Raw genomic sequence first — 71,906 nt, 5'->3', positions numbered from 1 at the left:
TAAGAAAAAAAAGAAAATAAAAGTCTTACCTCGACGTTCTCATCGTCTTCCTCCTCCTCCTCCTCTTCACTGCCCTCGCTCTCTTCCTCTGCCTCCTTCAGCCATTTGACAAAAGGAGCAGCCTTGGCATGGATCTCCTTAGCCAGCTCCTTGGAGACGTACTTCTTAGAAACCTTAAGAGTGTCGAAAGCAGAGGAGAAATATTCAATACAAGAAAACCATGTGAAAATACTAAGGCAGACGTTACACATCTACAACAATGAGGCCGTGCAGTCGGTTGGCACGCTCACCCTTTCAGCCCAAGCAAAGATGACGTCCTCCTCCAGCAGGTCAGCATCGTACAGGTCTTTGAGGATGATGGCGACGCGTGGCAGCAGCTGAACCTGGTGGAGCTTCACGACACACTCGAAGCCTCCCAACAGATACTTCTGGGCCTTCTTGTTGTTGTGACAGAACTGAGGGAACATTAAATGACATCAAAGTGTATAGCCCCTCGTGTATGGGGAAAAAAAAAAACATTAAAAATGATTTTATCCTACATAAAGAGAAAAGTATTCAAGAGTTTTCCCCGAAGTTTAATATCAAAGTCAAAATTAACTAACTAGGAACAAACAGTGATGACTTGATGAGTATCTGTTCAGTCTGGTGGCCACATGATAACCAGCTGCCAACGCTTTAACCTGCTGTACCGCCTCGCCTCGGTAAAAGACTCTCAACTGCAATTCCACCGATGACCACAAGGTGTTGGTTCTACGTTCTTCAACTTTGATATCTCACTGACATTAAATTTGTTCAGAAATACAGGACGCCACACAAATACATTGACAGTCAATCTGATATCGGTGCTAACTCATTAGCATTACCACACGGTGCGCTAAAGTAGCTCAATCTACCGTCCTTACATCTGTGTTACTCCTTTAATAAAACACTGGCCATAGTTTCTAAAGCTCAGGTCCCCTGCCAGAGGTCTGGGAGCTTGAGAGGTCTTCTAGTATCTTAGCTGTTCCTTAGATTGTGCTTTTCTGGACTAAGATCTCTGATGTTACTACAGGTATTTGTTGGAGCCACTTCGTATATAAATTAAATAAGAATAATACAAACAGCCTCACACTGGACTCCCAAAAATCAACCATGAGAACCACAAGTAGCCTAAATTTTACCCAACAATTTTGAAAAGAAAGCCCAAGGTTACTGGTGTCAGCAAAACTCTTTAGTACCAACAGAAAAAGATGTAGAACCAGTCCAAAATAAAAGATGCGGTGAGGTAGTCATTTGCCTCACTCTCTACATCCTCTAGGGTCTTCACCTTTACCTCGGTATCAGAGAGCCAGTGTTTCATTTGTTGGTATGAGCAAAAACATACAAAAGGTTTTCGTTGCAATGAAATAACATCCTAGAGGGCGTTGTGTGTGCAGTCTGCACATAATGAGGTTTGTGGGGCTATGATTAACAAGCCTTCCTGTTTTTACTGCTAGTTAAAGCTTTTCTGAAATTAGCTCACACACGATTCCCATCCTCTGCAGGGAGTGTGCTGAGTCAACAGCGATGATCTGCCTAAAGATACGCCTGTTTAAAATTCGGCAAAATTTCACGATCAGTAGCCATCGGAAATACTTAAAAATATCAGGCTGATCTCCCAGCTGCCCTCTGAAAGGCAAACATCCTTTAGTTTTTCATTATTTGCCTAGACCAACTATAAACAAATAAAAGCAAACCTTTCCGCTAGATGCAAAGCAGAACATTTTGAAGTAAATTGAAAACCAGAAACAAGTCATCTGACAGTGTTACAGGACTGGCGTGTCTGTGGGAGCTTTAACAGCAACGTACTCTCAGGAAATGGCGTTTGTACTTCTTGATCTGGTCACGGATGTTCTCGTTGAAGAGGAGCTCACTGAGGATCAGAGGGCCCATGGCCTTCACGTCCAGTCGCTCTGCCTCTGCCAGGATCTCTTTATCAGCTCCATCAATGGTTCTGCTCTCCTTCTTTTGCTGGTTAAAAAACAAAAACACAGAGGGGTGAACAACTGCTGTAAAAGGAGACTTTCTGGTAACCCTACCAACATCCAACTGGAGCCAACAGTCAAAGTCTCACTTTCACAAAGCTGTAGAAGAGGTTGACCCTCTCCTCCAGAGGTTTCTCCAGGTCCTCGCTGAGCGTGAGATTCTTGGCGTGGTCACTAATCTCCTCCATGCGACGCCTCTGTGCCTCCTCGGTCGTCTCCTCTGCCCAGTCCTCATCGTCATCGTCTCTGTCCTGGACACAATAAGGACAAACCAACCATAAACCCATTGCAATAAATAGCTCAAAATGATTTGTCCTCGATGCACATATGAGAACGGGTCGATATGGACCTTCGATATACAGAGAAGAATAGCCAATGAGAGAGGTGCTATAAGATGCACTAATCATGTGGCTGGGATAGACCACAGCAGAAACAAATTAAGGTGGGCACAATTTACAAAAAATATTTTATATGCTTCAGGTTGAACAGAGGCTCTGTAACCACCTTTACAGTGCTGAGAAAATTATTCTCTCAATAAAGTCCCAAAATCTAAAAAAATAAACAAAAACAAAACAAGTGTTGTCAGAGTTGAAGATTGACCAGGTTTCCACCAAATTGGGCATGAACAATTTTAGCAGACAAAAAAAAAAAAAAAAAAAAAAAAAAAAAAAAAAAAAAAAAAGCATATGGCTGGGTTATAAAAATTTAGGAAGCTTTAAACGACTAAATATACGTCATTGTGTGGCAGAAAAACTAGAAACTTTGAACTGTTAATAAACACCATCTCCTTTAATTTTACTAGTCAATTTATTTCAAAATGAGTAGATTCTGTCAATCCTGACATCAATAAATAGTCTCTTGTTAATCAGGTGTCACCATTAAGTTGTATTGGTCAAAGTTTTTAATACCACAAATGGGGGGCAGTTCTACTGATCAGCTTAAACATGTTTCATGGACGTGTTTTAAAGAGACATTTTAAGATTGATCACTTTGCATTGTCTCTGTACTGAATTGTGCTATACAAATAAATTTGCCTGGCCTATAATCTAATCTATTAAAGATAGATTTACAATTCATGTTGGGAGGATATTTAACTTTAACCCCCCCCCCCCCAAACCCAAAAACAGCAACAACCAACCATGGAGTCAGCTCTCTTTGGCGTCATGACTTAATGCCTTTAAAAAAAAAAAAATGTAAAAAATAAATAAATAAAAGGGTGACAGAGATATACTAATAAACTAAACGAGCTGCACAAAGGAGAGATTGAGAAATTATAATTTAACGCCGATTTATTTGACATCAACGGAAGAATGTCCATTTTCATTGTGTTCTCTTGTAATGCTTTAAAATGTTAGTTTAAATGTATGCCTTTATTTATCTAAACAGTATATTTGATGATATGTTTAACTTTTGAATCAATCAAAAATAACCTTCTGCTTTCTTCAAATGTCACCCAATAGGACCAGAGAACATCACAGACGAACAAAGTGATCTGCTTTATGTTGTGATCTGACTCGATACTGACTGATCTAAAAATATTGTGATAGGATTTTATCGTTTCACCCAGCTGTAGATGATAGAAAACACTATTTGCTTTGTGCGTAGTGAACCAACAGAGCTGTACTAGATATTCCTGCTATCAATAGTGTGCCGTTACACTGCTAATATTTCATCAAACTTCAAAGTTTGTTGTTGGATGCACGTTTTATTCAATTAGATAAAGACTTTAATTTAAGACATTGACAGCCGAGTCCCTGGGTTCCTCATCATGTAAATTCCAGCATTACGCTGATTTCTCAGCTATTTAAAAGTGAATGACAGCAAACCCACCACAGCCTCAGGGGCATCGATGTTGTCCTGGTTTCCAGCCTCGCCGCTGCCAGAGCCGTTCTCCTTGTCCTTCTTGCGGTTCTTCTTTTCTTTCTCTTTCTTAACAGATGCAGAACCGCTATCACTGGCCTCTGTCACGAGAAGAACAAACATCGTCAATCCAGCGGTTCTCCTCACGCTCCTTCTAGCTAAGGCTGAAGAGCTTACCAGGTGGGTTTTTGAGAATGAACGTGCAGAGTTTGTGTCTGGTGTCTAGCATGCCGCGGTATCCACAGGCCTTACAGGAATTGCCGATTGTTTGTTTCTTAGGATTGACATGCTGTAAAGGAGGACAAAGAAATTCTAAACAGGATGAAAAACGTTCTCGTTACCCGGCATGGCAACTATTCTGGCCCCATTCAGCCATTTACTTTACTTTCAACAACAAAGAGTAGTTCTCTTGAAAACATTGAGGTAAAACGTGTTGGCAGCAAACATTTACCAGGTCAGTTTCAGGGTTGTCACACTCGGGACACAGCACAAATTTTCTGATGAACCCATCGAGCATATCCTGCAACTTGTTCGCCTCGTGGGATCCATTGACGATGTAACGATCGTTTTTGGTATCAAACTGGGTCTGCGCACCGAGTTCACAACCAAAAAACTTGGTCGGGTCTGCAAAGAAGAGACAGTCTCATTTGTAAAAAAAGTTATTTAAATTATTCTAATACTGTGAGATAACAAAAAGATCTTTGTCTTATTTTAACATGTTTATTGCAATAAGTTATAGCAACCAAGACAATATTTATTAGGCTTTTCCTCATCATCACAAAGTCCCCAAAACTCTCCAAAAGCTTTCTGATTTGAATCTCTGCGCTCTGCATCATTTGTGGAGAAACATGATGGTGAGAGCTCATCCAAGTGGACAAAAACATAACTGCAAATCACTTTTAAGGATCCCACATAAAAACCCAGCCTACCAAATATTGCCACTAGGACCGTCCTTTATTTATTAATCGTGACTGAATGTATTGTCTCTTAACGTGATTTCACCATAACTGCAATGTTTTATGTCTCTGTGTCGAGTGCTCAGGTCCATTTGTTTAAGAATTTTATTGTTAACATGGTTAATATCAGTCTTTCAGCAGAAATCTGCATTTCACTAGCTCTACATTCTTACATTTTAAGTAATAATAATAATAATAATAATAATAATAATAATAATAATAATAATAATAATTATTATTATTATTATTATTATTATTATTCAGGATGTCCACTTCAAACTTCCTCTTTTCCCAGGCTAACATTGGGCATCACTGAGAAAAGGCTAATTATTTTAATCTCTTAAGTGACTACTATCTTAAATCGTAACATAACTGTAACACTAAGAGTGTAAAGTTAACTTTTCTAGTCTAGATCTTTAGGTCCAGATCTTCAGGGCTGCAGCATAAAGTCTTCCTCAGAAATAGTCAAACCTGCTCTATGTTCCTATTAAAGGTTTATTCTCAGCCACCATATTTCACCCAGCTAAAGGAAACCAAACTTGTTTGTCTCTCATCTCTGAATGCAGAATAAATAAAAATAAAAAAAACACTGTTTAACAAACTTGTAGTTTGGAGAAACAGGCCCTATGAAGCAGATCCCTTACCAACCTCTAGTTTGCACCCCAGATAACCCAGGGGGAAATGGGCAGCCATACTCACATGTTGGAGGCCTGTTCAAAGCCTTTGCAACATCAACCATGTTGACAATGACCGTCTTGATTCCATTCCCTTTGCCTTCAACCTAAATAGAAAAGGAAAACAGAAACGACCATGAATACCACTGTTGCCAGAAATATTAAGACAACTGTTTACACATTAAACCTGGCATCCGATCTAACAGCAAAGGGTTACCTTGGCAATCAGACGGGGCATTTTGTAGCGATAGAACTGGTCTGACACGCTGCGGTTGACGTTGACAGACATTTTGGCTGGATGTTAGCACTATCAGTAAGATAAAAGGATCTTGGTTGGGGATTTTTCGGGATCTTCTGTCTGGAAAAGAGGGGATGACATAAACGACTGCAAGCGTGCTCGTTCTCTGACATGAAAAACGTCGTGCCGCTGTGGCCGCGAGCTCCTTGCTTGAAGGCTAGATTTCCACCACACAGGTTCCAACGGCTGCGCAACAGCTCTGAAAGAGGAGAGGGACAGGCATCAATATTTTATAAACAGAGACAATCCCTCCTCTGCTTCAGCTAACCTGACTGAATGACGGCCATAGCAAAAGAAGTGGTGCAAAAGGCAAAGTGCTGTGTTCTAGTAACGCAGTCTGTGTTGTGCAACACCCAGCTCATGCCAGGACTCACGAAGGCCGCTCAAGTGTTCGTTCCATTGATCCACAAAGCTTCAAACTAAAATCTCAGAAAAGTACAAATCACACTTAAAAAAAAAAAAAAAAAAAAAAAACTGTAGTTTTTGGAATATAATTAACAGTACATGTCATTATGGGATCTACATTATTATGTTCCGTTAGTCGGCGAACAAATAGGTTTATCCAGAGCAACGCTATATAACATTTATTTGAAATAATAAACCCATTGCCATTTCCACCCACACGTTTCAGGGATACCGGTCAAATCTCTATTCTGCATCACAACTTGGGTGCCGGCCATTTAGAGGAGGCAGAGTTTAAGTCAAGTTTAATTGTGATGCTTGTTTCAGCAGCAAGGTGGTTCAAAGTGCTTTACATCATGAAAACATAAAAACTTCAAACAGTCACTGGTTTTGAGACCAGTAACAAAAATTAAACTATCAGGCGAAAACATCCATAGACAAATATGTTGGTCAAGGTTTCTGTCATTATGGGCTGAAAGCCACTTTAACAGGGGGGTTAAATGGGTCGAGGAGATTTGTTCGCGGTGAGGTTTCATCACCAGTAGTAGCTCCTTAGCCGCAGGAGGAGGTCATAGCACAGAGTTAGTAATGACGTGATGAAACTCTTAGAGCAGTGGAAGACTCAAAGCTGGTCTGAGGAGCAGCGGCAGCTTCAGCAAAGTCAAAATCCAGGAGATAAATCGCTGTTTGCAGATATTGGCTATCTAACCTAACGGTCGGCAACCTTTACAATCCAAAGGGCGATTTATACTCCCCCTTGCTCAGAGATAAAAATGTGCCTAGATCTGGAAAACCTACACAGCCTTCAAGAAAAACTAAAAGTGTTTAATATGGAAATGTTCCACAGCGCTACATATAAAAAACAAAGATTTACTAATTTTAGGTCTCATAAGAAAAACTTACAATGAGAAAATTATAAAATTTTCTCAATTTGTATATTTATGAAACAAAAAAAATAAAATAATTTCCATCTTAATGGTAGGAGAAAAAAAGTAAAAAATAATTAATTGCACCAGTTGTGCCATTTTGTTTTGGAAATTCTGTGCAGAGACTGAACTGAGAATAAAAGAGCTCAAACTGGCCTTTTTTTCCCCTTTACAAGTATTGTATCATTCGGTTCTGCATTATATTTGAAAGTTATTAAAAACCATGGTGAAGCATTGTGCAGTTTTGGAATTTCAGGTTTCATTTAATTTAAGATTATGTCAAGAACGTGGAATATCTTTAAATTGAGCTGCAGTTCCGTCTTCAAAAGAGAAGTCGTTAGTTGGTTTAAACTGAACTAATTTAAAACTTCGCCCACCTCACTACACTACAGTTACTTTAACAGAAGCTGAAGGCGGTAGAATTCAGCCGCAGCCATTTGGGCATCTTGCAGGATAACTAAAGATTTACTTCATTTTTGGAGGAGAATGACAAGAGCTGACAGATCCCCAAACATTATTTGTCGTAGTAAAATATACTAAAGAAACAGTAATAAACTTAACATTCCCTCATGACAGCAGCAAATATCTATATTTGGTAATATAGCATTCAATCCAATGGATATGCGTTTTAAATAGAGTTGTTTTAAATTATTAAAGTTAGTTAAAAACTGGAAAATCCTGATTAGCTTCCAGTTTCCCATTGCTGAGGATGTATGTCATTTCTACACACTGCAATGGGATACCTGTCTAATGCAGGTTAACTTCAGAAACAACTGCTTAAACAGGTAACAAACACTAATGTAGTTTACATTTTTTGCTTTTTACAAATGACTAAAAGATGTTTCATATTAAACCAAACTATGCAAGAGCCCTTTTAAAAAAAACAACAAGCATATAGCATTTATTTAAAAATTCTGGATAAATGACCAGATGTTTGTTTATGCTTTAATATCAAATGGGTAAAACAAATAAGAATAAATACACCAGAAGAGGAAAATCTTGCACCTAAAAGCGTGAGCAAGCATTTCAAATAAAAAAAGGAAGCCAAGCCTCTTAACCTCTGCACATTTAGCTTAAACCCCTCTTTGTGGCCACAATAATGGATTTGTGTAAGCCTTTTGTTTTATGCCGGGGCCTCTGGCTTTTGACATACAAGGCCTGAGCTTTTTAATAGGTCACCAACATGAGGCCGGACTGCTGGCAAACAACCGATAGGCTCCGGTGCGAATCCGCTCCTACTGGCTTCAACCAGATAAAACGGAACCATTAAGTCACAAAATGACGCGATCGATCGGGTTTTTGTCTTCCAAGTCGAGCTGTTGTGGAAAGACCAGCGGTCAGAACCATTCCACTGGAGGCTAACAAAACTAGCTCAGCTGACGGCTTGGTGCAGAGTGCGTCATACGGTCCCCGCACACGAGTGGCGAGTCTGGAAGAAGCCATTTTGAACAGGAGGAGAAGACGGGGAGCGTTGCTCGAAAACGCCAACTAACGGCAGATTATCCATGGTGACAGAACAACAACGTGGGTGTAACGCACAGGAGAGGAGGGAAAAAATACACTGCATTCATTAAAAATGTGGGCCCAGAACTTACCGTTTCTGCAAAACAAAGACATAAACACAACGCTGATCGTCCAAATGCCGCAGTGAACGGTGGTCGATAGCTGGTGGTGTATCGATTGCGGCAGCAGGGCGTCTAAAATGTTTTCTCAAAGCTCAACACCCTCGGGCGTCCAAACGGTGCCACGTTCAGAGACAGAGGAGAGCTTTCTGGAACGTCCTCGATGTCCGGGAACCTTTCAGGGGAGCGAGAGAGAGAAAGAGAGAGAAAATGCCATTCACGGCGGGTCAAAACGCCAGCATCAGCAGCAGCAGCAGTTAGTGTTCAGTTTCTCCCTGTCACGTCATCGCCGTTATTCACTGAATAACGGCGAACGCTCCTCTATCTAAATCTAACATTACAAGATTAATAAATGGAGACACGTCTCCCCCTCCCCCGCGCTAACGACACAGGCGTTCTGTCAAACAAAACATTTAAAAGCGAACATCTCACTTTCATGTTCTAATAAGGTAACACAGCTGCAGTTTTACCGTTAATCATGTCTACCGAGCCCGCTGTCGCTCACGGGGAGGGAAAAAAAAACCCAACAACGTCGGAGTCCAAGCGCGAGGCCAACTAACGCCACGCAGCTAAAGCTAACACGGTTAGCCAAACGCAGTCGACGCCATTCAGTGCAGATATTATGACAGAGCAACGTTCGCACAAGCGCGTGGCCAGCTACGTGTTTTCTGTGGCGCGGGGTCTAACGAAATAAAATCCAAAAGTGGACGAAAAGAGAGGACTGAGATGCGCTTATTTATCACCTACCTCTCGAATGTTCTGCGACATGCAGCTTCTCGTGTCGATTTTTTTTTTCCACTGACAAGTGTTAAGAGTTGCAATGTATTTAGCAATATCCGGTATATTTTTCTGACATTAAAAGTCGGCTCCAAAAAAAAGTACTCGGTGTATTTGCTACATTAGCGATACCACAAAAATGCAATGATTATAAGATTGGTAAACAGAGAGAAACGTTTTCTTACCTATAAATGTAATTAAAAAAAACGATTTGAGGTTTTCACTGACATGAACTGGACAAATAAGATTTGCGGGAGCTTTATTTTGAAATGATAAAACGAAGTAGCTTGATGGCGTCTGTTTTCGATTGGCTCCTTACATAGATAGAAATCAACTAGATGTCGTCTGAAACCCCGAAGGGGACGTCATTACAGTCGCCATCTTGTGTTGGGGAACTGCTCCTCCCTGCGGTCCGGACCATCGTAAAAAAAGACGCCCCAAGGGGGAGATGCGGAACGTTTGCGATGCTTCCAGGAGTTCAAACAAAATCAAATAAAAAACAAACACCATGAACACAAATTACGTGGATTGAACGAGTCATTCCTGAAAACTTTTTTTCATACCATTTAATGTTAATAGACATCGAAGCACCTGGCAATAAAAATAATGCTGCAGTACTCTCTCTCTCTCTTTATATATATATATATATATATATATATATATATATATATATATATATATATATATATATATATATATATATATATATATATATGAATCTCTGTGGCTCATGATTTTTAAATAAATCAGTCACAGAATAACAGTGTGACTATAAGATGTTTCTCAATAATATTAACTGGTATAAAGGGGAAAGACCTTTCCATTAATTCTTGGATACAACACCAAACACCCAGTTTTTTTCTTCTTCAACTACCTTTAATGGCTTCTCTTCCTCATGGAGGATGTCTGGAACTTCTCCTTGACCACTGTCAGCTGTGAAGGTTTTGCCAAAATTGTAAATACACATCATTCTAATGCAAAATATTCAAACTTGACTGGATTTTTTGCGATCCAATTAAATATGGTTTCTTTAATTAAATTAAATTTAATCCAATGAATATCTTTTCCACTGGGTGCAGCAGTGGAACGGTATGATTCTCTTTTAACAAGAAGAAATATGGTGTATGGTGCTATATAGCTTAGAATGTAATGCACTGCATAATTTAGAATGGCTTAGCATTTGTAAAAAAAAAAAAAAATTCTAACCAGTTCACTTCAAAAATATTTTGATAATCTCGAGGGGAAATTAAGCGTTGTGACTCATTGTAGAGGTTTCTTTAGATGTTGATGGCTGTGGTAAGGCTCTTCTGTAGCAGCCAGTAGTGCAGTACATCTGAGGAAGCCTGTCAGAGACTCACAAAAACACAACAGTGTTAAATCTGAAGAAGAGAATGCTCCTGGTTGTCTGTAACGTTCTTTCTTTGCACAAATATCTCCAGAGGTTCTAGAGGAGTCCCCAGAACAGAACCAGCCTTCTTTATCCACTTGTTGAGCTCTTTTAACAAAACTATACAATCATTTTCATGCAAAACGTGTTATATTCTTAGTATAACACATTGGTGCATTCAGAATTGACCTATGCTACATAGTAGGCTAACCTCTTGACTCGAACCAAAACATGTGTGAAAGCAGACTATGAGCAATCATCGAGTGCGTCCATTCTTAACTGAACCGGAAGCCTGGAAATGATGTACGAATGCAATACTGCTGCTTGTTCTTGCACACTTGCATCTTTCGATGGGTCTGGAATTTTGAAGAACAACTTTCCTTTGCATACACGTGGTTTGTTTTTCTAACCGTATGCCTGGCATTCCAGCATGTTTAGATCAGTTGCCACATTTGTACTCCAGGGACTGGTGGAGTTGGTACGTACCGATTACGAATATTTTCGTGTGATTTCAGTGACAGCGCTTTATTTGAGTCGCCGAGGATACCAAGATGACAGCACCCAAAAAGCACAGAAAGGATCAAAATTACATAATTTTACTCTATTAGGTGGGTGTTGGTACAAAATTACTAGTACTTCAAGTTCACCACTATATAATGAATGAAAACTGCAGGTCTGCTGGTGGTTCCTAGAGTCTCTAAAAGTAGAATGGGAGGCAGATCCTTTAGCTATCAGGCTCCTCTCCTGTGGAACCAACTCCCAGTTTTGGACCGTGGGGCAGACACCCCGTCTACTTTTAAGAATAATCTTAAAACCTTCCTTTTTGACAAAGCTTATAGTTAGAGTGGCTCATGTTACCCTGAACTATCTCTATAGTTATGCTGCTATAGGCTTAGGCTACTGGAGGACATCAGGGCCTATTTTTCTCACTCTACTGAGTTCTCCTGTTCTCCAGTTTTGCATTGTATTACATTGAAATGACTGTCATCATTTCAGCTTTTAACTTTTTGCTCTCTCTCTTTTTCTTCATAGTAGGTACACCTGGTCTGGCGTTCTGTTAATTGTGACATCATCCAGGGAAGACATATCACCTGCTACTACCATCTAATGTAGAACAGATTACTAGATCAATGTGTGCTTCTGTGCTTGTTTGTCTCTCTTGTTGTGTCTCTGCTCTGTCTTCTGTAACCCCCAGTCGGTCGAGGCAGACCGTTCATACTGAGCCCGGTTCTGCTGGAGGTTTTTCCTTCCTGTTAATGGGGAGTTTTTCTTCCCACTGTTGCTTCATGCTTGCTCAGTATGAGGGATTGCAGCAAAGCCATGTACAATGCAGACGACTCTCCCTGTGGCTCTACGGTTCCCCAGGAGTGAATGCTGCTTGTCGGGACTTTGAGCAATCAACTGGTTTCCTTATATAGGAAATATTTGACCAATCTGTATAATCTGACTGATTCTGACTTTGTAAAGTGCCTCGAGATGACATGTTTCATGAATTGGCGCTATATAAATAAAATTGAATTGAATTGAAAAAGGAACATTCAATTTTGTTTTGACTTTAAGTCACTGCTTCTAGCCCAGCAGATGATGGCAGAAGAGAGTGCACTCTCCACCACAGACTTATAGAAGCTATGCAGCATCCTGCTGCTAACACTGCAGGACCTGAGCTTATTCAAGAACTGCAGTTCCTTCTTGTAGACAGATTTACCGTTGCGTCTCCAGTCCAGTCTGTCATTTGACTGAACTCTTAGGTATTTATACTCCACCGCCTCCACTTTTTCACTACTTAATTTCTTGATGGAAATAGTATTTGAACTATTTCTGTTCCTCTAGAAAGCTAAAATTATTTAATTTTGCTTAATTTACCTTCAAGATGAGGTGAGGTGAGTCATTTTAGTACTTCTTCCGATGGCAGGACTCTGTCTGTAAGAAAACACACCTTACAGTGAGAAAAAAAGTTCATCTACGGAGTTTATTTCCAATTGGCAAAACATTTCTTGCTACATATTTTTTTTAGATTATCTTTTTCTTCCTTTTTATATTCTGTGTGAAACGCACGCCCAACCTTGTAGCAATTTTAGCTGCTTAATATCAGTAGCAAAATTTCTGCGATTGTGTTTGTAGAGATCTTTTTAGTTCTTCAAGGAGGAGGGTCCCCTGTACAAAGATGGCGGCTGCGTTGACGCATTGTTCTAATGAACAGCAACAGCCAAGGAGACATCTATGTAGCTTTATCTATGAGTTTCGTTTCTCAGTAAAAACAATTACGTCAGTTCAGCGGCCATATTGTGAGTGGCAGGCTCTGTTGGGGAAGGAATACAATTGATATTTCCATCCAGTAACAGGGATCATTTAGACATTTAAAAAAAAAAAATTTGCAAATCAAATGAAAAAGAGCAACCAAAACTGCGTCACAAAAGTATTCACCGGCCATCTTGGGAAATCCGTGCAGGATTGTCAGTGAAATCAAGACACTATTGATTGGGAGAGAACATAAATGTCCTTTATTGGCCCACAGTGGGGAAATTCAGATGTACCAGCTGGAATGTGAATAGTAAATGTAAGCATGAAGGTAAACACAAGGGAAAACAAAATATAAAAACAAAACAGAAAAAAAAAATCAATAAGAGACTCTACCATGAGGGCAAATTTACAACACAAAAAACAATAGAGTACATAAAAAAATAGTGTATTTAAATGAAAGAAACATGTAACTGAGTAAGGTGGTTTTATAAGGGGGTTGAGGGAAGATATGATAGTTTTTCAAGGAAATTTGACATTTAGCAGATGACATTTAGCAATTCTGGCTAGAGTAAATCTGGTCAGAATTACAGTTTTTATTGATTGCTTTGACGCAGCAGTCAACTCAAAACCCACATTTTTCAAAACAGTTAACACAGAGGCCTAAACAGTGGCAACAATGGTCAAAATTACCCATTTTGTTTGCAAAAGGCCCCAACTCTGCCAAAACATTTAAAATATGAACCAAAAGCAAACTTTGCCCTCAAACAATACAACTTGTACACAAATGTTTGAGCCCTTCCAATCATTCATTACACAAAGGGCAACAAAATACAAAATAACGCACTCAATGTGAATCAGTGCAGCATTGCTGGGTCATTGTAGCTAAAGACTGTACACAGCTTACATGCCAGTGTCATTTGTAATCAAATTTGCCTTCTTGCAAAAAATGGATCCAGAATCAAATATGCTGTGATCTAAATTTGATTGATTATTCATTCATTTTTTGTTTGTGGCTACAAATGAAATATTCCAACAGAAGATACTAGAGCTGTCTGTCTCTTCTAGTGTCGTCTCTCTTGACAAATAGGCCACATTGCTTCTTCTACATCACACTCAATATTTTCCCTTGTGATGCACCTAGGGAAAAATCTTCATACCTGTCTAATCCATCCTTGACATGCCTCTGTATCTACATCTTGGGCGGCAGCAGTCGTTGCATTGAGCCAGGGCATCTGCTCCTAGGGGCAGTGATCATATACCTTCCATCTCCATGCACTGAAGAATTCCTCTATAGGAATAGATAGAGATGTATATACTGTATAGCAGCAACACCTGCTCTCCCATCGAAAAACTCTTACCATGGATGCAACCTTGTTTCTATTGAGAAAAGTTTGGACTCTTTGTCCTGCCCCTCTAAGTGAAAGGTCATGATTTACCACATGATCAATCATAGTTGCCTACATTTCATCTGTAACTTCAGCCCTTCCAGCTACACCTCCACCTCACACATGGATTCCTCTTCCTCATAATCTTCTTCCCCTGACCCATCTACCTCTTACTCTGACTCTCATCTGCCTTACGTTGACCATCCATGCTTGCAAAGAACAACACACAACATGGCACCTTTTACGTAAAGCCTGCAAACTGACTGCAAATTGAAAAGTTGTGTAAAGAAGTGTCAATCAGGTGCTTCAGTGATTTCATACCGATCAAGAAGTTTCAAAGAGCTTGGAACATATAGTTTCTGTTCGACTACCACAGCTAAAGCAATGGAGTTTGGACTGCATGAATGACATCTGTGTTAACTGTTTTGCAAAAGGGTGAGGAAAATGAGTCAAACCAATGAAAATGGGTTAACTCATTAGCAAGAAGTGTCTTTTGCTCTGCTGAGATGGTGATGATGAAAACTGAGAGGTTGCCAGTTTCTTCAAACCGGTCAAAGCAATCAATAAAAACTGTAAAAGTACTCAGCCTACTGAACATTTCATACACTGATATGGAGAACTACTTGACGTTGTTAGTGTTATAATAACGCTAACAACGTCAAGGAGTGCTGTTATAATCTTTGGCTCTTTGGTCTTGTGTTTTGCTTTATTTTAGGATAATTCAGCCTTTGTTTTTTATTTTTAAGTTCATTCCTTATTTTTAAGATTCCTTATGGTTTTGTTATGTACTCATATTTCATATGTTCATATGTTATTTTGCTGTGAGTTGCAGTTTTTGTTCACATTCGATAGATCTAAATTCCTAATTTTCTGTGTCTTTGTTAGCTCTTGGTTCACAGATCTATAGTATTTTAGTGTCTGTGTGTTTTGTATCTCAGCTCCCTGCACTCCCAAGTTATCTCCCATCTGTTCATTAACTTTCCATTCTAGCACTCCAGTAGTCAAGCTACACAGTAGTACTACTTTTGTTTTTTTGTTCTTCATCAAAGTGAGCTCATCCCGTTATTCACACTAATCTCTTTCCCTGTGGTTCTCTTCTGGTTGAATTTGTAAGTTTCTGAATATTAATTTTCAAGTATAACTGTTTATTTTCACTTACTGCCTTCTGCCTCCTCCCAGCATTTGGGTCCAGATTGTCAAAATTTCATGAAGATTTGTGAAGCACAGTTGTGGAAGGAAGTTATCGCCTGGTTTAATATAGGCCATGTTCTCGTTTTGGGTCTCCTAAAAACAGGACAGCTTCAACATAAGTTGAAGCTGTCCCTCAAAAATACCACAATTTAGTACATTTTATTTTCATTTTAGGCAAATATCACATACATTGTAAAAAATGTAAAAACTGCTTGCCCTCTGGAGCTGGGTTCAAAAATGAACTGAGGAATTATTTTCATTGTCTGGAACTATTGTCCCAAACAAACTCATCAATATCCAACCTGCTCATTCTTGCTGAGGACTGCCTTGTACTCTAAAATGTCATTGGTTCAAAAGCATTGCATTATGATGTCACTGTAATGGCCCTTTGTTGTTAGTGCTGTCTTTACTTTGATTTGTTTGTTGCTGGATTTATCTTTGTTTATTGTTGCTGATGTCACTCTTAATTTGACATTGTATGCAACTGAATTCTCTACGAGATTCTGTATCAATGCAGTTGTAAGTAAAGCTTTATTTAAGAAAAGACTTAGATGATAAAAAAAACTCTGCTCATCTGTTTCAGCTGTGCTGGAGACATTACTGCCATCTAGTGGACATGTCAGGCTTAAACCCCTCATTCCTGCTGCAGCATATGGCTCCCACAAACACCAACCCCAGTAACTTATACCAAACTTCAAAATGGGTTATTTCTTCTTAAATGATGCACAGAAAAATTTGTTTTTGAGGAGATGTTTTTACTTCAAAAATTCTGTTTTACTTTTTGGCTAAAGCAGTTAAAACCACAGAAGAGTTCCTGAGTTTAAAGGTCTTAAAGAAAACACCAAGAATAAAGTAATACCATTACATAAGAAATGCAATAACAGATTTCCTTCACTGCTTTTTAATTGTTTTGAATGCATAGAGTAAGGAAGCTGTCAAAAAGATGTAAGGAATATGCACAGTTCAAAGTTTTCAAACTTTTTATCCAACACATCCAGTCTTTCTTCAAATCTTTGTGACAGAGCATAAGCAGCACTGTAAAGACTTCCATGTTAACCATTCCTCCTAAAGATGGCTTAGCTGTGGTCCAGCACTGGGGTAATCTGTATTATTTAGGTTGTGTCCTTATTGTATTGCTATTATTTTGGCCTACTATGGAATAAATATTGTTAATCTTAACCTCTTTCGCCTTTTGCGTTATTCGGAGAACTGATCCCTCTCGAATAAAGAAACCGTGGCAAAATCTCTGATGCTAACCCATAAAAGCGGAAAGCTCTGTCCATACATAGACTTTCACCCTGGATTGTGGAGGCCACTTCTCTAGTTTACAGTAGCCGGGGACTCCCCATGCCACATGGTGTGAGAGTTCACTCCAACTAGTGTGTAGCAACCTCCTTGGCCCTATTCAGAGGGGTTCCCATGAGTGGCGTTTGTGCTGCGGCCAGCTGGTTTTCAGTGCACACATTTGTACAGTTTTATCTTTTGGATGTGACAGCCACTTCTGTGGCTCACTCTGTTTGTTCTGCTGGTTCTAAAGTGTTGCATTAGCATGCTGTGTCTGACTTAGGTTTGATGGCTGCTTTGTGTGGCGATTATATAGGTCCCATACTCGTGTGTTGTACTGAATGAATTGACTGAAAGGGAACGTAATTTTATGCATATAACCACTGTTCCCTGAAGGAGAGGATCAAATACAACACATGGTTGCCCCGCTGCTCAGCTGGGCTTGGTGAAGAGCAGCTATCAAACTGAGTAATGACTGTGATGACAGATGAATATATAGTACAAGCGGGGCCTGTCACTTGTCGTCATCACAATATTTGCTTAGGAGGCATGATTAGAGGTGGCTTCAGCCAGGACAATCAGGACATGATATTCCATACTCATGTGTTGTACTTCATTCCTCTGCTTAAGGGAACAGTAGCTATATGCATAACATTATGTTTCAAAACTTAACGTGAAGGATAACGCAATGAACGCAACGTTAGCTCTGCAATTATCTGTTTGCGGATTAGCACGACTGTCCCCACCGATACCCTTAATCTAAAATGGAACCTAACACTGTCACCATAAGGCCCAGCAGAGGATGTACTTCCTGCAATGGACAGTCAGGACTGCAGAAAAGATCATCACTGAACAGCTGACTTTGACTCAAAGTATCAAATTATAAACAAAGAACCAAAAAAATAAAAAAAAATAAAGAAATTGTGCTTCCATTGAGCCACATGTTTATTGGCTACCACTTATCAGGTATTTTCATTACTCTCTATTTCAATGCTGTTCATATTCCTAATATTGCCATATTGCATATACAGTGTACCAAATCAACCTACTACACGAACATAACACCACATACAATATTTTTTTCCAGCACTCTCTGCACTCATCACATTGTTGACAGTGTGTTTGTATGTGTATGTGCACCTATACATCACTTCCACCTCTGACATGTACACAATAATAAAAATAATGGTAATAATTTACTCCAGCATCCATTGCCCTCTGCTCATTGCACTTTATCAATGTTGTCTCAATCTGTCCGTGTTGTTTATAGTGTGTATGTGTTCTCTACACTGTAACCTGTGTTAAACTTTATTACAGTATTATTGTGTTATAGTATCATTGTACAGGTATGCACATCGCGAGCATTGTACAATCTAGAGTCAAATATTCCTCGTAAGCGAGTAAATTAAAGCTAATTCCGATTCTTGAAAACCTTCTCTGCGCGATGCCACTCTCAATATGGCGGGGATGTTGTGTGACTTCCGGGACGCCCCTAGCGGCGTCTACGCTCGGCCTACGTTACGTGCGTGCGCAGGCTCTTCCTCAACCGGACTAGCAGCAAACAGCAACAGACAAGATGGTGAGTATGAAATGTCGAAAGGAGCAGCATTTTCCTCGCGCACTGAGCCTTTTAAGCGCGCGGCGTCTTAGCGAAGTAGCAGGCGACGTAAAGAGACTGACGCTGCGTCCCAGCGTCGTACCGGGGTTTAGTTTTAGCGTTACTTCTACTTTAGCTCCATTAAAAGATGGACCGACGATCACATGACATCCTGAGTTTTAGTCCCCCAGAAATCTACTCCTGCTAGTTGCACTCACCCCCTCATACAACAGTGTCTTTGCCTGGCGAGTTGTTTTAGGTCGCCATACTTCTTCTTGCTGTATTTTGTTGCCACAGCATGTGTGTTTTTTTCCCACATTTACCAACCAAATTAGCGCCAGAATGGCTAACCAGCTAAAGACAGCTTCATCCTGTTATACATTTTGTAGCGTTAATGAGACCTGCTTCCTGGATATGATCCCACACTGTTAGTTCTTTGTCAGACGGGCAAAGTGGAGACATTTCCTTTAGGAGACTGTTATCAGAATGTTCTTATTTGTTCATCCATTCCGTTTTCCCTTCTAATTTTCAGCCTTTTATAGTTTTCAGGTTAGACAGAGCCGGTCCAAGATTGTATGGAGGTCCAGGCAAATCATGGTGTGTGTGACCCCCGCTTCCACTGCTATAGCAATAATATAAACCGTGCAGGCTGGATTGTCTGCACATTTTGTATTCACCGCCCATAAATGTTAAGGTTTTATCACAACAGATACAATCAACTTTCAAATAATTTTATTAATAGTATTTATTAAATAAGTAGTTGTTTCTCTGAATTAGAGATGCATTGTACACCAAAATGCAACAGAAAAAAAAGAGTTTTTGGTTGTTTATTACGTGCTTAAAAAGTAACTTCCACCATTTGCTGTTTGTAAACCCATCAACCACAAGCGTGCACTTTAACGGTCTCTTTTGAGTTTAACAACATCAGACCTATAATTAGCTGTGTGAACCGAGATAATCTTGTAATTCTTTCATTTTCCGGTGCGTTCAAAACTGCCACCACTAGCAAAGTACCTGGTGAACAATTCTTGCTCTTTTTATGTTCTTAAAAAACTGAAATGAGCAGGTCGGACCTCAGAGAAAACTGGAAATCTGTATCAGGAAAACCCGTCTAGCTCCTTTTTCCTTTGAAACATTTTATTTGCCATTTGTATTCAAAGCACATTATAGATTTATTATAAAAGTAGGGCCCAGGGCCACTGGGGCTACATCAGAGCACTTTGGTGCCCTGACGTCATAAAGGGCTATACAAGTGCAGGCCATTTACCACGGCCATTTATTAGCTTAATTAATCTGAAGTTATAGTATGAATAAAATGCGACTCCAGCAGAAATAACGAAGGAAAGATCTAGCAACGTGTGGGACATGATTAACAATATAAATCTAATGAATTTGAGGCGTGCTAATTGATTGATTATGATAAATCACTTATTTCTTTATCAAACAGCAACATTTGACACAATAAGCCAAGTTTTAAAACTTAGGTTAATAACTAGATCAATAAATGGAGGCATACAGTTTTGTATTATGACGATGGACAGCGGTTTCTGCTGCAGTTCAAAACAAACTGCTGCGATTCAGCCAACCATAAAGATCCAGAGCTTGGATAGAAAGATTTTATCCTGAGGACAAATAATTAAGTTAAATTAATGCGTCACAGTTACACATCTGGTATTGACATAACTACCAAGCTATATTTTCTTCTGTTTAAAACAGGTATATTAGTTATTTTTAATCCTAATTATTTATACATTGAAAATAATCTTTTAAATCTAAATCTTCAAATCCTTTTTTGAAAGCTTGTTCTGCTTGAAGTGAACTGCAGTGTGTTTGTTGGGGGAGAAGTCCATTGAACTTGCGGGTGGTTCCCTGCTGGGTGCCCTGATCCATGGCTTAAATCTCATCTGCCTTGGGCTGGCTCTGGCTTTAGGGGTTCTGTTAAAAGCAGTCTGCATTAGTATTTGTACTGAACCCCAGTAAGTGATCAGGTTCGCTTTTGCACATGATTTTTGATTGTCTCTCGCTCAGATTCCTGCATTTGTTTTTTTTTTTTCAGCTTAGCATGATCACTAACCGTCAACCATTAACAAATGTCTGAATCACGTTGCCACTTTTTTTTTTTTTTTTTTCATTATTTGTTTTTGAATGATTCATTAATTTATCTGCCTCCTTGATCCATTCACTTTTTAATTTCTCCCAACTTTCTTCTGTTTATTTTCTCCTTTTTGTATTTTTTTTTACCCCACTCTTTGATCACATCCTGTGTCGTTGTACACGTGCACCTCCTCCTCTCTGCCCTCCTTTACCCACTCCCCACCCCCACCTGTCTATACCTGTCTCCACCCAACCAGGCTGGTCACCGGGTAAGTGTGCTCGCTTTATGCTGGATTCTTGTTTTTCTGATCACCCTTCTGCCTGACGCTCTAACAACGATTGGGGTTGCAAAATTGATATGTGTGCCAGTTTTGTTTTTCATCCTTTTAGTGCAGCTAACCGGTGCTGTTTCAGCAGCTGCCGTGACGTTGATCTATGCTGACATACTCTTGATCTGTGCTGTTATCTCAAATATATAAGGTGGACAAATTTGTTGGCACCCCTGGTAAAGATATGCAAAGGGCTTCCAAATAAATTAATCTTAGCAGACTAGTTTATTGTAGCTACTGGCCACTTTGTTGGAAGAGGAGCCTACATTTATTTTGCTGTCACACAGCGGAGCCAGGATGGCAAGGGAGCTAAAACATCTCCCGCGCTAACTGTCCTATTACAGGAAACATAACAACCATAACAACCATTAGAAGATGTTCACATGCCAGATTAATATTTGGGGGTGAAGCCAGGATGAAAACTAATTTTATTTGTCCTGGTATCACAAACACAAACTACAAGTTAAGCTTTTAATTGGACGTGGGCTGGAGTTTTATGCTCTGGTCAAAAAATACCTAAAGGTATATAGCCACATAATATGCTTAATAAAAAAGACCAAAAACCGTTGGATCATGATCAGCTAAGGTTGTATACACCTAGCCTCCATCTTGATAGTGTTCTTGAGCCAAAAGATAATTCTCTCTGGGGCGTGATTAACAAATATAAACAGATGTGGCGACATCTAGTGACAGTATCGCAGAACTATCATAATACCGGTTTGCTTCATTTATAAAACAATTGTAAATAATGCCGGACCGCGCCTACTGCAATGCCTCCCAATAAAGCGGCAGCTCAGCGTGACCAAGACCAACCGTTATTAATTAAATAAACCAATGTACAAACATTTTAACAGCCTCATATCAGAACATTTACTCACGTAAATCAACTCTGTGGTCACATCTGAGCCTCGGCAGGTCTAGCATTCACTTCATTGAAAACCAACATTCATACTGACATTTCAGCATTTTCCCTCTTGGAATCATATTTTTTGCGCTTTTTTTCCCCACTGGACCTCGGACCATTCTTCATTGTTTAACTGGGAGATGCTAATAGCCGTTAGCCGCTTCCTTGTTTTAACCCCTGCGGCACATGCGCAGTACGTACTTCCGCTAAATTTTTTAAACATGAAAGGATTTATTTGCTAACAAATTGAGCAAAAACAAAGCTTAAAACACCAAAATAACAACTAATACACCAGCAGGACCTGATAATCTTTCATAAAAACTTTGAATGCAGCCAGAGTGAGCTACTGACGTATAAAAAAAAAAAGTAAAATAAATTGAATGTGCACCTTTAAATTAGGCTTTTTGCCAATACAAACACTCCAGATGGATTTGGTGTAAAGCACAGAATGGACATGTGGAATATCCCCCCATCAGTGATACTGGCAGCCTGTCCCTCTTCCATATGCTTAGAGAACCCCTTACAGTGCAAACAGATTGAAAATAATTGTGGCCTTTGCCAGCAAACCCAGACCAAACAAAACATTTTTTTCAGTCATCTCAGTCCCCAGACCCAAATCCTAGTGAGAGCCTGTGGGCTGAGCTGAAGAGAAGACCCAGGGCAACGGACGATCCAGCAGGATGGGGAACAGTTTTTACCCCGCTCATTAGATGATTTCAATTAGGACTTAATTGAAATGAGCAAAATTCTACTGGGCGTAGTTACTCTAGAGCAAGAAAATATGGATTTGCTGTAAGACCTTTTACACAACCTTACCAGGGGGCCAACAAATCACGCTGCATCTGTAAAAATACAAACAGAAAAGCAAAGTCAAAATAAACCAGACTGAGGGGAAAGTTGAAGGTCTTTTCTAAAGCAATCATTTTTTTTTGGATATGAAAATTCTCAATTACCTCCAGGTTCTAAATGTGAAAAATACAGTTTCAGATGAACAGCCTCATGGGCAGCAGGGAAGGAGTTTTGCCCCTCAAGATGCAGAAGGCTGTCAAGATTGTGGTGTGGAAAGAGCTGCGCTACTGAGCGAAGCCCAGCCTCACTTTGGGTCAAACGGCACAAATACAAGCGGCTGAAATCAGCTCCGCCTATAGCGTATCCGAGCTTGGGAGGAGAACCGGGGTTCAGACACCTGAACGAGCCGGAGAAAACGGAGAATGAGTTGCTTTCTCCCCTCTGACTGGTTTCCTTCACAATCCGACCTGGTCAGGCAGAACACAAAGCATGAATTCCCTGTTGAAGTGCATCTAGCCTGCTATGCAGGAACGGCTGGTGCAAAGGTGTCAACTGTGCTGCTTCTGGACGAGAGGAAGTTGTAGTCCGCTGCCATTAATAAAATATCCTTTAATAAGTCGTCGTCAGCTCTCCATAGAATGAGTTTTGGCAGTCTGCTTCTCTGGAGCAGGAAGATACTTCACATCTTCAAGAAAGAATGACCAGCAATTAATGTAGAGAGATGAGTGTTGATGCGCCTGTCTTGTAAATTTCTTCGTCTACAGAGAGGAAATTAGCTAAACTGTGTCAGAGCAGTTGTCAACGTTCCATGTAGTCCTAGTGAGATCAGATTTAGCTGTTTTTTAATGGGCACAGGATCTGGAAACCTTGCAGTCATAGAATTAGTCCAGCCTCTCTGATCATTACACCCATTTGCCGTTTTCGGCATTTCATACCCAATTTTTAGTAATGAAATGGAGCTGCGGGCTATTTTGCAGTGACCATGTGTTCTTTTGGACCTGCTTTGACAACCCACTCTTTAAAGTGGTTTCACAAGTTCAGCCTATTGTCTGCTGTAAAGAAATATGGTTTATGACTGATTAATAACATCTACCAGTAGGAGTTGTCTTGTTCTGGCGTGACCACGGGCCAAGAGCTGTGATATATATATATATATATATAAAATCAACTGACCCCAAATAGGAATGAAGCAGTATAAATAGAAATATGGTGTAATGCAAAGTTTTCCACAGATAATATTGAATGAATTAAAGGTCAGGCAGAATGCTTTGCGTTACTGCTGCCTACTGCAGCTTAACATCCTGGAGAATCTTAGGGTAACAAAGTTGTTCACACACTGCTGAACATCATGAAATGTTCATCTGAGGTTGGATTTCCCTGATCATAACAGCAGGTGTCAGATTAAAAGCAATCCCTTTTCTGCTAGTTATTGTGTTTACAAAAAGAGGTAATGAGTCTTTTGGATGTTTACTTTCTAGAACATAAAATGAGTTTGTTGGTATATCCAAACATTTGCCCTGTAGCTTTCAGTTAGATGGGAACACACATCATTTGTACACATTTAAATTGGTGCATCAGCGTTTCAGGATTTTCTCTCCTGTTAACTAAATAAATATTTATTTAGTTTAAATATATATATATATATATTTAAATATTTTTAGCTCAAATAAGATCTTTAAAATGTAAATGTGTTTTTTTTTTTTACCCACCTGAGCTCTAAACTCAAACATTTACCTGCTTCAGCTGCGTAGTTACGGAGGGATTTGTGGATTTCGTGTTTGCTATTCAAGGGGTATTTTAGGATTTTTGAATTGAGGTTCTGTTAAAAGGTTAGAAGCAGCCAATGCTTTGCCTGGAGTAGGGAAACTCTCTATGGGTCTTCAGCAGATTAATCGGTCCTGGAAGCTAATTGCTAGTGTGAGAGGAGCCAAGACCAAGGTGGACTTTTAGCATCTGAAACAACTCAGTGGTTTTGGCCAGTGCTGTTTTATGAAGCTTCAATCACCTTTATGTTGGATTGTTATGTACAGAGAAGCTGAAGATCTTTGCACAGCAGACTGAGGCCTCTGAAACAAACTAATCCGGGTTAATACTAAATTAAAGCGTTGAGCGAGTTGTCTACTGTAGGAAAGATCTTAATTCTTAACCAAACCTCACGTTAAAAAATCCTGAACTGACCCTTTAAACTCAGTTGGCTTATGTCTGTCACTTCTTGTCTCATGTGGAAATATACATCTGTCTAATCTGCCGCCCAGTGTCTGAAGTCCAGCTGTGCATATTCGGTTCATTGTTTTTTTATTTGATTTTTTTATTCTCTTTGGGCTTTTTAAAAACTCTGTGAAATAACATTTAGAAGCCAGTTTGAATTCAGACACATTTCTGTTCAGAATGTTATTTAGCAAAAGCTTCGAGTCAGGAGTTTATCTGCTGTCATAGGTTCTTAGGTCCAATAGAATAAGCTTTCATATTTATCTTCTATTAAAAATGGTAAAGTAATTTACCACTGAGCTAATGGAGGTGTGGGAGTCTGGGTGCATTCTCATCTGCTGCAGGATTAACCAACGGTGCCCTGCAGGGCTCTGTCCTAGGACAGTTTTCTCTTACAGTCCTCAGGCACCTTAATGAATCTGCGGGTAACTGACTGTTTCTTTATGTGTGTTTGTGCACTGTTATTAGTTGGTTCTGGTGTTAGGTGACCTGCACATTCCTCACCGGTGCAACACGTTGCCAGCCAAGTTCAAGAAGCTGTTGGTGCCGGGGAAGATCCAGCACATTCTCTGCACCGGCAACCTCTGCACCAAGGAGAGTTATGACTACCTGAAAACCCTCGCTGGGGACGTCCACATAGTACGTGGAGACTTTGATGAGGTGTGTACTCTTTATCCAACCCCACCTTATTATCTAAACCTCCTCATGAAAAACAATTAACTTGGACGATAATTAGCACCAAGAGAAACATGGCGATCATGGTGCCTATCAAAAGTACGCCCAATGAAAATGTGGCCCATTAGAACCACAAACAAAATTCTGCGTATTGATATTTTACATTAGACAAAAAATATGGAATTCATTTTAGTCCCCCCCATAAAACCCAGGCTTATATTGGACTAAAAGCCTCAGTGAACATCAGGTTTTCAGTCATGCCTTAATTCTCCATTTGATTTACAGTAGATCTGGACTTCGACTGAACTGTTCTACTTTTTTATTTTTTTTTAAACCATTCCTTTGTGGCCATGATCTGAAAAACCCCTCTGTCCCTACACTACAAGAGAACCCTGACAGCATGATACTGCCACCGCCATGCTTCACTGTAAGGTTCATGAGTTCAGGGTGCAGTGGATGTTTTTCTTGATCCAAGTGGCTTGAAGTGGGTTGAACAGTGGTTCCCCAAGCTGTTCAAAGCTCGGGCTGTTGTTTCAAAAGATAGCCCTAATCTATACTTCTCCACAGATTTATCCCCATGTGTTGTTTGGTCTTCATAATGCTGCCTGTTCACTACTGTCCCCTAAAAACCTCTGTTCCCTTAACAGAAAAGCTAAATTCTACACAGCTAAATTCTGTTTACTCATTTTTTTCATTAGATTTTATTTAGGGGTACCAGAGTAGAATGTTATTGTTTTGAAAAAGGAAATAATACATTACTTTCCCTTTACATCACATAATGAATACCTTAGGCTTAGTCTGTCGCATAATATCACAATTAAACATAAAGGTTTGTTGTTGAAGGTGAATGAAATTGTGAAAAAGCTAAAGGGGTATGAATACTTTACCCCCTCAGGGTACCTGTCCAGTAAATAATGGATGCTTTTGGACACTGGCTTTATTTGATTTCAGGGTTTTCTCTGTACACTTCTGCTAATGCATTCAATAAAACCGAAGCTGAAGTGCAGAGGTTTGACGCTGCTCGTTATTTCTCTCGCTTCACACGTCCTCCTCAGAACCTGAACTACCCGGAGCAGAAGGTGGTGACAGTGGGCCAGTTCAAGATCGGTCTCATCCACGGCCACCAGGTCATCCCTTGGGGCGACATGGCCAGCCTGGCGCTGCTCCAGAGGCAGCTGGACGTCGACATTCTCATCTCAGGGCACACGCATAAGTTCGAGGCTTTCGAGAATGAAAACAAGTTTTACATCAACCCCGGCTCTGCTACCGGGGCCTACAATGCACTGGAAAGGTAGCTGGGACTCTAACTTGTTTCTGTTTTAAACTAGGAAATATTAAAACAGACCGAAATATAAGAAGTCTGGTTCAGCACACCGTCAGCTCCAGATCAGCTGCTGCTCCAGCAATCCACACCATAGCAGATGGCTGATGCCAGTCTGAGTCAGATATAAGAGATGGCTCTTAAATCGACTGAGATGTTGGAAAATTTGAGTCTGGAAAAGTCAAATGCTTGAATGGAACATGGTAGAAACGCTGTATCTGGGAGTCGGTATTACCTGCATTATTTTCATTTGTTAAACCTTTATGTGTTGTAACGTCTTATATTTTGTGTGTTCTGTTTTCTAGGAACATTATCCCCTCTTTTGTACTAATGGACATCCAAGCGTCTACAGTGGTGACGTACGTTTATCAGCTGATCGGAGACGACGTCAAGGTGGAGAGAATCGAGTATAAGAAGTCGTAAAGGAGTTGTGGGGAGCAGGAGGAATGGCACAAGTTAGTGAGGCTGAGCGTATTGTTTCATCCTGCCCACTAGGGGGCAGCAGCTCCCTCAGTTCACCACAGTGTTAACGCTGTTCATGAACTCAACTCTAAAATGCTTGTGTATTATATTGTTTATATGTCATCCTCATTCACTTATATGCGAGCTGTCAGTAGAGGATACAATAGAGAACACAATTATGTCACAAGTCTTGCTATTAAACATTTTCAGACTTTTTTTTGTGATTTTCATTTTCACCCTTATTAAATCCTGTACATGTGACCAACATGCCATAAGTTTTCTTAGATCTGCCTTATTCATTCACTTCCACAATAAAGATGGAATTTCCCTCCAATGGTGTGTTTTGATTTCTTTTCCAAGCTATGTTTTTGGTTTACAGGCACTCAATATGAATATGAATGTCATTAATTGTTGACTATTAATTATTTGATGCTGTCTTTTTCTGAGGTTGTGTGGTGACACAACATGCAAGGATTTTTTTTTTTACACAGAAGAGTTGGCTGCATAGTGTTGAGTCTACTGTGAATGTTTCTCTCATCCACACATGGTCAGCCTTACACATACAAGCTCAAAAACATGCATTTACTTATAGAATCAGGGTAATTGCTATTGTAATGATTTTGGTATTTGTAAAGATAGAGTTGTATTTGGAGTTGAAGTGGGAGCTGCTTCAAAGATTTTGAGTAAGAAAAAGGTCTCGAATAGGAATTTCACCTGTGTATTGACATTTGTTGCATTTGACAAGGCTTGTTTCTCCATCTTATACCTGCTTATGCTCAAAGAGTTGTGGAGGGGCTGTTGCCTATCTCCAGCGGTCATCGTTTGAGAGGCAAGGAACACCCTGGACAAACAGCCATGTGCAGACACACACAAACGCGTGCGCCTAAGGGCAATTTACAGAGACCGTTGAACCTAATAGTCATGTTTTTGCATATGGAGTTTACCTGGAGGGAAGCCATGCATGCGCAGGGAGAACATGCTGGACCCGGGGCTTTCTGCACGTCACCACCAAGCAGACTTAAATAAATACGACTGATCATTGTCATCTCTATTAAGAAACTGATGGACAATTTATTTTCCTTTTTATTTTTGAGATTTTATACTTTAGAAAAAAATTATAAGGACTTCTATGTCAAAAGTGGTATTTATTTTTTTGAGAACCGCAATAGTGATGCATCTCAACAATGAATCTATTAATAATCTCACTTATCAATTTTAACAATTAAAACTATTACTATTACCGATTAATGGAAAATGTCTGAGCAGTCAAAGATTAGGTGATTAAAGTCTAATTTTATGAGATAGTTTTAGGATTAGCATCTTTCTCTCCCTGAAATTTAATGGTAGGGTAATGTGCATAATTTGGAGGGATTTTACCTGACCTATATCTGAGGGAAACTTAGAGAAAAGAGGAAAGAACTCTATGGCGCGGAGCCCCCTTGATCCATCAGTTTAGGCCACTATTTGACTGCCATTATGAAACTGATTAGATAATACCTTTACTGTGGGAATTAATTGGTGGCCAACTTAAGTCTTTCTCAGACTCAGCATAGGACATGTCATAGACGTTTCCCCGCTGTGACACAACTGGACTCTGAAGAGTTTGGACAACAAGCAAGAACATCCTGCTAATTAAGGCTGTAACTATCTGAGTTTTTTTTTTTGTTAAATTTAGATTTGAAGCCATTAATGCAGCTGGGCTAAAATAACGTGGATTAAAATATACAACTACATCAATTTAAGAGTAAATAAGAATACAACAGAAGAGTTACCTTCCTCTACCAGGTCGTTCCCAGACAGTGAGACTTGTGCCCCTTGCTTTACATTCTTTACACTAATGGCCGTTGTAGCCAGCATAACAACAGATATATTTTAAAGTTTGCAGGTGATTCTGCTATTGTAAGCCTTCTGCAGGGAAATGAAAATTATCATGGTTCTGTTTTAGATGGTTCTATATGTTGGTCTCAACAGTCTTTTTTACAGCTTTATATGTCCAAGACAAAGGACACGATTATAGATCTTAGACCTACTCACCCCCCCCCCCCCCGCCCCGCCCCCACGCAGATTGATTAATATATGAGATTGACTGATTGATTAATTGAACATGATTTGAATACATCACTAATATACCATTGGAATTACAATTTGATTGATTTCACAATTCCAGTGCATCATGGGTGATTGCAGATGTCTCCAGAAGACAACATGCTTAACTAAACTTTTATTTAAATTCGCAATAAGGTTTGGAGTGACCTTTGTGATTGTAACTCTGCATACAGTTTTGTGACGCTGTCCAAAAGGTCAGCCATGATGGGGGCCTATCTTGGACTACGATATCTCCAGAGTTCTTGAAATACACTTTTTATGCGCGATAAAGAAATATGTAGCCAGATTGTGCAATTTATTCACATGCATTCACAGGAGATGAAGCCTAAAGTAGAAAACTGTTTTTATTTGTCTAAGAAATAGTTTGAAAATATACGTGTTCAAAATGAAACCATCAAAAGCACAAACCTGGAAGCATAACAAGTTATTTCTCAGTTTCGTTCCCTGTTATGGCGAGCAGCGCTTACAAGAAACTGGCCTTTAATTGTTTAATGTTGACCGCAAACAGCCACCACAGAGCACTCAGACTCCAGTCACTAAAGCTTAGCTCATGGCAGCTGAGCTCTAAAACATCGTCCTGTCTAACACAAAGTATTTCTCTGTTAATCTTTTCTTTTTTTTTTTCGTCTTTTCTTTTGTGGAACTGAAGGGACTATACCTTTTTCTGTCACACAAAGCGCAGGAATATCCCTAACTTTCCCAGCGGCTTTTTTCATGTTCCCACAGAGATAAATTATTGCCTGCTACCTCGGCTCCACCCACACAAGTCAGGCCTGCTATCAGGGAGAGGCTTGAAAAAAGTGAAAAACATGCGCTGGTGTTCATTGGGAAACCTTTTATACTCATCAAGCAAACAGATAAAACCTTGACATCACCGTCTAAATGAGCTGACATGAAACAAATTGCCGCATATAAAGCTGGACCTTGTTTCAGGGCAAAAGACTGGCAAGGTGTGGGGGAGGAAGGCCATTGGAATGAAAGGAAACACGTTGCAGTTTTGAAATTTGTCGGCCAGTTAATGATTGGCTCAGAGAAGTCATGCTAAAATCTGATTGTTTTAATGAGGGCGCGTACACCTTCAGCAAGATTACTCAACAACAAGGGAGTGTGTGTATTTTGACTGTTGAGCCCGGTAGGGTGTGAGCACCTCTTTGTGTGGAGGCCCCACCCTGGTCACGTAGAACGGTGATTGGTTACATGCATTTCTATGATGAATCAAACATCTAACTAACCCAGTCACATTAATTTCTCTTAAAACTAAGTGACAGTAGAGTACTATTAACCTGACAACAGCCAGCTGTATGTATCGCTCCGCCTAGCTCCACTCACATACATCTGGGACACGGCTCATTGAAAATGATTTCCCCAACCAAATTTTTGGTCTGGCCAATCAGGACGCAGGGCGGGTGTTTCATGGATGTGACGTAGTGGAGAAGCCACCGTGAGATTCCAACAACAATGGCGGCTCGCATCGAGGAAGCCAGCGTTAGCATTGATGCTGCTATTTCTTCCGTGTTGTCCAATCTATCTGATATTGTTTCATTAAAAGAACATCAGAGAACGGCTCTGAAGGCTTTTGTTGGTGGAAACCATGTTTTCGCCCTTCTCCCGACCGGATTTGGCAGGTTTTGTTTTCCGGGGCGCGTACGCGGACGCGCCCCGGAGCGGTTAGCGGTTAGCGCGAACCATATTGGGAGGCCTTTAGTCCTCAACGCGGTCAGCCCGGGATCGACTCCGACCCGCGGCGCTTTGCCGCCTGTCTTCCCCCTCTTCCTGTCAGCTCACTGTCAATAAAAGGTGTGCCACTACAGTGTTTCCCGCAGGAACTTGCTTATGCGAGGCGAACCGACTCGCGGGGGGGGGGGGGGGGGGGGGGGGGGGGATGACTTTTTCTCCGCGGACCGGCTCGCGGAGCGGGAGCGGGGGGGGGGGGGGGGGGGGGTTGGACGACACGTTTTCTGCGGCAGCCTCGCCAAGGTAGCGCTGCGGGAAACCCTGCACTAGAGCCGCAAACACATAAAAAAAAAAAAAAAAGGTTTTTTTTTCCGGCGTCGGTCTCATCATCAGCGTCACGGGTTAGCTTCGGTGTGAGTGGTTGAAATAGCACGTTGATAAAGATGACAGACAAGTGGCTTATCCAATCATATGCAAGGAGTTTTGATAAGGCCCAGCCTTCAGTAAAGGCAATTCCTATGGCCGTGTCCCAGATGTATGTGAGTGGAGCTAGGCGGAGCGATACATACAGCTGGCTGTTGTCAGGTTAGAGTACTATACCTTGATCAAAAATACAAGTATATTAAAATACAGCAGGTTAAACACGGGTCTATATATCCTTTATATCACACACACTGATCAGGCTGAATATAATAATAAGTAAATTAAATCAGTGCTTCTTGTGTTAACATCATCTTTGATAGAAACATTTGTTCGATAATTTGAAACTATTAGATGTTACAAAAAAAAAAAAGCCAAAACAAAGGAAATCTTTAAGGAGGCAAATATTTCCTAACATACTGTTTATACAAGCAAAGACTGATTCATCGTGTCGGTTTTTAATTCAAGTTTCTGTAATGCGCAAAGAAAAAAGTGCATTGAAGTGTCACCTTCTCCTAGTCCCCTGCCTTTACCTTCCCCATCTACCTACAAAAGAATTTTTTTTTTTTACTTTTAAGATTCTGTCCTTGGGATTGGAATGCATCCATGTTGATGTTTTAGTGCTGTGTTATGTCTCTATTTCTCTGCTTCTGATTTAATCAAAGAAGCTTATTTTAAACGTGTGGCAACCTGCATGCACCAACTCGCAAACACAACCAGGGAGTGACGGTTATATTAATTATTTCACATGAACATTACTTTACTGCCATAAAACTGATTTCAAGGTTCTTCTTGATTTACTTGGACTGAAAGTTGGATGTTGGACTTTCCACTCAGGATCCGGCAGAGCCTCCTTTCACTTTCAGTTCATTACAGCATAGGCAACTGCACTAAAGGCAAATGGAAAGTTTTAACATGGAGATGATGTCAAGGAAATCACAGAGCTCTTGAGACAACATTGCTGTGATTTTTGCAGCTTAGGTTGCTGGTCTCTATCATGTTCAAACAGGACCCAGATTTAGGGTTAAACTTTAATACAAAGTAAGCAAAAGGAGGATTGATGTTTGAAATGAAAGGAAAGTCTATACCCGCTTATCAGTGCAGCGTGACAGGGTGGGGGCTGGTGCCTACCTCCCGCTGTCATTAGCTGAGAGGTGGGATACAACCCTGGACAGGTCATCAGGTCATCAGTCCATCACAGAGCAACACAGAGACGCACAGGACAAACAACCATGCACACACACTCGCACCTTAGGTGATTTAGGGACACCATTTAAACTAAGTGTTTCTGGACTGTGGAAGGAAGCCGGAGTATCTGGAAAGAACCCATGCATGCACAGGGAGAACATGCTGAAAGACCCCGGGCTGAGATTTGAACCGCGGACCTTCTGCTATCAACGGAACCGCTGTACAGCTGCCACCTTTAACATTAACTGTGTAAAAAAAAAAAATATCATAATTAAATTGGGGGTTGAACTCCAGAATTACATTATGATTATGGATTTAAACAATCAGTCCAGGTTTTACTGGTATGGGATTTTAATGTAATAGTAATAGTAATAATAGTATTACTATTACATTAAAAATAAATAATAATAATAATATTATTTAATACTATCAATAATAATAATAATAACAATAATTTAATGGTTCACTAAATCTAAAGTGCTGCTGCACAAAACACTGAAATGCTCCCATTTTGATTTTCAGTCATGCAGCAGAGGTTGCTGAATGCTAAACTGTGTTTTAAAGAAGCTCAATTCACTGTAGAATTATGTGTTGTGCAATCTAGCAATGAGGAATAAAATCAGACTAAGTTGGAAACAACACGAAACATGAGACTTTTCCAGGGCCTCAGGGAACTACTTCTTAGCAGGGGGCCACTGTATAAAGACTAGCTGCTCACGTTTATCACTGTCTTTTGCCCATTGCTAAGTTGAAGCAGCATTGTGGAGGACACTCTCATCTTCCTCTGCGACGCGCTCATTACGACCGAATAGAGCTCATAAGTATTTTTAAGTTAGGGCTGAATGTCCGCTAGCATAGCGCTGTTAGCTTCCCGGATAACATTAGTGCTACCACTCAGTCAACGAACTACGGATCATTTACTGAGCAAATCATTCTTTAAAATGTTATTTTCTCAAATAATGTTTTGTTTAACTTGGGATTTGCATTGTGAATGTTTTGAAACACATACCTAATGTTATTCTGAATTAGTTAAGCTAATAGACCTCATTCCGCGTTCTTTAAGATGAACTGTGATTCTCTAGCTTGGATCTGCAGTGAACCAAGATTCACTGAATCATTCTGATGATTTTCAACCATTTATTTGTCCTTTTGTTCTTTTGTGTGTACATAGTTCCTTAGCTTTTTTTTTTATCTTCATTGCTTTTAGTAGTTTTAGTTAAGTTTCACTAGCCTAGTAAAGAGGATTTCTGATTGAAATATAGTGTTAATTCAGACAAACAGCATTCTATAGTGATGTTCTTTGGATGTTCATTTGATTTCTGTTAATAAATTCTTGAACTTAAAGAGAAGTTGTCACTCCTTTATTCTATATGTGTGCAGAGTTTGCTGTTGAAAGAACGACAGTGCCTGAATCATTCAACTGTTGTCCTAATATCAGCTGTTTGGGCTGATATTTACCGGACAATACCTAACAGACTGAGAGTTATTTATTAGACATTAAATAACTTAGAACAGTGCACAATAATGGCACAACATCAGGTTTAAGTTTAATCAGCCTAATTGTTTTAGATTTTGAACTAGAGAGGAACAAGTCCGGTGTCGACTAAATAAAAGCAATCAATTTGGCATCGTTAGGAAGCTCTGAGGCAGATGTCTATATTTTTAGTGTTTTGTAAGATGCAATGTTTTTGCAGTGCTTACAGAATATTCAGATGGTGGGGTGGACTCAGGACAGGTCACCAGTCCATCAGAGGATGCAAATACTGCTAATATTGCTAAAATATTATTGCTGTAGTAAAACTATATCATGAACAGTACTCAAAGCAGTGACAGAAAGTTGTTAAAATCAGGTACATTTATGTCAGCTGTATTCTGATACAGCTCGTTTCCATGCTGATGTCCTCACCCAAAGGAAAGACAAAAGCGAAAGTAGAATGTGTAGTTGGATGTGTTTGTGGGAAAACCCCGACCCATGCAGAGAGCTTATAAGGGAAGCAGATGAGCAGCAACCGAGGACATAAAAGACAGCCGAAGTGTCTGTGCTTCAAAAGAATACATCCTTGCACCTAAAAGGGAGATACATTAAGACTGAAAATGAAAAACATTTTGAAAAACATAGGGGGAAAAGTTTCTAGAATGGACAGCACCAAACCTTTAATGGCGGACAACAATAACGACTCTGAGGATGGTGAGTAAAAATTATTTTAAATATCTATCGATGCGTGGCTGTCTTTTTATCTTCAGCATTAAGGAGCATTGCACAGCATGTAAACCTAAGTAGACTATCAAGTTTAGCTGGTTTAGGATCTGTCTTCCTGCTATGCAGCCAGGACACGAAGATCAACTAAAAAGAACAGAAAGAAAGAAACAAATGGCTTTAAACATTGAATAAAAAACATGTACTTTTTTTTAAAACAGGTATATCCCACAAATTTGTGTTTTAGAATTAAAAAGGCATGAATATGCAACATTCTTCCTCAACACTGTTTCTGTGCATACTGTACTTTTGAACAAATGCTATTTTTTTGTGTGACGTAGAACAACTTTGACGAATCATTTCAAAACCTTTTTCCACAAAAAATATAACATTGCATCTGAAAAACTAAAGTGACAAAAATGTACTATGTGAATAATAAAATCTGGTTGCTAAAATCTACAGATCTAAAAAACACATTGAAACACCTTTTGTATTTATTTAAAATTTCTGTTTACCTGAGAGCCTTTTATCGTTTAGCTCATGATTTATGGTAAATCTCATTAACCCTTCATTTTAGGGGGTTTGTGGGATTTCCTTTAGCTAAAGAATAACCTTTGTAGAGAGGTTACCGAGGGTCAAAATGATCCTGTTGTACAACGGTAGATACCAATATATGCCCTGGAAATCTGAAGAACGTTTGCAAGACCGAATCAGCAAATATTGACAAGTTAAAATGCTAATAAACTCCTTCAAAGGAGGACTGAATGCTGGCATTGATTCAAAACAGTCAGTGTTAGTGTAAGGGTGGGCACAACTTTGCAGTTGGATCACTGCAGATTGTTTTTCCTGTCAAACAGGTTTGCTTTTCAGTTGAATGTCAACCCCACTAAAAAGCACATTCACAACCCTTGCTAGTTGGACAAAAGCTTTGCTGTGAGGTGCAATAAACTGAGTAAAAAGTTATTCTGAATTGAGACGGACACATTTCGCATTATGATGACAATTCTTTTTGAAATGCTTTAATTTTTCAATATTTCTCTGCTCTTTTATAAAGCGCGTACAGACTTTGTAGAACCACTGTACTCTAACGCACATTTGTAAACTGGTGAAGATCAGGTTTCATCAGGCAACAATGACCGAGGCGTTGTGATGCAATTCCTTCAGCATGAATCAGCGAGGCTTCTGCTTTCACTGACGTGAAGTGCAGAAGGCATGCTGAGCTGAATGGAAAAAAAGGCAGTGAATGCTTTGTCCTTTTAGACACGTATAACTGGGAAAGTACCAGATCAGCATTTATTCTAGCAGCTTTGGAAGCTTAACACCACAAAGATTTCATTATATTGGTCCTGTTTTATACATCTGTATTCTGATACAGCAAAGCCTGAGACTAGATATTAGATTTAAAAATATTTAAAATAACTCAACACGGTGATAGTATTATAAACATTGAGTCAATCAAATGCTTCTTATAATTGATGTGAAGTTTTTAGTATGTTTGGCCTGGTTTATTTGATCAATCATCATCAGTGATGAGCTCTACGGTTTTTGGGCTGGAAGTCCTCCTCACCATGACCCTGATCTCTAGCAGCTTGTATAATTTCAATGCGGGACACAGTCAACCCATTTGTTTTGTGAAAAACTCTGTGGTTTGTTGGAAAGGAATAGTGATGAAACATCAAAATGAAGACCAAGAAAGATGGCCGACAATCACGTATACAGCTGTCTGGAATTTTAAAGATGGTTAAGGTTAGGAAGTCCCCTTTGCAGTTCCCTACAAGTCATTTAGTGGCACAACATACATGTGAAAGAAGGTAATATGGCCAGAAGAGACCAAATCTGACCCGCATTAAAAACTATTTTAGGTAACACTGCAAATGAACACACTGGCCATACAGTGAGCTTCATCTTCCAGCAGGATAATTCTAAACACGCAACCAGAGCTACGATGGACCGGTTTAGATTAGATCAAAGCATTCATTGATTAAAATGATTCAGTCAGTGTCACAACTAAATTCTAATTGAGTCAGGGCATGAAAGTTGTTCAAAAAGCACTCTTCATCCAATCTATTGGATGAAGCTATTTTGCAAAGAAAGTTGTCGGTCAATCTCCAGATATGCAAAAGTGATTTTTATTTCTAGCAATTAGGAAAACACAAATCAGTTTCCTTCCATTATAAACATATTCAATTAGTCTTTGCTTTGATCTTTTACACAATATATGGTACAATATCCATATAAAAAACACTGAAGTGAGTGACAGCAGCATGACAATGTGTGAAAGCTAAATCTGTGTGAATACTGTTGCAAGACACTGTAATTCAATTATTTTAGGGATTATAAATCTTCAGTGTTCAAAATGAAACCCATTTCAAGAGAAAATAAAAAAACAGAGAGAGGTGTTATATTGATGAAAACATTTGTCTGTATTTTTGCTCTTTTTGTGAACACACAGGTCGTGAAGGTGAGAGGTCCACAATGTATTACAGGTTTAACAGCGGCAGAGGCCAGCGCTCACAGGAGCTGGTTTCCATGTGTTCTGATGACGATGTGCACGGCTCCTCCCGTAGCTCTGAGTCTAATTCGGCACAGGGGCATGATGATCAGTACACAGAGAGATCCGAGCCCCTGAGCTTCCCAGACCCTCCTGCAGACCTTGACCTACATCTGGCGCAGCATTTGGACACTGCAGCAGACATAGTGGAAAGTGAGCTGAGGAGGCTCAGTCACAGAAGGTCTGGAGACGACCGTAGCTGCCTGACAGATGACCTCCTCTGTCAGACATGTGCTCACCTGCAAGTTCTCCTTCAGAACATCAGCACCTCCAAAAACTGCTTCCTCCTGATGAATTGGGTCTCGCAGAGGTATGTATCTGTTGCCTCATGCGCTATTACCCTAAAAATCAAACGCACTGCATCTCATGCAACCTGCGACGACGCTAAAAGAATTGAAGCCTTTACTGTACGGAGATGATGAAGTTCCAATCCAGTGAGAGTCATGCTTGGATCAGAAAAACAACAAAACCAATTTGTTGAGTGAGTCATGTGATCGGGCAGCAGATAAAACATGTCCCAGCTGAAGAGCAGGCTTTTTAGAAAGAGGTGGATCATGGAAAAGCAAGTTTATTCCTGTAGCTTCATTCATACTCAGGGTAATAATTGGAAACATTTGCTGAAAGATACATGCTTGACGTTTTTTTTGGATACAGTTAATACATTGTAGTTATACATTTTATTTTACTAATTTAAATGTATTTTTACTATTTTTTATAAACAGACTTACAATAGCCAGATATCTATGTAAAAGCAACAATTTGGATGAAGTTCAATTATCCCTTTTTTACCCTCTCAGTGTTATATAACATAGGACTTTTTCTTTCTTTATTAAACAAGTTGAGGGTCCCTTTAAAGCCTGGGTTTCCCTCTGAGTTGGGGAATCACTGCTTTAGAGGAACAAACCTTTCCACGCCTTGTGCAAGGAAGCAATTGGTAAATGTCAGTATTTTGCATTAATTACTGTAACACAAGTTTATTTTTTAATCGTTTTCTATGTAATTATTTATATCACCTGCATTTAATTGTTTCTGTCTTATATCACATTAAATCCGTCTTTGACTCTGCTAAAACAGCTCTAATTCTTTAGATAGTGGCAGTGACCTATGAGAAAGTATGCTTTAAGCTTTAAATAAGTTTACGCTCCTAAGTTATGGAGCGATTTGCTGTGACGTATCAGAAGTGCCCCATTGTTGTCAACTTTTAAAACTCGCATTAAGACACATTTTTCATTAATTGGCTTTTAACACATGTTGAGACTTTTGCTCTTATTCCTTTTCATATTTCTATTTTAATATTTTGTTCTTTCCATTTTGAATGTTTAATATTGTCTGTACAGCACTTTGTCGCTGCTGCAGTTGTTTTAAAGTGCTTTATAAATAAAGCTTTTTTTAAAGCCTTTTACTGAAGAGGGACATTTGGCCTGACAAAACAAGCTGATGTTATTCTTTTAATATGAAATTCTTTGGATAATTTACATATACAGCAATATCAACTATATGAAATTGTTTATACAGTGATGTCATGGCAGATTTAAACGGGGATTTCCAAATCTGCTTTCATATTTTCTGGCCTCACCTTGGACTCTTTTTTTTCTAAAGTAGGCAGACAGCACACCTTTCATCAGATTAACTCGGCCAAACAGGAACTACTGAACTGGCTATTCAACATGCCACAACTTGTTCATTGAATCAGTGTACAAAACTATTCTTCCTATGTACACAAAACTATTTGTCAACATAATTTTTTGTGTAACACAATTATGTGAACATCTTGATAGTTTAACTGAAGACACCTGGGAATCATTTTATGTTTTCCAAACCGTTTTATCATGGCCAAAGCACTGCTTAGACATAGAAGTGAAACATGTTCTTATGGCACTTTTGCAGGAAGACGCTACTTGATAAGTCAGAACTTGGAGAGCTGGATGAATGGGAAACAAAAGCGCAGGCCAAACTGCTGGAGAAAGTACAGGTAAGAACAAGTCTAAGGTGGTAATCATTGTTTCACATGTTGTTCCACAACTAATTTATATATGTGTCTAAAAACCTATCCAAATTAAGTTGCTCTTTTGACAAGTCTGTTAACAATTATGAACAGTTGATTAGTGGTAGAAGCATCACTATAATGAACTCGGGTTATATGAAAAGACAGCCGAAGTATTGACATTTATTCTAAAAGATAATGTGCAATATATGGAAGGTTGATCATGGACCAAATTAAAAGTATTTGTCCAACAAGAATGGAATTAATAATCTGTTATGATATATTTAACATGCTTCTAAAATATTTGGCAAAAATACCAAAGCCTTTCCTTGTAATTGTATCATCAGATTTGGTTGTAGTCTTATGGCTGTGACACCACAAGTATTTACTGTTTCTTGCTTTAGTTTAGTTGTGATGATGATTGGCCGGTCGTATAAGTTTGATATTACATTTTCCTGCTAATGATATTTTATGTAAAATTACTGTCATACATTGTTCTGAAGAGTATCCAAATCATCTAAGTTTCATTTTGTACCAATTTACTAAGGATTTTGTATCTGGTTTCATCGCCTGATGCATACAAATACATACAAGCATACATTCAACTAAAATAGATACTAATTTTATAAGAATAATATAGATATTTTTTTCCATATGGGTGGGGACCCAGTAATTCAGCCAGACAATAGGAGCAGTTTTAATATTTATTTAAAACAAGGTTCTTAATGATAGACAGTAGACAGCCTGGAGTGCACTCAGGCACCACTGGAACGGAAGGAGAACGGTTAGTAGCTGAAATCGTGAGAGATCGTGGGCACTGAATAAAAGCCACTGTCCTTCTCAGAATACGGGAGGTTGCACTGGAACTGGAGCATGGGTCCTAGAGCTCGGATCGGTATATGGTTACTGCAAGTGGGGCTGCAGACAAATGGGAGATCTGTAACACAGATCTCCCATTTGGGACCAAAACACAACAGATCAGGAACTAAAACTCAGTCCTGTTTACTGATCTGCCATCCCTGTACTACATTCTTTCAAAGCTCTTTTATATTCCCCCATAATTATGAATTTATCTAAACAAATCATCAATTTTATCAGTCTATTGAAAAACAGTTCATGCTGTAGTGGATATTAATCGATATCAAGGAGGAAAACACGCTACTCATTCTATTAAGAGAAAGTTGCATCTTTGTCTTTGCAAGTTTTAATTCAAAGGCATGAAGCGTTTGAATGTCTCTGTCCCTCAACGCAGTGAGGAAACAGAGCGAGAGAAAAAGGGCACACTAAACCTTTTTACATTCTGGGTTAGCATAGGAAGAGGGAGTAGCCGTTATCTGAGAAAACACGAGTGCAGACACTGGTACAATCCAGTTCTTATCTCACACAACTCCTCTCCTTGATGAAAGAAAACACAAAAACTCACTCTGTAACCATGAGAGCTTCTTTCACATGGGAAAGTTATGCAGGTACATCTGGACAAGATATGATCAGAGTTACATAAAAAAAAAAAATCCACAACAATGCTTGTGGACAAAAGGATTTTTTTTTACCCTGAAGAGGTCAGATAACCGAGTAACAGGCTAATTATGCTCTGCAAGCCATTACATGTTGCTAGAAATGACCTGAAGACTGTGTGTTTGAACGCTCATCAATAGATTTTAAGCAAGAAGTAAATGTAACTAAAAACAAACACCTGAGTATCTATCTTTCAGTAAACATTGTATGTTTTGGCCCAAAACTCATGCCAAATCTTGAACATGTCGATGGATCATCAAACCTATTAAGATTTCTCTCGTTTACCTGTGTGAGCTACATTTCTCTTCATGACATCCATACTTTTAAAATGCCAGAGAGGTTGTAATGAAACATTCACTAGAGTGGAAATGGTAGTTTCTATTTCTCAAACAGAGCTTTGTGGTTGTGCCTGTCTGCAGGAGGAGGTCCGAGATACCCTGCAGAAAATCCTGGATGCTGACCGAAGCCAAACAGGTCACGATCATGAAGCCTATGTTCGACTTTACTTGGACATTATTCAGGTAAGACAAACATTTGTGTTTGTATTGAGCTGAAAAATGCTTTTCATTCAGTAGCATTGTTACAGTAACTTGCAAAACAATTCACATTCCTTTAACTTTTTTGCAATTTTTCACAAATCCTGATGTGATTTATGAATTTGCAGGTTTATGTCGGTATTGTTTTCGGAAAGAATTTTATGATGCTGCTTGTTGAATCATGTTTTCTAGATAAACTCTCAGGCCTGCACACAGTAGTTACATTTATACTGAGATTAAATTACATACTGTTATAAGTCGTTTATTAATCCTGTTAGTACACTGTTTTGCCTTTAGGGATATTAGGGTGAAGTAGGCTGAATACACATTCATGAAACACGTCAAATTTTTGTTTGTAAAAAAAAAAACCCTGTAAAACATACATGTTTCCCTCAATTTAAATTAAATTATATTCAATCTTATCTACATAGCGCCAATTCACAACGTATGTCATCTCAAGGCACTTCACTAAGTCATATTCAATCAAAGTTTGGTCAAAAGGTTTCCTATCCAACGAAACCCAGCAGACTGCATCAAGTCTTGACAAGCAGCATTCACTCCTCCTGAAAGGGTGCAGTGCCACAGGGAGAGTCGTCTGCATTGTCCATGGCTTTGCAGTAATCCCTCATACAGAGCATGCATGAAGTAACAGTGGAGAGGTACTAATAGTATCACCTGAGGGGTGTGATTGGAATAAAAAAACAATCTTGGAATCTGAGTAGTGTTTGGTGGTTTGACTTCTGTACTATGCATGTTTTCACCATAGCAAACACCTTATTTGATCACAAGGTGGTTCTTAAGTATGTGTGGGACAAGGACACCTTGATCGACTGATCACCAGCTGGTAGTGAGTTGGATCAGGTGGCAGGGGAAGCTGCCAGACATATCTTGTAAACCCAAAGGTGTAGTGAGGGTGAGTTTGGAAAAGTATGGCAAAGGAACCAGTTCTTATGATATCCAACCCACATCTACGTGATAATTTATTCATAATATAAGGGAAGTTGAGCAAATGGAATCAGAACGGACCCTGTTCAGGACCTCCATCGCAGATGCATGTACCAGGAGCTATGGCCTGGAGTGTATCAGTGCCTGCCACGGTGGCATCCAGAGGACTCGCTGGTGGATACCTGTAGAGATGGAAGCTGTCAAAGTGAAGAAGGAGGTCTTTAGGGTTTGGTTGTGCATGGGGACTCCTGGAGCAGCGGACAGGTACCAGGTGACCAGTAGGACTGCAGCTTCTGTGGTAGAAGCCACAGTCCCTCTCACCACTGTGGTGTTTGGGCTGCGATCGGGAAGCCTTTGGATACAGCAGGGTTTGGTTGACAATGCTCCATACTGTTGCACATAGGACTGAAATAACACTGGTGGAGCGGCACACTGGGGTGGTGGTTCCTATTTATAAGAAAGGGGACCAGAGTGAGCGCTTAATCTATCAGAGGTTATTACTTCTCAGATGCCATTGAAGATCCTGCTCTCTGGAGTAGAAGAGGAGGATCTGACTGATTGTTTAACCTCGGCTTGAGGAGGAGCAATGTGGCTTTTTTTCCTGGCTGGGGAACAGTGGATGAGACCTTGCAGAATTGCTGAGGGGGCATGGGAGCTTTCTACTTTGGTCTATATGTGTTTTGTGGATCTGGAGATGCCTTACAACCCTTTTTACTGAAGTATTTTGTGGGGGTGCTAGTAAGGTATATCTAACTGGTTTTAAGGGCCATCCAGTTCTTGTATGTTGAAAGTAAGTCACTTTCCCTAGCGCAAAGTGGAGTTGGTTCCCAGTGTTGGTTAGACTTAACTAGAGCTGCCTCTTTTCACAATCTTGTGGTGTTCATGGATAAAATCTTAAGGTGCAATTATGAAGAGAAGGGTGTCTGATTTGGGAACCTCCTGTCTCATCTTCCTGTGGATGTGGTTCTTCAGGTTACGACCTACAGTGTGCAGTAGAGTGATTAAAACTTGAGTGTGGGGTAGTTAGGATGAGTAGTCACTCTGTGCCACCACAAGTGGGACATGGACAGATGGATTAGGCCAATGCAGGTGCTACTCAGGTCTGTTGTTGGGAAAAACAAGCTGATCCAAAAAGGAAAGCTGCCAGTTTACTGGTCTGTCTACATTCTAACTCTAATGATAAGCGGATTGTGACTGAAAGAATGAGATCACAGATACATGCGGCTGAAATGAGCTTCATCCGCAGGGTGGCCATGCACAGCCTGAGAGATTGGGTGAGAAATTCCCATCATCCGGGGTAGTTCAAAGTAGAGCCATTGGTTCTCTGACTTCGAAAGGAGCAAAATGAGCAGACATCTGATCGAGATGCCTGCTGGCTCCCCGTCCGACTGGAGGAAGGCCCTGAGGGAGACCTAGAAGTCGTTGAAGGGACTATATATCTTCTCTGGCCTAGGAGCACCTCACGATACCCCAGAATGACAGGGAAGAGTTTCTCTCCAAGAACTCTTACCCCAGTGAACGGATGTATGTTCAGAGGACAATACTTTGTTCCTACCTTACTTCCCATGCTGCGACCATCCTTGGTCATAGCCTTGTTATCTCCCAGACGGATTATTGAAAGTGTCTTCTTTTTGGTGTTCTCCATAAGTCTCTCCATAAACTTCAACTTCTGCAGCTCAGGTCATAACTCATACTCTCTTCAGTGAACACAGTTCTCTTCAGCTTCTTCAACAGCTTTAATGGTTGCCCATAAAGATGGACTTTAAATTTTTATTCCTTAAATTCACAATGCATCCATAACCTTGGCCCTCCTTATAGGTGTGACCTGCTATAGGTTGCCACAGCTTCCCACTCTCTCATATCTTCGTCTGCCAGTCATTTTATTTTTCTCCCACCTGACTTACCTCCATGGGGAACAGATCAGTTGCTCTGCTCCTCGGCTCTGAAAATCACTTCCTCCAGTCATTAGGAATACAGATTCTCTTCCCTTATTCAAGTCACAGCTCAAAACACACCTGTTCAAAAATGGCCAATTCATTTTACTGTTGTCAAAGCTGGCTATTTTAATTATTGACTTATTGTTATTAAGTTATCTGTTTTTCACTGTAAGGTGACCTTGAATCCAAAGGAAGGCAGCCTAAATAAATGTATTATTATTATTATTATTATTATTATTATTATTATTATTATTATTATTATTATGACCAAAAGTTCAGATTATATGAATTTTAAAAATGTATGTGCCATTTATTTTTTATATAATGCAGATTTCTTGTTTTTCTCTTTTAGTGTATTAATGCCAAGCCCAAATTAGCACATGAAATAAGCTCAACACTATATTATCAGGCGCGGGTGGTTTGCTTTGAAGAACTGCTACATTTTGTGAAAAGGTAAGACATTTTGAATTCGAAAACAGATTAAGTTATTCTGATTTAGAAATAACACAATTTATCTAGAAAAATAAATAAGAATTCCATGAATTTACATTGAAATTACAATGCCAGTATTACAGTTGAAAAGCAGGTTGGTTGTCAATGCTACATATTTCCTTTGCTTTAGGTACACCTCAGAGCAGGATGAGATTCTTCGTAAAAAAGCCCAGACCTGGAGGGAAAATCCAGAAATTCTACAGTTTCTTAAGACCTTGAGAACATGTAAAGAACTAAGGTTGGTGTTTCAGTGATCCAAACATTATTATTTTTTTTTTTTTGCCTGGCAACAAATCACACTAAATCTTTTCCAGTTTAGGTCAGCCAAGATTACTAAAATCATTTTTATATAACAAAAGAGATAAAGTACTTATTTCTAAGAGAGTTTTGCAATGCATTTAAACCAGTTGGAAAAGCCAGATATTTAAGTCATGCTTTTGTAAGCATTTGCAACAATGAGTTAAATGGAGGCTCATCTGTACATGTATTTAAGGCAAGGCAAGGCAAATTTATTTGTATAGCACATTTCAGTACAGAGACAATGCAAAGTGCTTTACATGATTAAAATATAGGAAGAAAAAAAAAACAGAATCAAAGCAAGTAGGAATAAAATGTAGAAACAAAATAGAACATACCCTGCCTCTCGCCCAGTGGATGCTGGAGATAGCGGGTTGGAAAATGGATGGATGGATGGAAAATAGAACATGGGAAAATAGAAACTAAAAGCAAACATTAAAAACAGTTGGACTACAAAGCTGAACTAATGATGTTTCAGTAAAACAGTTTAACTAGAACAGTCAAATGCAATCCTAAACAAATGTGTTTTTAATCTCGATTTAAAGGAACTCAGGCTTTCAGCACTTTTACAGTTTTCTGGAAGTTTGTTCCAGATAAGTGGAGCATAGGAACTAAATGCTGCTTCTCCGTGTTTAGTTCTGGTTCTGGTTCTGCAGAGTAGGCTGGAGCCAGAAGACCTGAGTGGTCTGGAGGGTTTATACGCTGATAACAAGTCTGTGATGTATTTAGGTGCTAAGCCATTCAGGGATTTATAGACTAACAGAAGTATTTTAAAGTCTATTCTCTGAGATACAGGGAGCCAGTGTAAGGACTTTAGAACTGGGGTGATGTGCTCTACTTTCTTAGTCTTAGTGAGGACGCGGGCAGCAGCGTTCTGGATCAGCTGCAGCTGTCTGATCCACTTTTTAGGCAGACCTGTGAAAACACCGTTGCAGTAATCAATTCTACTAAAAATAAACGCATGGATTAGTTTTTCCAGATCCTTCTGAGTCATTAGTCCTTTAATCCTGGAAACGTTCCTCAGGTGATAGAAAGCCGACCTTGTAATTGTCTTTAGATGCTTTTGGAGGTTCAGGTCTGAGTCCATCACTACTCCCAGATTTCGGACCTGATTAGTGGTTCCTAGCTGAAGTGACTGAAGCTGTGTGCTAACCCTTGATCTCTCCTCTATTGGTCCAAAGATTATTACTTCAGTTTGGCTTTTATTCAACTGAAGAAAATTTTGGCACATACATGCATTTATTTCTTCTAGGCATTTATTCAGTGCTTGAACTGGTTTATAGTCACCTGGTGACATGGTGATGTAAAGCTGTGTGTCGTCTGCATAGTTATGGTAGCTGATGTTGTTATTTTTTATTATCTGGGCTAGAGGGAGCATGTAGATATTGAAGAGGAGGGGACCCAGGATGGACCCTTGGGGAACCCATGTGTGATTTTTGTCATCTCTGATGTAAAGTTACCTACTGATACAAAAAATTCCCTGTCCTTTAAGTAGGATTTAAACCAGTGGAGAGCTGTACCAGAGAGGCCGACCCAGTTCTCCAGGCGTTCTAACAGAATGGAGTGTATCGACAGTATCAAATGCTGCACTGAGGTCCAATAGTACCAGCACTGTGGTTCTTCCATTTCCTTAAAGAAAACTGTGGGTAGAACATCAAGGCAGCAGGAGGAGGAACTTAGCTGCTGAATGATCTCCTCTAAGCTCTTGTAGTTTATTTTGCTGAATTGGGACATTTGGTCAGGATAAGTTCCAGTTGGATACAGCTTTGGTTCTGGAGTTGATATGGATGTACAAACTGATCCTCTAATCTTTAGGATTTTCTCAGTAAAGAAGTTAGCAAATTCATTGCAGGCCTTGGTGGAGTGGATGCCGTTAAGGCACCACAAACACTGCTATAATTTTTTTAAGCATTGACTGCATGGTAATATTGAGTAATTATATTGTTCAGTAAAGAGATTAGTGTGTTTTGGTGTGGGATATACACACCATCTTCAGAAGAATACAAAAAGACCTTATGAAGATACTGGCTGAAGGTTGTAAGATACATTTCAGCCCACTGCTCCCTAAAAAGGGATTGGTTAAATGCAAAGTAAAACTTTAAGTAGAATGCATGTTACATTTACAAATAAATGTGATTTTTACCGTGAAAGCAAGACAACAGGCTAGCTTGGAAATGCACTCGAGCTCATGGAGGGATACACAAAATGTTTGACCCAAATCACACATTTTAAAAAGCAATCATAAGTAAAATTAAATAAATAAAAATGGATAAACTATCTCTTTATCTAATTGTTCTTGTCTTTAGCAAAAAATAATAATTTTAATAACCCTACCTGAGCCAAAACAGGAACATTTCTGTATGATTTAAAGTCGGAGGGTAAGAAAAAAAAATGGTTATGGTTAGTATTGAAATGTGCATGTAAATATATGGGTTCCATTGTATCTGTCCAGGTTACGTGATGAAGTGCATGTCCTGATTTTGACATGATTTCTTTTGCTTGGTTTCAGGAAGCATGTCCAGACTGAAGGAACTGCCATCAAACGTTCTCTTTTAAAGGAAATTGAGGAACTCCTTAAGACCATGGAGGCCCTGACTTTGAAGCTTCTAAACCAGATTGTAACTGAACTTGCTGAGGTATCTCTTTGCAATGACTCCAATTTCTTTTTACGAAAACAAAATGGAAATATGGAAAACATTCTGCATCTATTTTGTAATGTTTAACAACACATTTTCTTTGTTGCAGACCTGCCTCACGAACTACTTCAATTCACCCAACAGGCTGTGCAAACCTGTTGACAGGCAGTGTGACTTGCTTGCTACCTTGAAGAACCATTTTCCCAAGCTGGAGGATGCTTCAGAAGAACAAAGGGTGAGCTATATTTTCTGTTAAGTTCATCCTGCAGCAACAATAATGAATATTGAATATTGAATCCCTGGTAAACTGTCATTTAGATTTCACATCATCAGTTTTTAACAGATTTATGTCTAAATGGTTAATTTAGTAAAAGATCTAGCTTCTCTTCTTTCTGTCCCCCCCAGATTGTGATGGATGAAGCTTATAAGGTCGTTGCTCACACCTACCTCAAGCATCTCATTCAAAAAAGTCAGCGCAATCTGAGAAAGCACTGGAGTCCTAAAGTGGGCCAAGCAGTCCTAGCGGATGCTGAAAACCTTCACACCACCATCTCAGACCTGGTGAGAGCATGAAGTCAGAACAGGTCACTGCAGACAGCGTGTTCTCAGTCTTCTCATAAATCCCTAACATACACTGATTTGTGTCAGGCTCCTGGCGTTAAGCAGTGGAACGGCATGCTACTCATGATCCAAGAGCTGTTAGACTGCAAATCCATGGACACGCTTAAGCTCACCGTTGCAGGCATACAGAAAGACTTTGAGGAACAGAGGTAATCCCCATTTCTGATTATATTTATGCAGGTTTTATATTTATGCCAACATAATATTGTATCATTGTATAGATTCATAAGGTCACAGAGGAGGGCGTTATGTCAGCAACTGTAGCTCAACGCAACTGATTACTTAAGGGAGATTTTATTTTTTACAAGTCTGACGTTGGACTCTCTCTCAGACATGTGGACTTGGATGAAAACCTATTATCTCCAGTTAAACATCTCTAAAACTGACCTGCTTGTCTTCTCAGCCAAACCAAACCACCCATAAGCCACAGTATCTACATCAAAACTGAATCCTTGTCTCTTGAGCCATCAACAGTAGCTAGAAACATTGGGTATCATGATCGACCCAAGAATCTTCAGAGATCATCTTGATACTGTCTCCTGATCACGGCACTTCACATTGCACGACATAACAAGGCCATACCTGACCAAAAATACCGGATTGCTGTCCGTGGTTATGTACTACTGTAACACCCTCCTAACTCGTCTCCCAGATTGTGCTGAAAAACCTCTTCAGATGTACCAGCAAGGTGGCATGTCTTGTCTTTAATCAACCAAAAAGAACACAAGAGATGGGGTTATGTATCATAACAAACCAAACTGTGTGAAAATCAGGTAGAAATTCAGAAAGTGATGAAGGCCTCAATTAAAACTAGAGCTATTTGCTAGTATCCAGCGGCACACGCGCCTTCTCTTATATGAATTTACCCATTGTTTAAAAAATCTAATGTAACGGTCCTTCACAGCAGCTAATTGTTTGAACCCAGCTGTTCTGAGTAGAGTAGAGTTGTGGGTCATAATGAGAGGAACTATAAATCATGTGTGGGCATTTTGTTTCGCTGTTTACAGAGAGGACCTGGAGCTCCTACCTGGCCTGCTGCGGTGGAAGGGTCTTTCAAAACGGGATGTCAGAGAGGTTCTGGAAGCTTTACCTGACAGTCCACCCATGCCCAGCTCTAGACCTGTGCGTTCCTGTTTCTGCTGCTGCAGCTGAACTCCAGTCCACTGCACAAACAGGACTTTTATGAGATGTTTAGATATGTTGTTCAAACTTACTCCGTTAAGACCACACCAGGTCTGTGTAGCATAAATGTGAATATCCTTCTTTCAGAGGTAGAAATTTCAGGAAAGAAAATTTGTCTCACAAAGTTCCTGTTATTTTCTAAAAAAGCAGACTTTCAAGGCCTTGCTTCCTGCAGCTTTGTCATAACTGGCCCATGCATTCTGTGGTTGTGTTTTTGGGGACACCACCTGGTCATCTTTGGATTAGTCTTTGCCAGATTGTATATAGTTTTTATTGCAGGCTCTTCATTTAAGTAACTGACTTCTTGGGATAATCGTCTTTTTCTGGTGCACTTAGTTTTTCTTCCTGCTCTTTTTTTGTGCGTTCCTTCACAGGTCCTGCTTCAGAATGTGTTGCAGAAACGGCAACAGGCCTTTTTTATGCCAGTAGTTTAGTGTTAAATAGATCTGGATTCACAATAGATCACAATCTATTTTGTGACGCTTCACATTAATCAAGGTACAAAAACATTTTCCAGTCTTTAGAAAAAAAGGTAAAGCATACAGGACTGATTTTTTTTAAAGTTCTCTTTTAAAGTGCTGTACGAAGTAAAATAATAAATAAGATGTTATAGATCTTTTTTAAACCTTGTATTTATACTGTAATATTTACTTTTTTTTTTATTTATTGAATAATAAGCGTTTATGCTGCCTTATACTTGAATTTCCTGAATTTACCTGTGAGGGGCAAAAAGGGTATTTCTATTCTGTTGCGTTCTAGTCTACTTGAACTGTTGATTTTAGTATTGTAGCTTATTAACACGACATTTGCAAAATAAGGGAGATAGTATACTCCACTTGCTAAATTAATAAATGCAAAACTGCCATATAATGAGCTGAATCATTTAGTTTTTGTCATTCCTCATTTTCTTTGCCTTGGTCTCATTCAGGGAATTTTTTTTAAGGGATAGTTTGACTTTATTTGTGTATGCAGAGTATCAGAAAGGATTTTTTCTTGTTCTGACCAAATATCAATAAAGAAATATCAAATATCAGTTTGTGGTATATTCATTGTGCTATGAGAAAGGCCACAAGAGGGAGTCAAGACTTCATGGAAATGAGGCCTGCTCCATGTGACAGCTCAACATGTCAGAGGGTGAAATATTGCAGTCATTTACACTCGCTGTTGAGTTAAAAAATTATTTTCTTGAAGCAGCGTTGTAACAGCAACGTTAGAATTCCAAGCAATGTTAGTAACAGATTCCTCTATGGGTTTAACGGCATATGTGGACAACACTAAGAAAGAAATCTTTACCTAATGATTAATTAAATATATCTTACTTTAAAAAAATGTTACAGACAAGATGCATTTGAGAATATCATGAAAACAAAATAAAACCTCGTCATTGCATTTGTTACTTCAAGGCTGGACTATTGTAATTCTTTGCTATCAGGAAGTCCACAAAATGCAGTTCAAAGCCTTCAGCTGATCCAAAATGCTGCAGCAAGAGTTCTGATGAAAATCAACAAGAGGGATCATATTTCTCCAATTTGAGCTTCCCTTCATTGGCTTCCTGTTAAATCAAGAATAGAATTTAAAATTCTCCTTCTAACGTATAAAGCCCTTAATAATCAAGCTCCATCATATATCAGAGCTCTGATTACCCCGTATGTTCCTAACAGAGCACTTCGCTCTCAGACTGCAGGTCTGCTGGTGGTTCCTAGAGTCTCTAAAAGTAGAATGGGAGGCAGATCCTTTAGCTATCAGGCTCCTCTCCTGTGGAACCAACTCCCAGTTTGGTCGGTGAGGCAGACACCCTGTCTACTTTTAAGACTAATCTTAAAACTTTCCTTTTTGACAAAGCTTCTAGCTAGAGTGGCTCATGTTACCCTGAGCTATCTCTATAGTTATGCTGCTATAGGCTTAGGCTACTGGAGGACATCAGGGCCTATTTTTCTCACTCTATTGATTTCTACTGTTCTCCAGATTTGCATTGCATTACATTGAAATCACTGTAGTCATTTCAGCTTTTTACTTTTTGTTCTCTCTCTTTTTCTTCATAGTAGGTACACCTGGTCTGGCGTTTTGTTAACTGTGACATCATCCAGAGAAGACAGATCACCCGCTATTACCATCTAATGTAGAACAGATTACTAGATCAATGTGTGCTTCTGTGCTTTTTTGTTTCTCTTGTTGTGTCTCTGTTCTGTCTTCTGTAACCCCAGTCGGTCGAGGCAGATGACCGTTCATACTGAGCCCGGTTCTGCTGGAGGTTTTTCCTTCCCGTTAATGGGGAGTTTTTCTTTCCACTGTCGCTTCATGCTTGCTCAGTATGAGGGATTGCTGCAAAGCCATGGACAATGCAGACGACTCTCCCTGTAGCTCTACGCTTCTCCAGGAGTGAATGCTGCTTGCCGGGACTTTGATGCAATCAACTGGTTCCCTTATAAAGGACATTTTTGACCAATCTGTATAATCTGACCCAATCTGTATAATATGATTGAATTTGACTTTGTAAAGTGCCTCGAGATGACATGTTTCATGAATTGGCGCTATATAAATAAAATTTAATTGAATTGAATTAGTAAGCTTGTTAAGATTGAGCTACAAATTGTAAAATACAATAGTCTTTATTAATGGAATGGCTTGGACAATAAATCAAAATGTTTTTCTTCTTGGAGGAAACAAAGGACACCCCGTGTCTTGTTGCTTGGGGAATGTGAATGTCATGTTCCTGGTCTCTGAGTGTTGTTGTTTGAGCGCTCTTTTCAACAGGGGATCTCTGCTGGGAGGCGCGGCTGAGCTGCAGCTGGTGGCACACCAGCTTTGTGTTTGCTGATCTGTTTGCTGGAGACCCGATTGAGCTGCAGGAAAGCCAATCTTTGCCTGATTGTTAACCCAAGTGTTTTCCCCTTTTGAGCCTGCACATGCCTGCCATCAGGACCCTCGATTGTTTTGATTCCTCCCCTCCCTCTAAGTAACTCGGTTTTGGGAAGACTAGCATCTGCTCACCAATCCCCACTTTTTTATTTATTTATTACCAGGACTAACATTACGCAGTGACGGTGCGATGAGGCTTCATGAGGCATTGAACCACTGGAACCAATTGTTTCAGCTAAGGGTTCATTTCTCGAAGCATCATTTGCACATGACACCCTCTACTGGCTGAATGCATAATCACAACAATATAATCTGTAATGCTTGCCTGTATTCTTATACTTTAGGGCCGTTGCAAATGATAATGAAAAAATAATAACTATTCATTTCTCTTATGATTACCACATGTGTATAATAGAACATTTCTGAATATGATCGTGTGTAAATTTGATAAGAAAAGCTCAATCTTACATGGCGGGCTGTGTATGTCACTTTAGTGAAATGGCGTGTGCTTAAGCAGACAGACAGTGAAAGTGCTTGTGGAACTTGGAAGAGGACACTGGTTATGATTGCACAACTTGGACAATGATCTGCAAAATGCAAGATTTTATTCCGACATAAGTTTTTCAGTAGTTTTTGGTTTTAATCGATTCTTTTTTATTTATTTATTTATTTATTTTTTGCACTACTTCTCCGACCTTTGAAAAGACCCATCACAGGGCACTTAAGACGTAGCCTGGCCAGCCAGAGTGACTTACGCCGTATACACTGATTATCAGTCTGGTAAGGAGCTGGTAGAGCCCGATTTCAAAGGTGGGACTAACAGGGTCAGCGTCATCAGGTCAGAACCAATCAGATAACTACAGATGTGACGCAAAATACTCCAAGTGCTGCGCTAGGTTTTTTTCAATTTGTACTCTGTGAAACATGGCATGTTATCGAGCAAATTCTCCAGTGAACAATGTTTTGCCGCTTTGTCTAAAATTTCAGAGGACACATGATGTACTTACACATGTACTTTCTTAATCTTCCAAGGCACCAAGCAACAAAAATCTTAAATGTATCTTAAATGTTATTGTAGCAGAAAAGCACTGCTGCATTATGGGTAATTCTGCTGCTGAGAGTGACGCATGGAAAAGTCTGGTGATTGGTCCGGTGTGTTTTAACCGGAGGGAATGAAGCCTTACCAGACTGATTTACTGTCTGTGTAACACACACACAAAAAAAATGCAAGTTTGTATAAATTAGGGTACAATAGTTTTTGCCTCTCCCAGTACTCCTGAGGATTTTCTGTTCTGCTGATATTGGGCTCTGAAAGGTAGCGCTGGACATCCGCTGTAGCATCAGCAGTTACATTTTGTGTTTTTCTTACCTGCATTGTGTCCGAAAGATGCCACAGTTTGCTACCTAAGAGAAAACAGTAGATCATGTTCTAGTAGAAATAAATTAAAAAATTCTTCCTGTGATATCAAGAGAGGTGGATGGCTGGGAGATTTCCTCTGAGCTCTGCCTAGAACGCACAATGGTGGCACACTCTGAGGTGGGTCTCTTAATTGCTTTAGTGGCTTTAGTCTGGCTGAAAAAAAACTATGAATTTGAATCTAGGGAAGAAGAGGGATAGGGTACTGATGGACTGAAAAATCTCAAGCTTTTGCCGATGAAACACATTAGAAGGTGTCCAACTTCTAAGTCAGCTGCTGGTACTGACTTTGTCATCTCCTCCTGAAGGCTTTGCTCCAACATTTTATGAACGGAATCACTTCAGAAACATTAGGGGGGCCAGGCTATCTTGAGGGGGGGTGGGGGGGGTGACCATTAAGTCACATTTACTGCACAAAAAAGGAGGAAAGCATAACTTCACATTCTGGGAAACTGCAGTGAGCCAACACACACACACACACACACACACACACACACACACACACACACACACACACACACACACACACACACACACACAAACACACACACACACACACACACACACACACACACACACACACACACACACACACACACACACAGTTCTACTCAGTCAAGTTTAGTACTCATAAGACCTTGAAGAGGGGGGCAAATAAATAAATTATTTGCAGGTCTGTTTAGAAACTTATTTTTTTCTTCAGTCCAAACTTCAACTATTATGTATTCCAAGTCAATAGGCCTACCTGGGAATACCTGTCCAAACATTTGCTGGTTTATGATAAATTCTCAAACTTTCATTCTTTTTTCCAACACTCTTCTCTGCCTCCGGATAGCTTATCTTATTGATTGTCTAACTTGTTGAATTTCTACCGCCCTTTTAACTTTTCTCTCCGCCCTTTTCCTGACTTCACATTTCCTATATGTCACTCTGTGCTTACCACCACAGTTACAACACTTTTCCAGCACATCCTCTTCACATTCTTTAAATTTAGGATCAGCACCACATTTAGGACGCCTCAGGCTTCCTTTTCAGGCGGCAGCTATGTGATCGTATATCTTTGACTTCTTCAATTCTAGAAACACAGCATAATCATTCTTCTTATTCAGGTTGTAAACAACATTAGTGTATGTGTAACTATTGCATTCACCTACTATATTCTATGTATTAGTTTTGTTATTAGTTTTGTATTAGTTTTAATTTTGGTAAAAATCAGAACAATGCTTTATTTGTAATCCTGATTTCCTCACTTGCCCAGTGCCCTTCTGTCTCTAATATTCCTTTTAGACTTCATTCTTTCTGGCTCCTTTTCTTCATCCTAAGTTCTTAGAGGTTGTCAAAAAACTGGACGTGTGCATTACCGCCACCATCTGGTTGGAGTGTAGTTCTTGATGGTTTTGTATCTATATACAAAATTGAAACAATATTTTATCAAAACAGATATATGTGATGAAAACAAGTTTCCCTATGTATATACACATACAAGAAAAATCTAATTATATTAATCCTATTTATATTCATTTCTGTGTTTGCTCTATAAGTTATTTTACAATGTGCCTATTATGGTAAATTTTTATTCAATCTTTTAAACTTCTAGCCTAAATCCTCTTTAGTGCTTATATTTCAGACACACCAACATAACAAGTTCCACTGTTTCATCCTCCCCACAGTGGTCACAACTCCCTGCATCATACTTTTGTATTTTAAAAAGTGTAATGAAGTATAGTTTCTATAAAACCAACTTTCTGTTATTCCACATCTCATCTTTTCTGCAATTCTTTCTCAAGAGGTTGATTGTTTATTGTGTAATTTACTTTTAGATACTGTAAAGTTATTCCTGCAGTTGGTTAGATTGCAACCATTTGTGTTATAAAGTGCCACCTGGGGGGGGGGGCACAATCAGATTTCAGGAGGGTCCATTACACCCCCCCCCCCCAGCTCAACAATATCTTGTGGTTCACTCAGATGCTACCATGCTAAAGGAAGCTGTGCTGCTATTGTCTTTTCAGGGAAAACCTGTTTGTCCTTCCAGACATCATGTACTCATTCAGTCCTGGATTAGTGGCATTTGTGAAGCACTGCGGAGTTTACGCTATTATCTAACCAGTGAATCAAATTACTGGCAAGCGGTCTCTGTTAGCTGTTTAAGGAACTGACCAGACTTTCCTCCGGTTTTCCCTACATAAAAAGCTTTTCCTCGTGTCCACACCTACTCCCCCTCTTCCTGAACACATCCTCCTACATCAAGAAGAGGACAGAAAAACAGCGTGCTGATAATGATCTTTGTGCAGCACCCTCTGCCCACTCATATCCTTTCCTCGGGAATGACCCTAAGGTGCCGGCTATTCTGCTGACTAAACATGCTGGAAACTCCTTATTGAGGCAAGGGGCTGCCAAAATTCCCACACCATCGTGTCAATGAGTTTCCATTTTTCAAAAGACTTTATCTGCTTGCAGCATAATCTAGCAATGTGTGCGGAAACCTAGAAGATTAATGGCCTAATAATCTTCCAGTAAACACAGCTCCATCAAGTATTCTGGGCTGAGGCCTTGGGAAACCTGGAGGTCTGCCATGTTATTGTTATTTGGTAGGGTAACATTGTGACTCTTAGGAAGGCAATATAAATCTTTGCTCTTTGGTTGTTCTCTGGCTTCAATCAGCAAAAAAGTCCTTGATGTAGGTCCATGGTAAGGCAAGGTAAGTTAATTTATAAAGCAGTTCCCAGTAACAAGATGATTCACAGTAGGTAATGCAGCTCTGTGGGCGACACTGTAGAAGGGGTGAGATCTTGCCAAACCTTGTTAGTCATGTGCTTTTTAATAAATTATTTCTTAAATTAAATATTTGATTGATTTAATCAAATATTAAAACAAATTGATTGATAAATATTTGATTTGATTTAATTACATTCTTACATACTTTATGTAAACATGGCTCACTGTTCTTGTCTTTTATGTGGCATTTTCAAAAACAGCAAAAACAAAATTTAGGCGATTATCAATTTAAGATCGGATTACAGTTGTTGTGCTTTTATATGCTTTTAAGTCATTTAATGTTTTATCCACTAATCCTCAGTCTGTCAGGTATAGTCCGATGAATACCAGCCCTCTTTGATACCAGGACAATAGCTAAAAGAGATTCAAGCACTGGCACTCTTCTAACAGCAAACTCAACACGCATATGGAATAAATAAGTGACGACTTCGCTTCAAGTATAAGAACAGAAATAAATGCTCATTCACCATTAGATAATGTCAAATTCTACACTTATTGAAAATGTTTTCCAGTTGGATATTTTTAGTTCTCTCAAAACGTTTGTGTAAATTAATACAAAAAGAACTATATTAACTCAACTTCTTTTATCTGGTTTATTTCTCATTGCGGCACAATGTTTGTTATTGCCTACATAAAAAGGAATCTCATTTCATTGCAAAAAACAAACAGTTTCGCATAGTTTTGATATAAAATTATGCATTTATTTACAAAAACAGGCAAACATACAACTTTCCTTGTCAGCAGAAGCTTACATATTCATAGTCTGAACGAACCCAACATGGCATCACTCAGAAATGAAACTACTGATGCACTGGTAGTTGTAACACACTGGCAACGCTTTCTTTCTATGTACAATTTTTTGCAAAATGTGATTGACTTCTTCAGTTTTTTCACAGCTGCACTAAAAAGAGCTTTCAGAACGCTTATACATGACAATATGCAACGCAGTTCTCAATCAAACTTTAAATATGTAACTGAAAAAAGCAGTGCAGCTTATTTAACTACTACTTTGGAGAAAAAAGGGCGATGCTCAACACCTCCGTTGGATCCTTCGCGAGTGTCTGAAAGAGTCGCCTTGACCTTTTGTCTGTCTTCTCTGGAGACGTTTGTCTTGAGTTTGAGCAAAGCTGAAACATGTTTTTCACTGCAGATGGAAAAGTAAGGAGATAAACTTAGTACTTGTTTTTCATGCTACAGAATGATATAACACACGCATTACCATTCTTCCTAATTCATGGCAAAACTATTCCACTGACAATATCTATACTCAGGATTCAGAAAAACAGATAGTGGCTTTCTCTGATAGCGCTGCTATCAGGAAACAAATCACAGCAGAAGATATTTCAAATGTCTGGCAGAGCTCACTTCCTCTTCCCTTTAAAAATAGACTTGTTTATCCTCAAACTAATTTGACGTAAACAGCAATTTATCTTTCTTTGGCGTTCAGGCCAGACTTACTGAAAAAGAGAAATATGAAGGAGATAATTGGCTCATGTTTAACAGTAATTCTGTACAAAGAACATAAAGATTACCTTAGGTCAGGATAGTCGTGGCCCAGGGAAACTATCTGCATTTGCAGGGCAGGGATGTCTTGAAGTTTCAGCACTTCTGCAATGTGGGTCAGGATTTCCTTTAACCAGTCCTCCTTGGACCCCTGTAAAAACAGGAAACTTAGGTTAGCTTGAGTTTTTCAATGGATTTGTCAGGAATGTCATATTTATCACACTAATGGTCTATTTTATTTATTTATGCACCCGAAGTGAAATGGCCGGTTTGATTAATTTACGTTTCTATGAAGCTCCTGAGCAGTTTGAAAATAGTCAGTATATAAGTTTAACTTTCGTACCACTAGCAAAGTATGGAGCCTAAGTCAGCAGTTTTAAATTGGACTCACTCTGCACAGGATGCCACATGTCAAACAAGGACCTGGGGCCCCACATAGGAGGAACTGTCTCCTTTATACAAACGCTTTGCAGCGCAACTGCCAGTGTGGTAGTTGTTGCCAGATGGCTTGTGGTGATATAAGGAAGTCTTCCATTACATGGCGGTTCTCATTCCTTTTTGTGCTTTTAGTTATTTCTGGATTATTTAAAAACATGATTGTCGCTCAATAAATTCTAGAAATCCCAGCTATAGAATGCCAACAACATCTTCGCTTAACTATAAAATATATTATCCAACACACTGAAAAACAGGTAAATGGTCGCAATCTTAAAGTTACATTCACGCTCATGCAGACCTTGTCTGTTGTGCTGATCTGTGGTATCCGTCTACAGCAGGGGTCACCAACATTTACAGAACCATACAGAATTTTTTTAATTTGAGGTGTCTTCTAAATAAGGTAAAGAAGACTGAAGGAGAGAGTATCACCTAATTCAGGGCCCCATGGATAAATCCCCTTGGAGGGGCCCAAGCATGTTTTTCCCTTCTTGTATGATAAAGATAATTAAAATTGATCTTGGTTATCCTATGTCGACAAAATTCCAGTGCCCATATCCACAAAGAATCCTAAGACTAAAAGTAATGTCAGTAACGTTATTTTAGGAAAAATCTTAGAATTTCCCTAATTATAAAATATTTCTTAGAATTATACCTTGGTAAGATAAAAGTTATTCACTAAGAGTCTTATTCATTAAGAGAGCTCTAAAAGGGAAAAAATATTGAGAGTAGTGAGGAGGACTTTTAGCGAGTCTAAGAGTTTCTTAATCAGGGAAGATGTTGGAAACAGAGAGAGCTGATTGGCTGATCCATCACACAAACAGTGGAGGAAGTGAGGATATAAACTTCTTTACCAATCATACAATTATACATATGAAGCTAAGAAAAAGTTCATCATCCCCATTGGGGGAAATGTATTAGTTTCAGTGGCCCGAAATGCATGGCTCCAGTAACGTAATTTTATTGAGGTTAAATAAATAGGAAAAATATTGAATAATCATGAACAAAATTACAAAGAATTTAGTACAGAGAAAATTTTATATTCTTCTCAGTAAATTATATTAATAATTTTTTTTTTATAAATTTTTTTTAAGAAATGGAAAAAGTTGCAGAAAAATATATACATAAATACATTCTGTAGACAAGATAAAAGCGGTGAGAAAGTATTTTCTGTATTGTACATGATGATATCAGTAGCCTAAACGGCCATCTAGGAGTTTGCTTTGCTCCTCTCTGGCTTTTGATGCTGCATGGAGCGCGTCTCACTTTCCAGGCTGGTGCTTAAAAGCACCAAGACGAACAGAGAAAAGGCACATCGATAATATGTGCAATATGCTTCAGAGTCCGCCTATTTGTGCTGCGATCTATAGACCGATTTACCGTTCAACATCCCTCTATTGTTCTCCCAGAGGTGTGCAAACAGAGGTGTTGCTCTTCTCTGTTTTTTCCACCTTTTTTCCTTCATTGTATGTTGGTCGTTTTACCAAATCCAACAACTTTATACAAGCAGGCAATCCCAGTACAATGCTGTCAGGTGAGTGCACATTAATATCAAGCAAAAGGACCAGTATGGGGAATAAATATAATAAGCAACTCAAAATGATGGTCAGGATGTAAATAAGGCGTGTTCAAACATTTTGATGCTGTGACAATTATTAAATTTTGTTAAATTTCACCACCATGTCACCGATTTCTTAATCTAGTCTAATCGGTTCATTTCTCTCCTTTGATTACTAGGAGCTCATTTGTGTGTGTGAATTTTTTTCTTTGTACTATTAACCGATCACAGCTCTTAAAAGACATCGTCACACCTAGCGACAGAGTCAACCGCACCTCCACACTACAACAAACATTTCTGTCGTCTCCTTACTTAAGACTCCTAGGCAGGAATTTTTAGGCTAAGATAGGAGCTCTCTGAGAGGAATCTGAGGATCTTTGAGAATACAGGCACATATTGCCAGGATAACCAAAATATGAATCTGCATGCTTTGACCCGCCTGTTCCTTTGAATTCTTTCATTGTTCCCCCACTGAGAGACCATAAAGGAGATTTCTCATCCATACCAACAGACGTTACTCATCGTTGCTTTTATCTGCAGAAAATGAAGATCGTTAACTGGAGAAACAGGTTCAAACAAGTGGGTGGTAAAGAAAATGGAATGTGTCCTGCGGTATATTCACTCAAATGCATCTTCATGGTTTCAAAATCACTGTTGAGGTCATTGTGTTGATTTTTTTTCTCCCCTTGCTAATGGTCTTTTGAGAGGGAAAAGTGCTAGCCTGATCAGCCTACGCATGAGGTCTGTCATATTAGGGTTTTGCTAAAACAGTGGTACAAAAAGGGTAACTATATATGACTGTTACAGAACCACAGGCTATGTTTGGCGTCTTCAAATCCTGAGATTTTAAATAAATAAATATTTCCCTTTATAGTCCCATTCTGTCTCTGTGTCTAATCCATTCCTTAGGGAGCATTGTGCTGCCACTCTGGCTCACGGTTCTTGCTCAGGGTCCCAGAGTGAAAGATGTTTAGATTCGCTGACCTTTGGGGCCTCTCCCAGTCACAAACATCCGGCTCTCTAACCACCAGACCCACACTCCCTTAATCCACTGATACAAACATGTCATCAGAACTTTCATCTTTTTTGTTAACTAAGTTTCTAAACCACTTTATGTTAAACTAAAAAAAAAGCAACACAAAATATACTTCATTCCAGGCTTTCGCGCCTCCCGTCTCCCCGCTCAGAGGCATGGTTAAGCACCCCGGTTTGATGCCCTTGCTCATCGGTATCCTTCAGTGGTAATATGCAAATGTTGCAAGACACATTTTTGTGTGTGATGTTGACATAATCTCACCATTTCTTTGAAAAGCTTGTGGAAGCTCTCCGCGTTGTTCATCACAGCGATGGCGGCCTTCTGCTGATGCTCTCTGTCCTTCAGTTTGACTTCTCCTCTCAGGAGCCTCTTCACATATTCCCGTGTCACTTCCTGGTGAAACACGCCAATCACCTCCTAAAAATAACCACAATAGTTACCACTGAAGGTATCCGTCCCTGGAAATACACTGGAAATGTATACGTTTTGTGTTGGTAGTCAGAGAGCCTTTGGGATCTACCTGGTGACAAGACTGAGACAAACCCTCCAGGTCCTGGAGCTCAGTTTCTATGCTGCTCAGCAGATTCTCAAACAGACGGTCTTTTTTCAGCCAGTCACTGGTTCCCAGCTTCTGGTACTGTGGCTGGTTGGGTATAACCAGATGGCTTTAAATACATACAGGTACCGACAAGATGAAAATGTCATTTCAGCGTTTAGTTCAACAACGCTTACCTTCAGGTACTTGTGCATCGGGCTTAATAAATACGTGTGGGCAGATTGTTTCATGTCGGACAGAACAGCCAGACTTTTTTCCCGCACGTCATCTGGGAACAAATACCCTTTCCTCTGGAGAATGTCCCTGTGGAAAACCCACAAAAAGAAACTCTCAGCTCAAGGATCTGCTAGCATGATGCTTTACCCGACATTTCACCGGCCCTCTGCGGTGGAGCAGAAACATACCTGAACTGTTCGACACCTCCCAGGTTAGCTTTGACGTGTGCTTTGCTGTGGATTTTGTTCTGTTTGATGATGTCCTCTTGCAACGCTTTGAACCTGCGGGAGTTTTCGGATGAGTTTGTTTGGCGTTTATGAAAATACGACAACAAAAGATGAAGCGTTCGTTTACCTCTGCAACAGGTCTGTGAGCTGACGTGTTATGTTCTGGGCTTTGTTCTGTTACTTTACCATTGATGAACTGAAAAGAGATCGAGGAGATTTATTAGTGAATGAACAGCCAAAGCATTTTCCGCAGCCATCCCCCAGCCTCAAGGACAATCAAATCCTCATAACCCAGATGTAATTTGTTGGTGCCTTGCTTTGTCATTTCCTCATCCTAATCTATTTTTCTCTTTTTAGCACAGCTGACTTGTGCTGCATTCTGGCCCTGAAGGATCAGTGAAGGCAGATGCAACAATCTAACACCGCAAAAATGGCTACAAAGCTACCTTTTGGTTATTACGTATCATGAATAATGGCTCATTGATCCTATATTACTCAGAAAACAGCATGACAGTGCTTTAGTTTGAGCAAGTTCTTGGTAGTGTGGATACAGGATTAATGTGCAGCTATGCCAAGTGAGTCGCTATCAATAAGTAAAAGTGCTCTTTCTTCTTCCTTGTTGGTTAATATTTTTCTCAATAACCTTGCCACTTTGTTTTCGTGCTTGGCTCAAGTTCATGTGGGAGCAGTGGTGTGGTAATACCTAGCATAAGCCTCTATAATACAACCTCACATACTTATGATTTATTCCCAGACATCCACAGATTGTAGCTGCCGTAAGAATAAAGTGAGCGCCTAGTAGCTACTGTACCTGAATGATGTCGTAGGCCAGAGGACTGGCATAGCAGCCATCTTCTCTTGGCGGCTGCTGTTCTTCCATCCATTTCTTCTTTTCTTCCTCCAGAACTCGGTTCATACAAGTTGAAAGCTCAGCCTGAACAAACACAAACATAGCATATGTTTGCAACAGAGTTGACATTTTTATTTTACATGCAAAAGAGCGGTGCTTTAAACCGTTGAATATGTAATTGAAACTTGATAAAGTCACATTAATCACTTTAAGGGCTGCAGCAATCAGTTATTTAGTGCTAATTTAGCACGTGCTTAAAGATAAGCTGGCCACTATTGCGAGGGAAATGCCTTTATTTGACCTGTACTACTGGGTTACCTGCTGTGTCTCTAGGTACTGCTTCTCCAGGCAATCCAGTAAATTCTGAGGCAGCAGTTTTCCCAGTTCTGCTGAATCAATTTCACTGGCAATCTCAGGCTTTTTAAGGATTCTAAAACAAAGAAGAAACAAAAGACCAACATTATTAAGAATAGAGATGCAAGACTTAACTGACCTGTGTTCCATAAGCAATAATTCCCCTTTTCATTTAACACTTTCTACGATTTTGTCAACCTGAGTTTCAGAAACAGGAACAAACATCCACTCATGGACCTGTGTCTCTAAATTACACTGAGGATTTAAAGGTGAATGAGAGGCTTGCACACAAAACGAAGACCGGGTGTGGATTCCTGACTTAAGGAATTTAAAACTGAACAATATTTTACCAATTCAACAATTGCACTTTGGTATTTGCTAATGTCAACTTAGTTTGAATTTCATGTTATTTCGGATTTATCAGACATAAAAGTAGCATTTAAAAATGTGGTTACATGATGAGCACAGCTGGAAGATGACATGGGGACGAGAAAAATAAATATCTTCCTTTGCGGATCATTTAGCAAAAGCAGATGCAATCAGGGTCCTACGGTCTTCTTGAATTGTTAAGAACACACGTTCTGATGAAGCTCGTCAAATAGTTAAGCAGGTATTAAACATACATTTAATTTAACCTACAATTCTGAACTACATTTCTTTTTTTTTTCTAAGTCTGATGTGATATTCTAATTCTAGATGACATGTTTTGAATTGACGCAGGGGGAAAAATCAATATAATTATCAGAAATACAAGCTTGAAAAGATCAGTTTGTGTGTAATTATTCTATACAATGTGTTTCACTAAGTGAATTACGTCAATCTAAGAGTACTGACTAGAAATGTTGGTCTGTTTATCACACAGTTGACGAACCAACAAGCCCAAATACTCATATACTGTTCCTAGAGCAGTACTGCTGGACCACATATGCAAAGAAGAAAGAGAATGTGCTGTTTTAAAGGGAAATGGGATTTACGCCTTACCCTGGATAATACTCATTGACCCAACGCAGGATGGAAGTACAATCTTTGTCATCCAAAGCAAACTCCGCAATATTTCTGAGTCTGTTGCTCAGGCTTTGGTGATACAGCTTTGCATAAAACTGACAGATGTTGGCTTCTGGTGGGTAGCAGCTCTTCAGCACATTGACCACCAACAGCAGGTCCTCCTTTAACTGTCTTCCCATGCTCTGGATGTCTACCTGGATAGACGATTGTCCGGCTGGGCCTGCAGGGGATACTGAGGGGTTGTCCATTCGGTCCTCAACTAAACCATGAAGGATGGAGTCGTGAAGTTTCTTCCAGTTGCTGAGTGGTCGACTCCCCAGCTTTTTCCTCTGCAGATCCTGCTCCTCTTCCTGGTAGATGGCCTTCACGGCAGATGTTAAAATCAGAGGAGACACTACAGCCTCGTCGGTGACCTCTTCGAGTCTCAGAGACAGACTCTGCTGTAACGTGTGCTGTAATTGTTTTTCCAGGGCTCTACGGTCTGCAGAAAGCTTTTCAATCTCCTCTGCGTGATGTTTATGCGCTTCTTCCTCGGTTAGCTTCCCAAACAGTTGATTCTCTCTATCTATCAGTGCAAGGTTGGCCTCACATAAGCGCTGTTCCTCAAGAAGTTGCTCAAAAGTTTCAATTGCTGAAAAGGATAAGGAGAGAAGACATCTGTTTTTGTTTTTTGTGTCTTTTGATGACTAAGAAGCAGGATAAAATCCAGACAAATAATGATTTTATTGCCTTATGGTTATTGTTAAGGGAATGTCAGCTGAATGCGGTCTCTTACCAGCTGGAGGATCTTCAATAATCTTCTGGGGTTCGTCTGTTATGGGGGAAATGTCGACGGGATCCTGAGGGTTGGAGGTTCTTGTTATCCTCTGGAGTGTTCCTCTAATCCAAACTCCCACAGATCTGCCTCCTTGATTCAGGATGTTGTTTAGCCTGAGGCCCTCTGAGTTTGAGCGAACTCGCATTTTAAGGTCTGGCTCAGTCCGTAGTCTCGTCCAAGAGGAGAATCAGAGCCAAAGGACTAAAAAAAGCTGAAGAATCAAAGTATGGAAAAAAGTCAAAACAAAAAAGTCAATACACATTTCCCATTACTCTTAAACTGTAGTTAAGAATTATTACAACAGATCTGGCATAAGTCTGTGTTTAATCTTTAGCACTTTTGAATGTCTAATTATTTCATCAGCCTCGATCGTCAATAATTAAATAATTCTTCAAATGTGCTCAGTCAATATCAACAACCCAAGAAAGCCAGTCTAATAAAATCTCATTGCTGCAGACATATAGAAATCAGCAACTCAACAGGGTTAACAGATACTTAAGCGCACATGTTAAATTTGATACGTTAACATATCTTTAAGAAAAAAACTTGTTAGATATCAGAGTAAAACTTGAATACAGTGTAGAAGGAGTCATAGAAACCTTCGTGAGAGTAGGAAAAGCAGATCGTTGTATTTTCACGTGTTTAATTCTTTCCACATGCTTTGAGAGGATGTTACTCACCCTGATCCTGCAGACACTGCTCTGGCTCTGACAGCTCTGCTGTCTTGTAGCTCAGAAAGCTCCTCCTACTTAATGATGTGCAGTGGAAAGTCCAAACCCCCCTCCACAGACATGCACAGGCAGGCTTTTTTTAAACACAGGCGCTGAGGCAATGTTGGTCTCTGTTGGTGAGGAAACGATATCTATAATGCTTTCACAGACTCTTATGAAATTCTGTATTTAAAAGAGCCATTGAACAAACTTTGGTGATCCCCTCTCAGCCTAACACCACATGCAGTCATACAACGTGACTGCATGCTGTGAAGTACAATAAATCTCTCAGCTATTTTTATCATTCCTTTTTAATGTCAAGCGTTGCACCAGCATTATTCAAAAGCAATTAAAGCCAGTAATGACACAACTAAAAACATTAATCAAAATATTGATTTAAGCAAATGATTATGTATAAATTAAACCTGACCTCCATTTGTCTGAGTTTATCTCTGCTTCATTTTGTGGCCTATTTAATAACATCTGGTTTCAGTAGAGTAATAAGTTGTGCAGGTATCAGCAAGAACAAGGTACCGTAGACCAACTTAATGAGTAAATCAATCTGACCTTTACCAAAGCTGAACTGGTACTGTAGTAGATTGGGAAAATCTGCCAAAGTACCAAAAAATGTGAATGTTGAAATAAAACCCTTGCAAGTAAGTTTTTCAATGTTAACGTGTAAATGAAGGTTAATGCAAATATTCTTTCAACAACGTCGATTTTCTTCCATGATAGGTAAAACGCAGTTAGATTGTGAGAAAGTATATGCATTGTTGTTGATGCAAAATTTGAAAGACTATTGTAGCACTCTGAACATTTGTTCAGTGCTGCTATAATCCAACTCTGCTCCAGTCCGTGACCTCTGAGCACTCATGGAGCTCGGTCAATATCACAGCTGTAGTTGTTTTCCTTCCTTTGCTTCTCCTCTCTCATCCAGGAGGGGGGTGGGGCGTCAATGGTGCCATGCTATTAACAACCATTAAGAAGTTATATCTAAAACCAAAACTGCAAGTTGTTTTTGTCATATTTACAATTTGTTTTTTACACACAGTATGCTACATTAGAAAATCAAATATTCCACTCCTCAGATGCAGTATAATAAAACATCTACTTCTGCAGTGACATCACTTTAAAAACAAACAGACAGCTGATAATAAACCAATCTCCGACTCATGGCAAATCGCCTGATCCTAGTCTTTTGAGAGAAAAGGTTATTTTGAAGTTCTTCAAATTCCATAGCTACACTTTAAGTGGACTTCTGGCACTAGTAATGCACAAAGTAGAATCAGAAAAGAAACTTTTAATCTGTTAATGCAGACAAGCAAGAGTTGGACAAGAGCAAATAAGGGGACTTGGGAGAGGATTAGGGAGAGTGAGAACAAGACTGTGGTCAGATCATAATGGGCCTGCGATTTCAAGCACATGGTTGGTCTTTAATAGAGGTGAGGCCCTAAATACTGATGACATTGCGTTTTTACATGACTGCCAACACTTGGTAACAAAAATGTACAGTTAAAATACTGATTTGAGGAAGCACGAGGACATTTATGAGGCTTTCCGGGAAGGGTACCTCAACCCCACCTCGCTTGTCTTTCGTCTGTCCCATTCCTCTGAGAGTGTTTTTCTGCAATGAGTTAGAAAATCAACCCATCAACCACATGACCAGCAATCCCTCATGGATGTCATAGATTCCGGCAAGAAGGAGATCACAGCTGAAGATTGCCAGGGGTGGATCTGACACAAAGTGTTTTTTCCCCCATGAGATCACATGTGATAGTGATGAAAACATGCGGCCCAACTTTGAAGATAGCAGAGATTTGAGAACAGCAATTTTTTTTAAAGTTCCTTTCTTCTGGGCTATTTTGTTGTTACAATTCCTAGCGTGTACACTATTAAAGAATAAATAGATCCCATGGATATTCTGTTCACTGTCAGCAGTCCAGTCATTTCCTGCTTTTACAGTGTAGGAAACACAATATTTTTGTTTTCTCAATGGCCTGGAATCTAAAGATTACATAACGGCGCTAAACTCCCAAACGCTAACTATTTTGTGTAGCATGAAAACACAAGTTTACAAATGTTTGATGGTGTGTTTGAACACAGGCAGCTGAAAAACAGAAATATAAAAATCCCAACATTTAATTTTTGTAATATTTACCACTGCAAGTACTTTAAAGGTTTGTGCACTTTGAATGTAACCTCCTTTTTTTCTATGCTGCTGGAATAGATGAGAAATCAGCTGATACAACTAGCTCTGCTAATTGTTTTAAACAGCGTGAAAAAATTAAATTGGTGATATTAGGGCCTCTCTTTACAGGCATACTGGAATTAATTATATGAGCATACCTAAGCTTCGTGCCCTCTACTAGATTCATAAAACAAAAATACAGAATAAATAAAACAGACATGTCCTTTCTTGTCCCTCAGTAGGCGTATGCTGGTGTACCAGCAGCAAAGTGACAGGCAAGTCAAGGCATGCACATGAACGCAAAGGCAAAAATATGTAAACAGAAAATAAGAATAAGAGACTGTACACTAAGCTCTATTTAAAAAAAAATGCTGCTTAGTTTATAAAAAGTAGAGCACTGCAATTAAAAGAAATGTGCAACAGAAAAGTGTAATTTCAAACGTTTCCAACATGTGCATAGGCAAAGCAAGTTTATTTATAAAGCACTTTTCAGTAACAAGAGTCCTGTATATGAAAAAAAAGAAAACAGAAAATAATTACAGACAGAGGGAAGACATTACAGAGGCAAGCACATTGCACTGGAATTGTAGCAGCAGGTCAAATACAGTATGAGACACATTGGACTACAAACTTTAACATTAACATTTAACGGCAGCTCTAAATAAATAGGTTTTTAACCTTGATTTAAAAGGAACTCAGGGATTCAGCACTTTTACAGTCCTCTGGGAGTTAGTTCCAGATGAGTGGAGCATAAAATCTAAACGCTGCTTCACCATGTTTAGTTCTGGTTCTGGGTATGCAGAGGAGATTTGAGCCAGAAGACCTCAGAGGCCTGGAAGGTGGATAAGTCACCCTGGGTTAAAAGCCCAAGAGAAGAATTGTGTTTTCAGAGTTTCAGAGATGTTTTAAAAACATCAAGAGATGGAGCCTGCCTTACCACCAGAGAAAGTTCATTCCACAACTTAGGAGCCAGAACTGCAAACGCTCTGCCTCTTCTGGATTTAAAAAAGACTTTGGGACAGATAAAAGCATCTGGTCTACTGATTTAAGAACACGCAAAGGTATGTAGAGGTGGAACAGTTCAGATAAACAGGAAGGACCAGGTCATTTTGGTACTTAAAAGAAAATCAAATAATTTTAAAATGGATTTGAAACTTAACAGGGAGCCAGTGTAGGGATGCTAAAACTGGAGTTATGTGCTCATGTTTAGTTTTTCCAGTGAAAAACCGTGTTGCTGCATTCTGTACCAGCTGTAGCTGTGACAGAGTGACCTGGATGACAGCAATTAGAAGATAATTACAATAGTCCAGGTGTGAGGTGATAAAAGTATGGACCATGATTTCAAGATTGCTTCTTGACAAGAGGGGCTTAATCTTTGACAGCCACCTCAGCTGAAAAAAGGAGGACTTGATCACAGAATTTACATGTGCATCAAGTTTGAGGCTAGGGTCCATTTTTACTCCTAAATTAGAAACGCTGGATTTTTCATATGGGCCAAATATGAAAGATCCAAAGAAGGAACTTTTTTGGACTGCAGGATTTAAAAAGCATAACCTCTGCTTTTTTTTTAAATAAAACTATGGAAATTCATTACCTTCCATCTCCTGATGTCATATAGACAATCAAGTAGAGGTTGAATCGAACCGTTATATTTTAGAGGTAAATAGACGTGGCAGTCATCATGTAAATGAAATGGAATGCATTGCTTCCTAAAAATAGCACCAAGTGACAGTAAATAGAGGACGAACAGGAGAGGACCAAGAATGGAACCTCAGGGGAGTGCAGCTGAAGCAAAGGTAAAATACTCCAACATCACATAGAAGCTCCTGTCGGTGATGTAGGACCTAAACCACTGCAGAGCAGAGCCACTGAGGCCCACCCACTGCTCCAGTGTGGAGATAAGGGTATCGTGGCCTACTGTGTCCAAAGCAGCAGTCAAATCCAAAAACACCAGTAGAATACAGTTTCCAAAACCCATTGCCAAAAAGATATAATTAAAAACCCTTAAAAGAGCAGATACTGTGCTATGATATGTTTTCAAATCAGACTGATACATCCAAAAGAGCAGGCTGATGAGCATGAAATGTTAATGGTACTATAAAGAATACAGGCATTATGAAAATTTGTAGCAATAATTTCAGAGTGATATTTAACTCTAGCATGTCTCACAGCCCTCTGATAACAGAACCAGATTTTGCTCATTATCTCAAAAGACACTGAAATGACATCAATGAAATCAATGCAAATCCATGCACTGATTTCTTCTGGGTCCATAGTCACCTGGTGACATGGTGATATAGAGCTGTGTGTCATCTGCACGGTTATGGTAACTGGATATGCATAAAAAACAAAACTTTTTGCAAGAAATGGAAAAACTGCAAAAACAGTAGGAATGTAAAAATGTATTGCATTTGTTGAGAGCGGTATTGGTTATAAAGTCTAAGAGCTGCTGGGAGGAAAGTTCTGCAATATCACTGAAATAGCTCTCCAGTTCTGAACCTTCCTGTAGTGAGCATTAGTATTATGAATACAATCCAGTTTACTGTTCAGGTCAAAACCTTGGTTCTGAGAGTCCACCATCTCAATGTCAGTTTCCTGGATGTTTTACCAATGTCAGGGTGGTTGGCCTGCACCTGCACCTTGGGCCTTATATGAAAGAGTGTGCAGCTTACATACTAAAAGTTGGCACTAGGGAGAAATCCTGAAACTTGTGGCGCACAAAAAAATTCAGATGTATAAAACTGCGTAGACGTGTCACTGCACACGTTTCTTTGATAAATCTGAATGAAAAATGGGCACGTTCACGTGTATCTTTGGCCGCCCTGTCTTTGCCCACAAAATAGATATGCAAAACAGTACGAATACCCGGAAGGCACCAACCACTTGTAAAAAAAATACAAGATATGAAATACCTTTATTGTCCCACAGTGGGGAAGTTCGGGCGTAACAGTGGCAAAAACACAGACAGAGTTATACACTAGATTAGTATGAATGATAAGCTTATCTAAAGTTAAGTTCTAAAGCAAAAAAGAATAAACTTATCAGAAGGGTGCAACTTTTGATAACATGGGGTATTCAGATCAAAATGGAATATTCAAGCTGAATAGAGGAATGACAGAAGGCCATTTACAGATCGATGTGTGAAAAATTTGCAATATGTATGATTGTAGAAGGAAACACCTCCGAATAGCTAAAATGCTTGGAAATGGACATTAGGCTCTGAGAGACAATGTAAATGATTCTTGATCAGATCAAGGACCTGTGCAACCATGAGCACATTGTAAACACTTATTTAATCTGTTGTGAACAGCAGAGATTATAAAGTCTAACAGCAGCTGGGAGGAAGTCCTGTGGAAATGCTCCTTTGAGCATCTGTGGTGCAGCAGTCTGTCACTGAAAGAGCTCTCGCTCTGTAACAGCTCCATGCATGGGGTGGGAGACGTTCATCAGTGATGCTCTTTTTCTTACAGTCCTTTCGTCTCCCACCACCTGTCTGTCCAGGGGTCATCCCAGGACAGACCTGGCCCCCCTAGTAAGTTTATCCATCCCCTTCCTCTCAGCCACAGCAAAGCAAACCACACCATAGAAGATGGCTAATGCCATCACCGAGTCAAAGAATACTCAAAAAACCCTCACTCTCCTCAGTAGGTAGAGTCTCCTCTGGCCCTTCCCGTAAATAACATCCATGCTGTTACTTCAGTCCAGTTTATTGTTAAGGTAAAAACCCAGGTACT

General features: G+C 39.5%; 4 protein-coding genes across 7 annotated transcripts in view; 2 read left to right on the top strand and 2 right to left on the bottom strand.

The window, feature by feature from the left end:
* eif5 (eukaryotic translation initiation factor 5) overlaps positions 1-9,624 on the bottom strand; it is a 10,997-nt gene extending 1,373 nt beyond the window's left edge. The window contains exons 1-11 of one of the 2 annotated variants that reach the window (XM_012875944.3): positions 9,489-9,624; positions 8,715-8,916; positions 5,711-5,990; positions 5,519-5,600; positions 4,315-4,487; positions 4,041-4,152; positions 3,834-3,964; positions 2,093-2,254; positions 1,828-1,989; positions 291-455; positions 30-173 (exon numbers count right to left, since the gene is read on the bottom strand). In XM_012875944.3, coding sequence (XP_012731398.1) covers positions 30-173; positions 291-455; positions 1,828-1,989; positions 2,093-2,254; positions 3,834-3,964; positions 4,041-4,152; positions 4,315-4,487; positions 5,519-5,600; positions 5,711-5,782 — 1,203 coding nt within the window. In that variant the 5' untranslated portion in view covers positions 5,783-5,990; positions 8,715-8,916; positions 9,489-9,624. The other variant, XM_012875945.3, reaches the window with a different exon arrangement.
* An 8,866-nt stretch (positions 9,625-18,490) lies between these two features.
* vps29 (VPS29 retromer complex component) lies at positions 18,491-27,719 on the top strand. Of its 3 annotated transcripts, none has more exons than XM_012875947.3 (5): positions 18,514-18,585; positions 20,955-20,966; positions 25,396-25,587; positions 26,658-26,893; positions 27,229-27,719. In XM_012875947.3, the coding sequence occupies exons 1-5, from the start codon at positions 18,583-18,585 to the stop codon at positions 27,344-27,346; spliced, it is 561 nt and encodes a 186-aa protein (XP_012731401.1). In that variant the 5' UTR covers positions 18,514-18,582; the 3' UTR covers positions 27,347-27,719. The 3 variants fall into 3 exon arrangements, with proteins under 3 accessions (XP_012731402.1, XP_012731401.1, XP_036006426.1); XM_036150533.1 differs by lacking the exon at positions 18,514-18,585 and adding an exon at positions 19,183-19,200; XM_012875948.3 differs by lacking the exon at positions 20,955-20,966 and having other exon boundaries at positions 18,491-18,585.
* Positions 27,720-34,768: 7,049 nt separating this feature from the next.
* si:dkey-196h17.9 lies at positions 34,769-50,545 on the top strand. The gene is made up of 11 exons (XM_036150529.1): positions 34,769-34,961; positions 37,423-37,831; positions 39,409-39,493; positions 41,440-41,541; positions 44,791-44,891; positions 45,061-45,168; positions 47,737-47,863; positions 47,973-48,098; positions 48,269-48,424; positions 48,512-48,633; positions 49,492-50,545. The coding sequence occupies exons 1-11, from the start codon at positions 34,868-34,870 to the stop codon at positions 49,634-49,636; spliced, it is 1,575 nt and encodes a 524-aa protein (XP_036006422.1). The 5' UTR covers positions 34,769-34,867; the 3' UTR covers positions 49,637-50,545.
* A 6,751-nt stretch (positions 50,546-57,296) lies between these two features.
* On the bottom strand, positions 57,297-65,960 carry LOC105935522 (tumor necrosis factor alpha-induced protein 2). Its single transcript, XM_036150536.1, is given in 13 exon segments — positions 57,297-57,861; positions 58,250-58,371; positions 61,511-61,666; positions 61,770-61,892; positions 61,982-62,108; positions 62,210-62,302; positions 62,376-62,422; positions 62,616-62,620; positions 63,005-63,182; positions 63,417-63,528; positions 64,434-65,088; positions 65,233-65,485; positions 65,874-65,960. Coding segments are annotated over 12 exon segments (1,956 nt in total). The 5' UTR covers positions 65,420-65,485; positions 65,874-65,960; the 3' UTR covers positions 57,297-57,710.
* Positions 65,961-71,906: the final 5,946 nt, after the last annotated feature.

This window comes from Fundulus heteroclitus, chromosome 19 (assembly GCF_011125445.2).
Source record: "Fundulus heteroclitus isolate FHET01 chromosome 19, MU-UCD_Fhet_4.1, whole genome shotgun sequence".
Taxonomy (NCBI): Eukaryota; Metazoa; Chordata; class Actinopteri; order Cyprinodontiformes; family Fundulidae; genus Fundulus; species Fundulus heteroclitus.
The sequence above is the reverse complement of the archived record's forward strand: the minus strand, read 5'-3'. Positions and strand labels throughout refer to the sequence as shown.

Coding starts and splice junctions, on each gene's coding strand:
- vps29 (XM_012875947.3), top strand. Junction 25,588..26,657: donor TACGTGGAGACTTTGATGAG/GTGTGTACTCTT, acceptor CGTCCTCCTCAG/AACCTGAACTACCCGGAGCA. Junction 26,894..27,228: donor GCCTACAATGCACTGGAAAG/GTAGCTGGGACT, acceptor TCTGTTTTCTAG/GAACATTATCCCCTCTTTTG.
- si:dkey-196h17.9 (XM_036150529.1), top strand. CDS start 34,868: ATGAAAAACATTTTGAAAAACATAGGGGGAAAAGTTTCTAGAATGGAC. Junction 41,542..44,790: donor TTTACTTGGACATTATTCAG/GTAAGACAAACA, acceptor TTTCTCTTTTAG/TGTATTAATGCCAAGCCCAA. Junction 48,099..48,268: donor ATGCTTCAGAAGAACAAAGG/GTGAGCTATATT, acceptor TGTCCCCCCCAG/ATTGTGATGGATGAAGCTTA.